The 72,089-nt window shown below is 34.4% G+C and overlaps 2 protein-coding genes across 4 annotated transcripts; one reads left to right on the top strand and one right to left on the bottom strand.

The window, feature by feature from the left end:
- The first annotated feature begins 18,113 nt into the window (after positions 1-18,113).
- On the top strand, positions 18,114-34,488 carry LOC129256880 (DNA-binding protein P3A2). 3 transcript variants are annotated; one of them, XM_054895083.2, is made up of 9 exons: positions 18,114-18,315; positions 24,100-24,237; positions 27,190-27,304; positions 27,640-27,766; positions 28,150-28,458; positions 28,940-29,194; positions 29,680-29,826; positions 31,141-31,246; positions 31,716-34,488. In XM_054895083.2, the coding sequence occupies exons 2-9, from the start codon at positions 24,123-24,125 to the stop codon at positions 31,931-31,933; spliced, it is 1,392 nt and encodes a 463-aa protein (XP_054751058.1). In that variant the 5' UTR covers positions 18,114-18,315; positions 24,100-24,122; the 3' UTR covers positions 31,934-34,488. The 3 variants fall into 3 exon arrangements, with proteins under 3 accessions (XP_054751058.1, XP_054751057.1, XP_054751059.1); XM_054895082.2 differs by having other exon boundaries at positions 18,203-18,315; positions 24,031-24,237; XM_054895084.2 differs by having other exon boundaries at positions 18,229-18,373; positions 24,031-24,237.
- A 5,316-nt stretch (positions 34,489-39,804) lies between these two features.
- On the bottom strand, positions 39,805-63,752 carry LOC129255449 (putative adenosylhomocysteinase 3). The gene is made up of 12 exons (XM_064097497.1): positions 63,592-63,752; positions 62,565-62,652; positions 61,774-61,874; positions 52,769-52,966; positions 52,064-52,240; positions 50,320-50,519; positions 49,834-49,904; positions 48,936-49,030; positions 47,841-47,939; positions 47,224-47,371; positions 45,246-45,366; positions 39,805-42,987 (listed from the first exon to the last, which is right to left on the bottom strand). The coding sequence occupies exons 3-12, from the start codon at positions 61,870-61,872 to the stop codon at positions 42,981-42,983; spliced, it is 1,215 nt and encodes a 404-aa protein (XP_063953567.1). The 5' UTR covers positions 61,873-61,874; positions 62,565-62,652; positions 63,592-63,752; the 3' UTR covers positions 39,805-42,980.
- Positions 63,753-72,089: the final 8,337 nt, after the last annotated feature.

The raw sequence follows: 72,089 nt of genomic DNA, 5'->3' as shown, positions 1-72,089 counted from the left end.
TGCAGACATCACACAGTCATGTTGGTCGAAATGCTAAAAATGGGAGGATGTTCACATCATTAATAATCTCACCATTCAAAGGCTCAAATTTTCTTTTTTTTCAATTCTTCTCAAACTTTCATTGATATGTTTGCTTTTTTTTCCTTTTTTTTCTTTCAATCTTTATTGATCAAAAAATAAATCACAGTACAAATCAAACAAATCAACAAGCTATTTACATGATATGGTTTGTAAACAATTTACTTGACTGTGCCATTTTGCAGATGACACTATACTGATTGCTAAAGTGATCGTGATTCTTGTCATTTACAAGATGATCTTCATGAAGTACAGTGTTGATAAATCATGCGCGTATTCTTTCGGGGCCCGGGCCCCCGGGTAGGCGAAAAGGGGGCACCAAAAAGAAGAAGAAAAGAGAGGAAAAGAAAAAAGGGAGAAAAGGGGAGGGAAAAAAGAAGACAAAGAGAAAAAGGGGGGAAAAGAGAGAAGAAAAAAAAGAGGGAAGGGGGCGCCGAACTAATGGTCGACATAGGGGCGCCGAATTGATCTTCAATCTAGGGAGGCGCCGCATTGATGTTCGACCTAGGGGACGCCGAATTGATGTTCGACCTAGTTGCTGACAAGAGACAATCATGGCACCCATACTCGCGCTCGCATTGCCTGATCGATGATACATAAAAAATTATCTTGCTCAATAGGCTAATATAGAGCTTAAAATATCAAGTTTGAAGTCAATGTACAAAACATATTTCAACTCGGACATCGAGCTTTCATTATTTTGTTTGATTTACAAATTGATTCGAAAAAATGTGTTTTATAAAATGTCAATTTTATGGTCTAAATATAAACATTTTCAACTCGTGCTGATCTGTCAAGTACCTATCATCTTCGTATATTCCATAGATTTCTAAAAAATATCCCATTTCAGGTCTGATTGTCGATACGTACCAGCTAGCGCTGCGCGCTCGCATTTTGATTAAGTTATGTATACCTCAATAATAATTATACAACAAACTTTTTAAAATCCCCTTTTCATGACAGTTTTTCAATGAAAAAATTCGGCTCGTGATTTGCGCTCGTATCAATTGTTAAAAATCTATTCACCCATGCATCCTAAAGTGCTAAAAAAAAAAATCAGTTTTCAGGCCTTCATAGCAACAAATTTCTCGCTGTAGATAATAATTTTTTTAAATATAAATTCCTAAATAATTAAAGTGCTCCTTTTTCATCTCGCATTTTCACATGATCAGCTCGCGCTTCGCGCTCGCATTATTTATTAAGTGCAATCCATATCCATTTCACAATTTTCCTACACAGTGCTTGAAATGACAGTCACAACGTACGTAATTTCGATAAGAGGCTCGGTCCATGCTTTAACCCTGAAAGGACTGGGGGGCATGATGGCCCCCTCATCCCCTCGACGCTTCGCGCAATATTTCCGAAACGCAAAAAGGCCTTTAGCGCTGCAAAATTCAATGATTTTTTTTTTTTAGTCTCGCGCAACTTTTGAGACCAAATTCGCGACCTACGAGTATAGCATCGCGACGCTACGTGACTTTTTTACAAGACAATGTCATGCCGAAAAAGGCTCATTTTTATACTTTGTGTACAAAGTCTATGGGAGATGAAATTCATAAAAGGGTGATTATTTTTCGTTCTAATTGGTCTGCTTAATTAATTTAGAGTTTAATTTAGTTATTAAATGGTCTGTAATCATTTTTATTGAAAGAAAACGAAAAAAAAGATTAAAAAACAGAGGAATACATATAAAATTCTAAACAAAGAAATACTTAGGGAAAAAATTGACTTTCGCATTTTTTTTGGAAACCTTCAAATTAGTTTACAAAGATGACATCTGGAAAAAAGAGAAAATTTGAAGTGAAATTGGGTGTTAAATATGCAAATAATGGTTTTCACGAATAAATTTGCATATTTTATTTATAATAAATAAAAAATAATAATTTTCAGAATTTTTTAAAAAACTGGTTTGTAGTTTATGCGTTAAAGAATGTGCGTGCCAAATTTCGGCACGATCGCGCAAATGGCGGCCGACATCAGAAGGGGGCATGATGCCCCCCCCCCCCCTCCAGTCCTCAATACGTCAATAGCCCAGTCCTTTTAGGGTTAAGCGAATTAGGAATCGTAGGCTGCACATTCAGACCCTATAACTCTAGTGAAGGATTTGTATCATCAGATTGCATGCAACCACCCCTTGAAGTGAATATATAGTGAGGAGACCAATCCAGTCTCTTTTTTACAAATTAAAATACAATGAGACCTTTTTTTGTTTTGCGGGGTTTTTCTATCATTTTTTTTTAAGGGGGGCGAGGGGGACATGCATGGGGAGGGATCCTTTCCGGGGATCCTTTGATGATGTCTGCTCAACAAATTCAGCTTTCTGTGCTTTCGTCGCCATCATGAAAGCCGGTCGCCCTGCATTCCTTCATCAAGGCAAGGGAAGACAAGTATTAGTAATAGTACAGTGCCTCCATCCATACCATAGTCATAACTCATGCCGGAATTCATGACGAGACTATTCTTATTACGTTTCTAAAGTCTTCAAGGAGACTAGACAAACTTTACTTTGGTTGCTGGGGTGACGGAGTGGGGTTAGCATTGTTATGACCGGTTCGGTCTATCTAAACAATGCTACCTGATTCGGGCTGTGCAATAAAATATTGATTTGTTCTATCTCAGCTCTATCCGAGTGAATACAGTCATGCTGTAGTATCACAAATTCAACTGTTTCTGTGTTTCTTTCGTTTGAGACTCTACCGTTTTGTGGGAACAAAATTACTAGTAGGCCTATATTTATTCATTTTTCTCGTGAAAGGTAAGTTATTTTGATCTTTAATACGTTTTAACTAACCATGAGGCATGAGAAGTGAAGTTATACCTTGTCCTAGTCAAAAATCACTAGTCATTAATGCATTCTGCGATTCTGTTGTTCCAAGTTGCTTAATAGACAGCAATATGTTGTTTCTGAGGATTTATTTAACAATTTCTGACATTTGTAGGTGATATCTAGCCAAAGTAGATCAACAGAACAAGATGGTATGTAAACTAAGTCAGATTGAAGCTTTTGGTCAAAACCAAATTAAGTTAATTCCATGATTATTTAATGACTTTTTGATTTTTTTACTTTAACAAGTTCTTGATTTATTTACAATGGTCAACCTTCAAGTGCTTATCATTAATTTACAATATTTAACAATTGGTTATAGAATTTGCATTTTATTTAAAACTAAAGTCTTAACATACCTTTCAATTTCACTCATTCATTTACCAATCATACTGAAAAAAGGGCCATCACAATACTTGTTTCTGGTCGGTCTGAAATAAATACTTCATGAGTCAATCCATGGTAGGCCTACTTGATTTATGGGACCTATCCAGTGAGGCTTTCTTGCTTTAATTGTGATATACTGTTTACAACATAACAATTTAATACTTCTCTGTGTCTAATCACTTATAAATCAGACTTGCATTATCTTGTTTTTAAGCAATGTGGAATTTAATACCATGTAGGTATATTATGACCTTCTCAGGTTTATGACAAATAAACTTAATATAATGCAGTGTGTTCCACACACTACATCAGTTAAGGAGGGGTATTCCATGCAGGCTGAAAATCATGTGATTTGAACATATAGAGTAACAAACAAAACACTGATAATATCAAATTTGGATGAGGTATAAACAAGTTTTATGATGATCAAAATATTTACATTATTGCAGTGAAACAGTTCTATTCATGCCCTGGTGAATATATGCAATGAATGAGTCAATAATGTCACTTATTCTTTTACATTTTGTTATATGAAATTATGTTTATTCAAAGTTTGTCCCCCAAAAGATCCTGATTTAGTGTGTAAGGTATTATTGCTGGGACTATACTTTGTTACTCAAGAGACATGTTCATACACTAATGTAAATATTTAAATATTATAATGTACAAAATACATTGTGATATAATGTAAATATTAAACCATTTTTATTTCATGTAATAAAATATGAATAGAGAAAATTGGGACATGGCATCTTCAGCATAGGCTTAATACATATTTATTAGGGCATACATAACTGTCTTTATCAAGTTCACCATAATAGTGCAGAATTGTCAAATTCAGTAACTATTTTTATCATACTTTAATGAAATTTTCAGTGTTTTGAGTTAATTTCCTCTCTCTCTTTAATCTCCTGAATTTGTTTTATTTCCTTTTTTCATAGAAACCAGAATATAAATTGTTCATTGTTATCTGAAGCAAGATGTCTTTTATTTCTATTTTAGATGCAGGAGCGGATATGAGGCTAGTAAAGGAGTTCTTCCCCTTACCAATCAAGAGTTTGTTTTAGCCAAGAAGAATCAACAGGAGAAAATATGGTAAATGTATAGATTCAACATACATTATACTTGCAGAAATGTACTTATAGACATCTGTCCATATAATATATACAGCACACTATAGTCTTTCCAAAAAGTTGTTCTATACAAAGGAAGAAGAAGAAGGAAATGGAGTAATAAGACGGAGAAGAAGAACAAGAGGAAGAAGAAGGGGTAAAGAAGATTGAGGACAAGAAGATTGTTTTTCAAATTGAAAATACCAATGAATTTCCAACAATTAATAAATAACATTAAAATTAAGAGATTGGCTGCTTCTGAATACTAATTTTTCATATAGTTAGGCCTATTTATGCAAGCCTGGTTCATGTATGAATTTACTAATCCTCATTCAGGTTTCACAAAAATCATAACCGGAAAGATTTATAAATTGTTAAGCAACTTTCCGACTAACTTTTCTTAAGTTTATATAAACTTGCAACATCGGAATACAACTTAAGCTCTTATCTGAAAATAGACAAATGTTTCTTGTATAGATTCAAGATAATTTGCAACATAAAATATTGGTTATCAACCAAAATTTATTGTGATATTGTCTTTAGGGTGGCAAGAAAGGATTCAGTCGCAGTGCCAAAGCTCTACCAAGAGGCAGGAGTCGAAGCAAGAGCCCCGGTAAGAAAGGGGGTAAAAAGAAGTCTCGCTCTGCTTCCCCCACCCCTAAAAAACCTGTAGACCTCATGAGTCCAGCTGCAATGACCAATGCATATTACATCGCCCATGGTCCTGTAGACTTTCTAGATATGAGGGGATTTGGCTGGCCAAATGCCCCTAAAGGGAAGAAAAAGAAGGGGAAGGGTAAGAAGAAAAAGAAGTGATTGTGTGTTTGAAATGAGACCATCAGCATAAAGTTTATAATGAATATAGTATTACAGTTAAAGAGTCAATGGTTCGTATTCTGAAGTCAAGTTTAACTTACATGAAGGATATGGTCTAACTCTGTGTTAAAATCATGGGACGCCAAAAATGTCAAATTTTGTTTACGTGGTGCATTTCTTTTTATTATTGTGCTCTTTCCCTATATGCTTCACTCATAAAGAAAACTATTATTGACAGTTACTTATAAATTGAGCACCAATGGGTCTGACAAATTGAGCCCCTATTCTAGTGATTTGCGTCACAATTGGCTTTCCATATTTAAACCACAAATTTAAACCAGAGTTTAAATCAAACCTGAGTTCAGAATACAAGCCAGTGTGATTGCGAGAATGTGCTTTTCGTAATTAAGATGAATGTGTTGTTAGAATAAGAAGACTATACCTTCACTCAGGATATTCAGTGACTGAGTTTGCATAGTACTATATCATTGTATATGTGTGAAATTTGCAATTAATACTAAGGAGAGTATGAAGGATGTCAAACTGCCTGATTTTAGCAGTAGTGAATGATTTCCATTTAGGTGCTGATCTTGTGTCACAGTTTTCTATTGAAGAATAATTTTGGTTATTTTGCAAAACTTAAGCAATGAAGAACAATTTTTTTACTTTTTTACACTGTTAAGAGCATTTTGTACAAGTTTAAACAATATATTGTCCATCCTTTTCAACAATCAATCTGCAGTCTATGTTGAGTCAAATAGTTTTTGTCTTAATGTTGGTAAGGTCCAATTTTACCCAACATTTGCCAAAGATTGCCCATTCAGTTAATATACATGTTGATTTGCTTTATCTTTACTGCATAAATTGACGAACAGCATTATATCAGTTTACAACAGACTCTCTTTGCTGTCCAGGCTACAAAGGCCAAAGAAGTGTTGTTTATTTTATGTTACTTAATGACAAATAATAGGTAGATATCTGAAATGTATTCATATTGAATATTGTTTATTTTTACCTATTTAATATTGTTTAAAGCGGGCTAAACCAATTTGCAATGGGTAAATTAAACATCTTGCCTGACATGGATGTGTGCATTATGTCAGTTGATCAATCAGTCAATGTTCAAAGCTTTGATAATTATATTAGATTGAAGATAGAATGATATGAATTCCTGATGTTTTCACCATTGTTTTTAGTTTATTGTGAATGGAAATAAAAGGTACTTGTGTTTTACTAAATTATGTATTTCTAATACCGACACCTCTAAATTGTAATGGTTTGTTTTCATATTTGGTTGCATATATATATTTCAGGCCTAGGCCTTATTTGCATGCATTATTGTGATTATGATGCATTTGACAGAATTATCCATGCATATCATAATTATCTATGAGGAAATCTTGAACAGTTGTTTACTCCTCGTCCTCAATGAAATTTAAAAAAATACTAATTATTTCACCAAATCTTTAATTTTTGTGTTTAAAATATATATGTAATAGAATGTACAAATTATTAAGTTATGTTCATATTTTGCATGACTAAAATATTGCTTTTGGCTCTTTGATTTTTTTCACTCCCTTTTTGTATGTATAAACTTATTTTATATTAAATCAGTGAATGGTAATGCCCTGGAATTCTTCAAAAAATGTTTAAAGTCAAGTTATATGCCTCTTCCTTTAGTTTCATAATTGATGTTAGACCTTACACCAGTCTTGAAACCGATTTGCTATTTTGAATGCATGTATAGGCCTATGCATTAACTTCCATGATAGTTGCATGATATACCATTTTTATTTTTCCACATGCTTATCAATCATGTGAATTGTGAGCAAAATGTAGGCCTATATGTTAATGTGAAATTTGAGTTTTTTTTTTAAAATAACGCTGTTATACACTAGTCTGAGCATAGGCCTGTTCCCACCAATTAGTTCGTGCACGATATTTGGAATCAATTGTAAAATCAAAATACGCTGCAAAGCCAACACAAGACTCATGGATAAATATGCCAAATATATATGTGGTCTTTATGTATTATACCAAGATATATTGTCATTACTATATAATGTGTGTGCTTTTATATAATGAAATAAATGAAAGTAATATGAAGATCTGGTTGGTCTCATTATTTCTTATATAATGTAGCTTGCTTGCTTTGCTCACTTGCACTTTTTAATAAAAAAATCCCCTTTATGCCATGTTGTGCACCCCCAATATTTTTCTATCACCGCACATCCATAAAAGTGTAAAAAGCATATTTTATTTTACTTTTTCCACAAAATAACATCTCACCCTTTTACTTTCATTTTCTATCTTTTCTCCTTTCTTCACCGTGAAACTCTTCTGCGGGTCTATGGCCCCCTAGTCCCACATCTGTGTGTGTGTCTTCGTGGGGGGGGGGGTAGTCATTAAGATTGATTTTTTGTGTGTGTATGTCAGCTTTATTTCTACAAGACTAGATAGTTCGGAAGACTAGATAAACAATGTGAGCGCAAAGCGCGAGTTGAAATTTTGACAAATGACCTGAAGTGAGCCATTTGATGACTCTTGTCGGTGCACTTATTTTATACACTCTAGGCGGATCCAGGGGGCGAGCCCCCCCCCCCCCCCTTCCCCATTGGTGGAGGAAAAAAAGACAAAGGGGAAAGAAAGGAGGAAAAATAAGAGGAGGAAGACGAGTGAATAAAATAAGGTGAGAGAAGACTTGGAAAATAGAGAAAATCTTTCATGTCACTATATCAAATTTTCGCTCGCGCTTGCATTGCCTATTCGATGAGATGCATATCTTGCTCAATAGGCTGTTGTGGAGCTTACAATATCAGTTTTTTAAGTCAATATACAAATCATATTGCAGCTCGGACGTCGAGCTTTCATTATTTTATTTGATTTAAAAAAAGGTTATCTAAATGTCTGTGTTTTGGTCTGAATATCAACATTTTTAGCTCGCGCTGTGCGCTCGCATTATTTAATTTGCCAAGTATTCTCTGTTTTGCTCTTATTCAGAGTTTATTTAACTATGCTAACCCTGTTTGGTTTAGTGGCATAAGCGAACTCGATAAAAAGAAGTTGAAAATTATACAGAATAAAATGGTTAGATTCATTAACTGTTCTGGTCCCAGAACCCATGTTGGATACACCGAAATCTAGTTACCGAATTACTTAACTATAATACAAGAAACAGCTATTTCAACTTTTGCTTACCAGAAAGGGTAGGTAGTATTGGTAACTCCTTTTATTACAATGCTATAAAACATTCGAATTCCCTTCCCAATGATATAAAGGAAATAGGAAACTTTTTGCATTTTAAGAGGAAATTGAAAGAATATCTTTCACTTGAGAGTAAAAGAAAAGATGCAAATTATATGTTATACAGTTGATTTAGCCTGAATACTGACCACGTTCTGTTCTCTTCTCTACCAGGTATTATTATTTATTTTACATAGTTTGATTGTAGCTTCGATATGTCCTTTATTCTATTCTTTCTATTTCTTTTATCTCTTCCTTCTATTCTCCTCTTCGTGTTGTTATTGTTGTCGCCGTTTTTGCTGTTGTTCTTCTCCTTATTATTTTTCTTCCTCATCCTTTTCTTCCGTCTCCTCTTCCTCCCCTTTCTTCTTCTTTATTCCTCCTCCTTCTTCTCCTTTTCTTCTTCTTCTTCTTTATATTCTTGTATATATTATCTATATATCTTATTTATTGGTAATAGTAAATTCTGATTTTTTTTTCTTCATTTTTTAAATATGTAAATAGTATAATTTTACCATTTTATTATCTTAATTCTGTATGTCGAGGATCCCACTGGAAATAAGCTTTCGAGCTTTCGTGGGTCACCCTGTGCAAGTCTGTTGTTTTCATGCTACTGTATATAATTTATGTTATGGTGACTTGCCAAATAAAATCAATCAATCAAGTACCTTATTGTCTTCATGTATTCCATAACGTTTTAAAATATTCCTTTTCAATTATTCTGAGTGTCATACGTATATGATAACACAATATCCTTATAGAATATCCCAGTCCTGGGTCAAAATGATAATAAAAAAATATGCAGCTCGCACTTCGCGCACGCATCATTCATTAAATACAATCCACATCCACTTGACAATAATGTTCATATATACAGTGCTCGAAATATAGTGCTTTGACCCTTTTTCAGATCGGAATATCAAATATTTTCAACTCAAGCTTCGCGCTCGCATTATTAATTTTCATGATGAAAAATAATGTATTCAGAATATTTAAAAAAATTCTTCTCGCGCTTTGCACTGGCATTATTGATGTAGGAAGATACCCAATTACCCATCGTTTTCATAATACACTAAACATGAATAGAGTGTCACGTTTTTAAGTCTGAAATCTCTTTTTTTTCCACTCCCGCTTCGCGCTCGCATAAATTGTTTAGTTATATACATATCCCGTTGTTGATTGCAAAAAGTGCTTAGATGTCAATTTTTAGGTCGGAGTGTCAAAAAATTTCTGCTCGCGCTCGCATTATTATTTTGATTGTTGAAATCTATCGTCTGCATGGCTAACTGCAAACAGGTCCCTTTAAAGATCGGCCAGAACTTATATTAAAAATTTCTGCTCGCACTATTTTTATACGAGAATATTGCATAATTATATTTTATAAAAATAAATCTATAAGTGACTGCTAGGAATACTCCTTCAAAGAAACAAACAAAAATCAACTTTGAGCTGCCGATCGAGGAAAACATGGGTGAATGAAAAAATGTCGCCCCTCCCCCTATTGGCGAAAGCTGGATCCGCCCCTGCACTCTTTCATTTTCAATTCTCTTTTCCTTTGTAAGTCTCCGCTTTTTTACATCACAAAACTGAATAAAGATATAACTAAATAAAATGAAGTGATATTAAAAAAGATGGTAAAATAAAGCGACCACACCCAATGTTCTAGCTTGGTTGCGGGAGAGGAAAAGTTAAAAAAAGATAATGACATGTATAAAAAAATCATGAACATGTTCTTTTATTTCGTCCTGTGTTTTTTTCTCTCTTTCCATCTGTTTCTCACAAATTCTGAAAGGAATGGTTTCATTCAATAACAATTATCATAAATTTACGAGAAAATAATAATCGATGGTAATCTCATTCATCATGTCCATAGTGGATATCATGCGTGGCCTTGTACCCACTGAACTGGAAATACGTCAGTGCTTGTACCCGGCCTAAACTTATTTTTAACAATCTGAACACGCATCCCCAGTTGAGGCCTGCCCTTATAGGCTAATAACAAGGGTGTATGAAACGTAAGCCTTAAAAAATATTCCCATTATCACGGGCGTAAATCCCGGGGCATGGGGAGGGTACATCCGTCCTCTTTTCAAGACAGAAACGATATATTTTTTATCATCAAAATGATAAATGCTATACTGTTAATGCGTGGATTCATCTTCAAACGCAATCAAAGTGCTTAAATTTACCAAAATTTTGAATTCTAAAAATGTCAAATTTCTCGCGCGGTCGCTCCGCTTCCGCGCTCAAACTATACAGATTTTGGCCATGACAAAAACCCACGTTTAGCTAATTGCACTTTATATCCCCTGCATCGTGAGAGTGGTAAATTAAACAAACATAGTTTGAATACATTGGCGTGAATGTGGGGGAGTGGTCATTATCCTATAGCATCTTTCTGGAAGCGGGGGATAATTTGTATTAAAAAAAATATATATATATATATTATGCATACCCTTTTATACTTCAAGTCAAGTGTACGATGAGCCCGACGATGAGTTAGTGATGACATTGGCCAAATCATTGCCGTTAATGAAACACAGAGGCAAGTTATCACAGCAATATTTCCCACACACTTTACAGTTTTATCCGTTTATAGGGGACTTTAAATCACATTAATTCCGTAACAATCTGATAGATATTTCAAATATGAATTTTGTTGCATCACCTCCTAATATAATCTTCAAGATTAATAAAAATATTTCTTTTCTGCAATATTTTCCTTTTAATTTGCATTATGTGCTATTTCCACGTTTATTCAAGTTTATATTGTGGCCTGTGATGCCTTATAATCATAAAGCACCCTTATTCCATGTATAGCCATGATCCCATTTGCTTTAATTTTCATAAATTCTCATTCTTTAACCAGTGAGCAAATGAGTTTTCATTGAACAAAATGGACTGTTTAATACTTATTTGTTCTTTTTCTTTTTTCCCCTAAAGTTTGATTTATTGATAATTTAGCTTTAACGTCCTAAAACTTAAACATTCTGGGCAATGTTTTTAATCCTAAACAAGTTTTTTTATCCAACTAAATAATTATTGCGAGCGCGAAGCGCGAGCAGAAATTTTTAATGTATGTTTTGATCTGATCAAAAAAGGAACGGTTTTTGCAGTCAGCCATGAAGACGTTACATATTTCAACAATCAAATAATGCGAGAGCGAAGCGCGAGCTGAAAATTTTGACATTTCTACCTGAAGAATGGAGATTCTAAGTAATTTTTGTAATCGTGAAAAGGATAAGTATATAACTAAACAATTTATGTGAGCGCGAAGCGCGAGCGGAAAAATTCGAGATTTACATCCAAAAATGGGACACTCTATTCATGTTTTTTAAATCGCGAAAAGTATGAGTAATTGAAAATCTTTATACATTAATAATGCGAGCGCAAAGCGAGGGCAGAAAATTTTTGATATAGTGATCTGAAACTGGATAACGATTTAAATAGAGAACAAGCTGCGTATCTGAATAAACATGTGCGTACATGTTTCAGATTTCGACCTAGAATCTGGGCATTCTAAATATCTTTTTTAATAATAATAATACTAATCCGTTTTTTACATAGCGCCATGGGCGGAAATCTCAGGGGGACGTGTCCCCCCTACCAAAAATAGTAGGGGGGACACAATATCAAATGTCCCCCCTACTATTTTTGGTATTTTACTGGAAAAATGCATCATTCACATTCGAAATAATACATGTATTTTGGACTAAATGACATTACATTTTGGGTGAAAACCTTTTTCTTGCTTGTCGAATTTTCCAAAGTGAATAAAGAAAGATGAGGGGAAGACTTGGAAAATAAAAAAAATCTTTCATGTCACTATATAAAATTTTCGGTCGCGCTTCGCGCTCGCATTGCCTGTTAGGTGATTGTTCAATATGGAGCTTAAATATCAAGTTTGAAAGTCAATATACATGTACATTACACATTTCACCTCGGAAATCGAACTTTCATTATTTGTGTGATTTACAAATTTATTTTTAAAAAGTGCTCTGTAAAGATGTCAGTTTTATGGTCTGAATATTAACATTTCTGCTCGCACTGCGCGCTCGCAAATTTTGATTATCAGGTACCTATAATTTTCGTGTACTCCATAAAGTTTTCAAAATACCCTTTTCAGGTCTGATTGTCAAAACGTATCAGCTCGCGCTGCACCCTCGCATTTTGATTGGTGAGTTACCTATGTCTCAATATGGAGTATACAACAAACGACTTAAAGGGGAATCCAGCCTTGGCCATAAAATGTTGTGTTGGGAAGTAGAAAAATAAATTAAACAGAATGGTGAAAGTTTGAAAAAAATCGAACAAGCAATAAGAAAGTTATAGCTTCTTTATAATTGAGATCACTAATACTATGTAGATTTCAAATTGGCAACTGGGTAAGTAAATTATGACAAGGGGCGAGGACAACTAGGCCAGCATGTACTTTATTATCAGGGATTTGTGGGTTTTCTCCTAAGTACTCATTCCCCTGGGGCAGTAATCTAAATATAACCCAGGTAGTATATTGTTTTATGTCCTCATGAAAGAAAAATATAATTTGAAATAAAACTTTTGGGAAAAATGACATTTTAGCCATAATATGTATTGGAGTACATGGAAGAGTAGTCCTTGCCTTACATCATTATGACATCCCATATGCGGCCAATTTGAAGTCTCCATGGGTATAGTGATTACCAATATTTACAAATTTTAAAAATTCATAATTTTCTTGTTGTTTGTCCAATATTGTTCAAACTTTCACCTATCAACTTGTTTGATTTTTCCTTTCCTTACAAAAACAAGTTTCTATTTGGGTTGGATTTCCCTTTAAAATCCCCTTTTCATGACAGTTTATCAATTTTGGCTTGCGATTTGCACTCACATTAATGGTTAAAAATTAACTGATTTATCCTATTTATAATTATAAAAAGCGCTTGAAAAATTAAATGTTCAGTTTTCAGGCCATAATCATCAGATTTCGCGCCATCGTTATAGGCATTAATGAATAAGATATTAATTTAATAATTAAATTGTCCCTTTTGTTTCATCTCGCGCTCAGCAAGAGGAATAGAAAGATAGTCATCATTTTCATATACATGTCCTAAGGATGTCCCGGTCGGTCCTATGTTAAAACTCAACGTAATAATAATGAAAAATATCAGCTCTTTATTAAGTGCGATCCATATCCACCTCACAACTTTCCTACTTAAAATATAGAGCTGAAATTGACTCTTTTTTCAGAACGGAAAATCAAATAGCTCGCGTTTCGCGCTGGCTTTGATTTTGATGATAAAAGATGTATTTAGAATGCTTAGATTCTAGGTCTAAATATGAAACACGCGCGCGCATGTTTATTCAGATACTCAACTTGTTCTCTATTTAAATAATTATCCAGTTTCAGATCACAATATCAAAAATTTTCTGCTCGCGCTTTGTGCTCGCATTATTAATGTAGGAAGATCACCTATTACTCATTCTTTTCATGATTTACAAAACTTGAATAGAGTGTGTCGGTTTTAGGTCTAAATCTCGATTTTTTTTTTCCGCTGGCGCTTCGTGCTCGCATCAATGTTTAGTTATTATCTATCTGTTTAAATTACAAAAAGTGCTTAGAATTTTCATTCCTTAGGAAAAAATGTCAAAAAAATTCAGCTCGCGCTTCGCGCTCGCATTATTTGATTTCTAAAATATGTAACGTCTTCATGGCTAACTGCAAGCAGTCTTTAACAGGTACCTTTTCCATCAGTTCATTTCTGCTCGCGCTTCACGTTCGTAGTAATTATTCATTTACATACACATCTTTTTCAGGATAGCAAACATGGCCCAGAATGTTCAAAATTTTAGGAAAAAATACATATTTCTATAAAATTTAACTCGCGCTTCGCGCTCGCATTATATAAATAAGGATTATGATATTATATATTTAAATTTATTCATAAGAATAAAGCTAAGAAGTGACTATTAGGACTACCCCTTCAAAGAAACAAACAAAAATCATCTTCGAGCGGCCGATCGGGGATTAACAAATGGCTGGAAAAAAAATCGCCCCCCTCCCTATTGGCGAAGGCTGGATCCGCCCCTGTGGTCCCCCCTACCTTTCGGGACAGATTTCCGCCCATGTATAGCGCTTAATACATCGGAACGACGTGTATAAGCGCTTTACAGATATATTATTACCCCGGTCATCGGATTCAATCAGTCATTCCCGCACACAATGTTTGCACATCCTCCACTCCCTTGGGAGTATTCCAGTCAGTCGCCGATGAGGCGCACACAGTACTGGACAAGCTACACTGACTTTGACATCCTACCGGGTACCCATTTAGCACCTGGGTCGAGAGTGGCAAAGTGTGGATTAACGCCTTGCCAAAGGACGCCAGACCGCGGTGGGATTCGAACACACGACCCTCTGTTTACAAGGCGAGAGTAAGAACCACTACACCACGGCTCCTCCACGTGAAAATCATGAAAATGAATAAAGCGAGCGCGAAGCACGAGCTTAAAATATTTGATATTCCGATCTGAAAGAGGGTCTTTCAAGCACTTTCTAGGAAAATTGTGAGGTGGAAATGGATCACAGGTAAAAAAAGAGCTGATATGTCTCATTATTATTACTTTGAGTTTTGTATTGGTGTATACTCTATTTATTGTTATGTTATGTTCGGGGACTAGCCTTGATAGGCCTTCGGCCTTTGCTGGTCCCCTGCATCCGATACTTGTATGTTGTGCTTTCATTTGTTGTAATTGTTATCTCTAAAAATTGTATTTTGCTTTTTTATCCCTCTGCCTCTTTATAATATTTGTAAATATTGTTTTATCATGTTAAATGTATGATTTTATCTTGGATGCAAATAAAAGGCCATATCGGCCAATCAATCAATCAATCAATCAAAACATTATGTCATCTGAAAATGACGACTATCTTCCTAATTCTATTGTCGAAACTTGTCTATATTTTATTCTGAAAAAAGAGACAATTTGATAATTAAATTAATATCTTATTTATTAATCTGAGATCGAGCGCGAAATCTGTTAATATTATATGTACTGAAAACTTTATTATGAATAAGATGCATGAGTTAATATATTTTCAACAATCTTTGCGAGCGCAAATCGCGAGCCGAAATGTTTGATAAATTGTCGTGAAATGGGGATCTTAAAGATCAAGTCCACCCCCGGAGTCCACCCTATAAAAATGTTGATTTGAATTGATAGAGAAAAATCAAACAAACATAACGCTGAAAATTTCATCAAAATCGTATGTAAAATGTTATGACATATTATAGTTTCGCTTATTTTTCACAAAACAGTTATGCACAACTCAATAACATGCAAATGAGAGAGTCGATGATGTCCCTCACTCATTATTTCCTTTGTTTTGTTATTGTTTGAAATATAGAATATTTCAATTTTAAGAGATTTGACAATAAGGACCAATTTTACTGAACCATAAAATGTTAAGGCGATGGTAATTCCACGTGTTCAGGGAGGAATGAAACTTTGTTTCAAGGGCAATGAGGAGAAAACGGGAATAAATCATATTTCATATAATTAAATGCAAAAGAAATAGTGACTGATGTCATCAGTCCCCTAATTTGCATACCGAACAGGATGTGCATATAACTGTTTTGCGAAATTAAGTGAAACTTAAAAATGTCATAACTTTTTTTATTTTACAACCGATATTGATGAAATTATCAGTGTTATACTTAATGGATTTTTCTGATTTTATTCAAATCAACTTTTTGTTGGGGTGGACTTGTCCTTTAAGTAGTGTGTTATAGAATTAATATGGAGATATACATAACTCACCAATCAAAATGCGAGCGTGCAGCGCTAGCTGATACGTTTTGATAATCTCACCTGAATATGGATATTTTAAGAACTTTATGGTACATACGAAAATAATAGGTACCTGACAATCAAATTTTGCGAGGGCGCAGCGCGAGCAGAAAATGTGAACATTCAGACCATAAAACAGAAATGTTTACAGAGCCCTTTTTAAAAATCATTTTGTAAATCAAACAAAATAATGAAATTTCGATTTCCGAGCTGAAATATGTTTTGTATAATGACTTCAAAATTTGATATTTGAAGCTCCATATTGAGCAAGATATGCAAATCACCTAAAAGGCAATGCGAGTACGAAGCGCGAGCGAAAATTTTATATAGTACACGAGAGATTTTTAAAATTATTTCCAAGTCTTCCCCTCATCTTATTTTATACACTCGTCTTCCTCCTCTCATGTTTCCCCTTCTTTTTTCTCCTCTCTTTTCCCTTCTTTTTCTTTTTTTTTCTTTCCCTCTTTTTTTGCTCCGCCAATAGGGGGGGGGGGGGGTCTCGCCCCCCCCCCCCCTAGAACCGCCTGCCTATGCACTCGATCATGACTATGTGTCATAGGTCTAGCGCGGCACTTCGATTGCGGAACGCAACTAACTACTCACTTAAAAGGACCAGATCGAGTGTCAAAATCGCAAAGAAAAATGAGAACCCGCCCCCTAGCTAAATCCGAATCCACTGTTTAGGATGTGCAAATTAATGGGTCCCATGGGTGCAAATAAATCCGTGTGTATAGGCCGGTGTAGCGGCCCCGGGTAGCGGCCTGCCCTTTCAGAATCCTTACTTAGGATGCCTTTTTGTAGGACGATTCTCGAGGAAGTTCAGTGCAATTGACCCTCCCCCCGCCCCCCCCCCTGGATTTCTACATTATTTTTGTTTGTTTTGTTTTAAAGTATTCTTTGACCGACATTTACAACATGACAATGAAATACTCAATACAAACAGAAACTGACAAAGTTGTTAATATGGCCTATTCATCGAAGGTTTAACAGTAAAATAGGTACATACCTCAAGTAAATTCAACTGCTCCATTCATGCTTCTATTTCACTGAAAGAAAGATTATAAGAAATATAATACAGAAAGTTAAAACAAAAAAAGACAGGCTTTGTTAGTTTAGTTTAGGCCTACTCCAATGATGTTGTAGGACTAAGCCTGTTCGTCGATTAAAGGAGAATGTCCAATACTGCTCTACTTAAAGGGGGGGGGGTGGTCCAGGCTGGAGATATTTATATCTCAATAAATAGAGTAAAATTCACAAAACAAAATGCTGAAAATTTGATCAAAATCGGATAACAAACAACGAAGAACATTGAAGATTTGCATTATTCCGATAAAACAGTAACTGTTATAAGCCCACCTAATGAATATTCATGACGATGTGCATATCGTCACAAAATATTGATAAACTTTAAAATTCAATAACTTCGTTATTTGTTATCCGATTTTGATGAAATTTTCAATATTTTGCTCTGTGAATTTTACTCGATTTATTTAGATATAAATATTTTCAGCGCGGACCATCCCTTTAAGACAAAATTAGATGCACTACTTGTGTTGCGGCAGGGGTATCGTGGACAAAAATATCCATGAAAAACACTAAAAAATCAGGAAGGAAGGAAAGGAAAATACAAAAAAGAAAAGAAGAGAAGAAAAGAAAAAAGACGAGAAAAGAAAAGGAAAGAAAAGGAGAAAAGAGAAGAAAAAGAAAGGGAAGAGAAGCTAGGAAAGGATCGAAAGGAAAGGAAAGAAAGCAGAGATCACTCCTTCCTGAACGCCCCCCCCCCCCCCCCCCCCCCCCATCGCGACTTCTTAATACCAGCGCAGGAAAGCTATAATGCACTGCACGTCACGCATGCTTGCACCGTGGCCGTACGTTCATTGTGTATACCGTGTGTACACTTCAAATCCCATCCAGATCGATCCGAAATATTGTATGCTCAGTAGTTGTTGTTTTTCGAATGGTGTGCGCATACGAAAATCACCAAGGAAGACAATTACAGGGACCAGAAATCTCGCTATTTTTGTGGTATGTCATTGCTTTTAATGTAATGTCTATGATCATCAATAATTGTGCTATATTTTATGTGAGTGTACTTCTTTGAAGAAATTTAATTATTGCATTGTTTGTGAAGAATTTGCTTCGAAATGATCTCTTCTTCTTCAGAATTGGTCTGCGCAGTCGCAATTCATTTCGCCATTTTGCCAGCACTTTTGCGTCTAGTATAGTAGAGACGGTCGTACGGTATGTGCTTGTCCGACCTTGTCAAGCGAAGCTAAAAATTGAATACTGTTGTAGTATAAAAGTATGACCCAAAATGAATTGCAGAGTTCCTTTCCCGTCTGTTGATTCCCTTTTCGTAGAGAAATATGTTTTGAACTCCCTCTTAGTCCAATCTGGAATCCATTAGTCGTGATGAAAATACCATATTTTAATGTTAACTGCGGTACTACGGTACGGCCGAGGTTATGTACCGCTGGAAAATAAATCATTACCAGCGATTTTTCGGGATTTTTTCGGTATTATCATTAAATTACGTAGTTAAAGTAACAGATATCCTGAAATACAATTGCCGTTCCAAAATTTGAATAAGCTCACAGATCCAACTAAGGACAGATTTTGATGATTTTGGTCGATTCGCAGCCCTCTCCTAATATCGTCTCTGATATTACCTGTACGTTCGAGTCTGCGCGATAGTGTACGGATGCTCCATCAATTTCTGCGCCGGTGTTTCCCCGATCGGTGTGCTCTACTACGCAGCCGCGAAAGACTTAACAAACTTTCGTGCTCAGAAAACTTCTGAGCAATATTGCCAAAACTTTAGTAAAAGAATGACGAGAGCGTCGAACATTTGATATAGCTCTCACCCGATCCCATACTTTACTCGATGCCTTGTTCTGACAGCAGCCAGAATTCGCTCACTGAGACTCCAGACCAGTCAGTGCAGAGTGAGACTGGAGTCAGAGATGTCTTTTCACAAACTTAAACAAATGTGAGAATTATAAAAGAACAAATTCAGAAAACTTAGTTGAGACCAAGCCATGGTTACCTGCCTAACATTAACAATACATGTTTCTAGGCCCCTATTTATTATTATTATTGTTTTTGTTGTTATCATTCATTAACTATTATTTTATTATTTTACTATTATCACAATTATTATAATCTAGTAATAAATTATGTTGTGACAATTTTTATGATTAGTATTAGACTTGATAATGTGGAAAAAACACAGGCTTGCAGCAATCGAGTATCGATCGGTAAAAGCAAGCTTCTTTTCTTCGATAAAAATAGATCTGGGCAATCCCATTAGAATTGGTCTTTCCTTGATCTCCCTTGGCCTACATACATGTACTTTAGCCTAGGTTATACAAATCTACATGTATATTTAATGGATCTAACCTAAATAAATCTAGGTCCTATACTATAGCATCAGCCAGGCATTACATGTAGTTCCCATACCACACCTACTCATGCACATGCACTTTATCAGTTGGGTATTAGTACATGTACATGTAGACTGTAAGATCCTCTTTATAGAATATGTGTAAACATTTAGGCATGCATATGGCCTACTGTTCTTTGAGATTCTGTACATGTAGCTCACAAATTTTTCAAGAAGAAAATCCAACATTATCTTTGAAACCTGTTCTACATGTAAATTTATCAGCACTGACACTGTAGAATTGATTTCATTTTGAAACTGCAAAAGGAAGTGACCAGAAATTACTGTCACAACAAAGTACCTGCTAACATTAGTTTTCAAATCCTCTTGAATAGCATAAATGAAGCAGGAGTTTTTCAGGACCTAAAAAATTGAGGGAGTTGTTTTCCTTAATTTTTGTGATCAACATTGCTCTGTTCGGTATTGTGACCCTGAGCAACTAATTACTCAGTACCGTAACTGTAAGCAAGACCAGAGCATCCATTTGATATGAAAATTGGATTAGAAATTGTCACAATTAATTGAATTTTCTGTTTTGTTTTCATTATTCTTGTATACTTCTGTGGACTAAAGTGTCGTAAAGGTTGTTACTTTTTTTAATGTCTTTGATGAAGTCAGAGAGGACGTGTTAATATGGAACATTTTTCTCTCCTACAGAGAATGCACAGAATTTGTTCCATGAATGTACAAATTCAAATTTAAACATGGAAATAAGAGTTTCTTTTCATAATTTTCTTCTATTGAATTTGAAACAGTGGTTGTGAAAAAGTTCTAAATGAGCCATTTCAATTATTTGCACTTAATGTTTATCATAGTCTTATGAATTTATTATATAGATATATCGTTTTTGCCTCACCTGCGAAGCAGAGTGAGACTATAGGCGCTGCTTTTCCGACGGCGGCAGGGTCAATATCAAATCTTAACCGAAGGTTAAGTTTTTGAAATGACAGCATAACTTAGAAAGTATATGGCCATGCGTTTTATGTTGGGCCCGCAAATAGGTGGTATCATTACATTTGCGCGACAAGCACAGAAATGAATAATGGTATAAAACTTGAAATACATGTGCTACATGGGATTTGGTATCACATCAAAGGGAATCTTTATACCAATTACTTGAAAGAAAAAGAAATACCTGAGATTACTTCATTTACCAGTAATTAGCAATTATGTAACATCAGTTGGCCATTTTTGCATGGTGGTAGACGAGGGGAGCATAAATTTTTATTTCATTAAGAAACTAAATATGTAACATCACAGTACCTAAATACATGTATGTAATAGTTTTGGGGCCCACTGGCTTATTCTTTAATCATAAGTGGGTCAAATTTGAACTTTTAAGTTTAAAGGATACCTAATTATTGGACTATATTAGTATTATTAATTGATGTAAATCATGAAATTAACATGATTGAAATTGTGGCTGTCTGATGTATAGAAAATGAGGAGAGATAAAATATAGTTGTAGGTTATACCTTCAATAAAATTTAGAAGCTGCAAAAATTTCAAAAGGAAAAGCACAAACTAATTAAAGACTTCAGAGATACATGTAAATCAATCTATTGTTAATTATGACCTCATGGTTTCAATTTTGACAGTGTAGATTGACAGTGATGACTTTGATGTGTCCAAATCTTCAGATTATTCTGGTAACGTAACAGATAGCCAGTACACCTTTCATGCAATTTTGATTGCTGAAAACTTGTTTGCAGCAATAAAGCCCTCATCTGATGCTATTTACTCTTTTTTCTTAATGTTACATCACACTGCATCTATGAATCAGTAGATGACACATATTTGGCTGGCACAAAAGCGTTCAGAGAATATTTTTCCAAATTATCAAAAAACTACTTGAGAATGATACTGACAAAGATTACACTAAACAGAGGAAAATGTACCCATAGAATGTGTTTTGTATTGGCATTGGCATTGACATTCAACCCAGTACCAAGAGACCATGTCCTGCAGAATGTCGAGCAAGAGGATATACATGTACAGTGTATTTAAAATATAACACTATAAAATAACATAAAGTATTTTTGTCAGGTATATGGATTTATTTATAACATGTTAGTTGTTTTTGTTCACACTAAGTTTAAATAAGCTAAAGCAGTTATGAGAAGTTTTCATTGTGCATTCATAGTTTTCCAATATTTATGTTAAACCTAACTCTCAGTTGTCAACCTTTGGTCCACCAGTCTTTGAGCCAAGAGATGACAAATCCCACAATTTGTGTCAAATGAAATAATTTTTTATTCATAATAACCACAGTAAATATATTATAATATACTGGTTAGTGTTTGCAAGTGTATTTATGCAACTAAAGGCAAGAATACATAATATTTTGGGGGTAAATCAAGCATTGTTACATATTTACCCGAAAAATTGTGATGTGAAATTTTGTCTTAAAAGATGATCACGCAAAATTATTTTGGTAAGAGTTATCCCTAACAAGTTACATATGTATATGTCACTGGAAAGGTCTCACTCTAAAGAGTTGAAATATGCATGCTATTTTCCTATAGGTTGTAAAGTTTTTATGATTCTAAGATTTATTGGGAAGTATATTTTTTTCACAGTTTTCCACATATTTTGGACTTTAACTTTTTATGACATTACCCTATGCCTTTTCTGATTGCATTTTTGAATTCCTCAGACAATTTCCTTTCAGAATATATATACTTTTATGGGTATAAAGTATAGGTTGTCAAACAAGAAAAAAAATGCAATTGTATGAAACGGTGCGATCTTGGAGGAAAATTTGAGTTGTAACAGAAATGGGCCCAACTCAAAACGCATGGCCATATGGACCTAGTTCATGAAACTTGGACATAAGGTTAATCAAGTATTACTAAACATCCTGCCTGAGTTTCAGGTCACATGACCAAGGTCAAAGGTCATTTAGGCCATTTTAGGGTCTATGAACTTAGACCATGTTGGGGGAATCAACATCAACCTAAGGTTAAGTTTTTGAAATTTCATCATAACTTCAAAAGTGTATGGATCTGATTCATATAACTTGAACACAAGAGTAATCAAGTATAACTTAACATCCTGTGCGAGTTTCAGGTCACATTACAAAGGTCATTTAAGGTCAATGAACTTTGGCCAAGTTGGGGGTATTTGTTGAATTATCATAACTTCGAAAGTTTATGATCTGATTCATAACACTACATAAGAGTAATCAAGTATCACTGAACATCCTGTGCGAGTTTTAGCCTAAAACTCGCACAGGATGTTCAGTGATACTTGATTACTCTTTATGTATAAGTGTTATGAATCAGATCCACAAACTTTCGATTTTTTGGTCACATGACGAAGGTCAAAGGTCATTTAAGGTCAATGAACTTTGACCTTGTTGGGGGTATTTGTTGAATTACCATAACTCTAAAAGTGTATTGTTATAGTTAATAAAACTTGGACATAAGAGTAATCAAGTATCACTAAACATCCTGTGCTAGTTTCAGGTCACATGACCAAGGTCAAAGGTCATTTAAGGTCAATGAACTTTGGCCATGTGAGGGTATTTGTAGAATAACCATCATAACTCTGAAAGTGTATGGATCTAGTTCATAAAACTTGGACATAAGAGTAAGTAATCAAGTATCACTGAAAATCTCGTACGAGTTTCAGGTCACGTGACCAAAGTCAAAGGTCATTTAAGGTCAATGAACTTTGGCCATGTTGGAGGTAATGATTAAATTGCTGTTATATAACTTCCAACTTTTATGGATATAGTTTATGAAATGTGGACATAGGGGTAATCAAGTATCACAAGTCTTCGGTCACATGATCAAGGTTAAATATAATTTTGGGTCAATGAAGGTAGTATTGTATCATATGAATGTTTTTTTTTGTGTGTGTGAATAATTATTTTATAGTACATGTAGTTTTCAAAGTCAGCACTGCTGCTTTATTGAATCGTGTAATGCAGGTGAGACTGCCAGAGGCGCTTCACTTTTTCAAATTGTCCCATGCGTAACACCCATTTTCCTATTTCCTATACAAAGTAGATGCCCTTACTAAATTTACATATCATTAAATTAAGATAAAATTAACTTTGTAATTGAACATTTTGGCTTTCTTATATCCCACCACAGATTACTTCTTAAAATGTACATGTAAATGAAAAATCTTCAGCAGTTTCGTCCTTGCCTCTGGACAAATAACATATTTGCAATTTTTTGTCAGCTCCAAAACTTAGCACGAAACTGCTGTTCCAGCTCACCAATTTTCATTAAAGCACTCTCAGCTGTTCTTTGTCATTTTATGTGCATTAAATTAATTTACTGTTGTAGAATCCTCTGACTGTCTTGGTGCGAAAACTCCCTAAACACAACTGGACTGATATTTTTTACTTTAAAAAGGAGGATAACAGATCAAGTTCAAAATGATGATCAGTGAAGATATCAGTGAACCGTCCTCCCCGGACACACCATTTGATGATTCAGATTTGCTCAATTCAAGTATGACAGATGATGTCTCTGCACAGCTCGCAGCTTCTGGTGAGTTTTTACTTCTCATCTTTAAAAACCATCTCTTTTTGACTTATTTGAAATATGAAAGCACACTGTATTTTGTTGTCAAACTATCTCTTCAAGAATTCAAATCTTAGCTCAAAATCGATAATTCTGATGATCACTAACACAGAAAAGCATATATGTGGGACAGTGTATTAATATTGCTTCGAAAAATACCCGACATTTGATGGAATTCCGTGCTTATTTTGCTAATTTCTGCGCAATTACGCATATTCTTGTAGCTATTTGGCAAATGTTTTTAATTTATATACATACAAACACTTTGGTGGTAATTTCATTGGATTCTGCTCTAACTCATTTTGAGATCATTACCACAACTGGTATTTATCTTTAAACGGGTACTTTGGGCTGAAAATTATATGATTTGAATAAATTAAGAAAAATCAGACACAAAAAAAAATTAAAATTTCATCAATATTGCACTGGGACTAATATGACATTTGCATTATTTTGGTGAAACATTTCTATGCATGTTTTCATAAACATGAATATCACCACTTGTTCTTTTGTATTATATTACATGAAATTATACTCATTGAAATTTTGTCCTCCCAAGAACTAAAAAATTTGATTGACAACGGATTTAATGCATGAGACATTCATTGCTGCAACTTATTTTAATAGAATGGAGACATATCATACATCCACAAATATATGAAAATACAGTTGAGGCCAGAAGTTTACATACACCCAGGAAATTCAAAGAAAATCTGACACTTGCCAGACATAGAATTAACTGTTTCTTATAAAATATAATTTGTGCTATCATGATGAATTTGATATCAAACAAATGAGTATGTTATACCCCTCCATCACATTGCTTTGTCACCAGGAGCTGAAAAATATTTAGGTGTTGTTTTTCCCCCAAAAATCATCATATTTTAGACAAATTGAAAATAAAAACTTGACAAAAACATTTCATATTTGTGCTATTTACTTCTCAACACGAACATTTCAGACTACCCTCTTTTGTTCAGTGGTAACATATCATGATAGAAAATGTAATACAAATCATAGATTTGACATTTATATAGTTCTATGATATGATGTTTGAAAATATAATAAACAATAGAATACATTTGGCTCGAATATTACTTTTTTACTTCAAAGAAAGTTCCACCTTAAATATACTTTGATCCCAACAGCATCCCTATTATGTGAACGAGCTTAATACGCTCTTTCATTTGATACCAAATTCATCATGGTAGTATTTATATTTCCGAGGATGTAGTAAATTTTACGATGTTTGGCAAGTGATCAAATTTCACTGAATTCCATGGGTGTGTAAACTTTTGGCCTAAACTGTATATTAATTATGAAATAATTATGATGTCATGTAATAACATAAGAAAAAAAAAAGGGATGTGACATCATCAGCCTAACTCATGAATATTCATGGCAATAACTGTTATAAAAAAGTAATGCTAAACTTTGAAAATTGAATAACTTTGTTATTTATAGATATATTATTATGAATTTTCAGCTCATTTTTGCTCAGTGAATTTTACTCTGTTTACGCTATGTATTTCAGTATGACTATTTTCAGCCCAGGGTACTCCCCTTAAGTGAGTATGGTACGGTATTCTAAGTACATGTATATCTAGTACTTGGCAAACATCATCAGACCTTAGTGCTATAATATGTTCTGATTACATGCCATTGCATAAACAAATAGTTTGAATCTAATTCATTTTGTTAAAATTGCTTAATAGGAAAATTAATGCACTTCTGCAAAAGCAGGATTATTAGTCATGGACAGAAACTACATGTAAAAAAAGTAACTTAAAACCTGTTCATTAAACATTGCAAAGGATACATGTGTGTGTGTGTCAGGGGCAGATCCAGGATTTTCCAGGGGAGGGGGCGGCATTTTTTTACAGAAAAAACTCCAAGAAGGTCTTCCATTCCAATTAATTGTGATTTTTGTGAGGAATGTTTTGACAATGAAAAAAAAAAGAAAGATTAAAAATTACATCCTCACTCCCAATGAATGGTGATTTATGTCAGGAAAAATTTGACAAGCAAAGGGAATAAAAGGGCCTCACTCCCAATTAAGGGTGATTAATGACAGGAAGAATATATTTTTTATTCTTGCGAAACTTGTAATCTGAAATGTCTGCACTACTTAGTTCCACTTTCAACCAAGTTTTTGCAAAGAGACTTGACATGAACTTTGGAAAGTAATTAAAAAAATAGATATAAGTATCTTATTATGATATAAATTACAAAATGCTATCTCACAGCATTCTTTTATCTTTCTGCCTGTCATCTCACTATTTTCAAGCCAGCTTTTCCTGTTACGTCCCCTTCCTGTTCTGCCTTCAATTTTTCCCTCCATGATTTTCTTTGGCAAAGATTTGTGTCTTCTGGTATGGCCATAGTATGAGAGTTTGCGTTCCTTTATTGTTATTTTTTTTTCTCTTTGTGAGTTCCTTTAGCTTCAGGATACATTGTTTAATTTCCTTATTTTCCATGATATCTGGCATATTCTGTGATACAACCACAGGATACATATTATAACAAGTTAATTTGAAATTCTCACATTCAGTGTATTCAGACTGACTCGGACTCAATCACCAGAATACCCATTAAAATACGAGAACTTGTTTAGGCATTAAAATACCTGATAATTATTTTCTGCATTCAAATCTACCCTTTCGTCAGCAAATTTGGCCAAACTCAGAAATTCACCTTTCTGACATGAGTTTGTTGGACCAATGCCAGTGTTGACTGTTGACTCCTGCATAATTGTACAGAGATCTGAAGTATCAGTGTGCCATTGTCCTCATCATTTTGATCATCAAGTTTACATGTAATTGTTTAATTTGTCTGTTTGAACTTGTTTAGGGTTTTATTTATCAGTGGTAATTTGTCATACATGTAATGCTATTTCTTGATTTTTTTTATTTGATATAGGTCCAATAGGTGTAGCTGCTGCAGCAGCCATAGCAACAGGGAAAAAACGCAAAAGACCACATTCTTTTGAGACAAATCCTTCCATACGCCGTCGACAGCAAACAAGACTGATTAGGTATGATTGAAATAATAATGATATTTGTATGAGTATTAGACAAACAGCTTACTTCGATCTCATTCATGTGTCAAAATGAATGGTTTTGTGCCTGTATTAGCTTATTTGATTATAACATAAATGTAAATAAACTATGATTGATTTTGTAGAAGTGGATGGTTGCTGGTCTCAGTCTGTGGCTGAGATGTTGGAGTGGGGAGGACCTAACAACCTCCTCAAAACCCAGCATGGTCTTGCCAACATGGATCACACACACAAAAAAAAACATTCATATGATACAATACTACCTTCATTGACCCAACAAGACTGTCTTTCATTTATTATCATCCTTGTAGAAAGCTGAAAGCAACTATTGATGAGTATGCAACAAGAGTAGGGCAGCAGGCTGTTGTTCTAACCTGTACTCCTGGAAAACATGATGGCAATTTCAAGGTCTTTGGAGCTGCTCCACTTGAAAATATTGTAAGTATGATCATGATCATTATTGTCCTTTTGAGCTTGGTTCAGCAGCTCATAGTTCATGCTCTCAACAGTCAGCACAATCATCATACTTAAAATCACCAAGTGAGCACTAGTGTTCTGTATAAGTTTAATTGAAAACATTAAGATAAACAGAAAGAATAAGAAAAGATTAGAAAACAACAGCAAAGATATGAATGAAATCATGTTGTTAATGTGAACTTGTTATTAAACAACATAATATAAGAAAATCTTATGTTAAGGATATCTTTATGATTGCTTCATGAGGAAAACATGCTTTCTGCTACATTATTAGTCATAAGTAATTCTCTATTAGGACATTTTTATGTTTTCTGTATTTTTTTTGTCATTTTCGTTATGTTCAGATGAGAAATTTAAGGGGAATAGTCTTACAGGACCTTGACAATGCCTTGGCACAGAGAGCTCCCCAGCAAGCTGATGCAAATTCAGATCTCTATGAACTACCACCTCTGGTCATTGATGGTATTCCAACTCCAGTAAATAAGATGACCCAAGCCCAGTTGAGGGCATTTATACCTCTCATGCTCAAGTACTCAACAGGAAGAGGAAAGCCAGGTTGGGGAAAAGAAAGCTGCAGGCCAGTGTGGTGGCCATCTGACCTACCATGGGCTAATGTCAGAAGTGATGTTAGATCAGAAGATGAAAAGAGAAAGGTGCAGTGAACTAAGATTATGTTTTTTCCCCCATTAGTGCCTGCTCTCTCAGTTAATGAAAAGCAAGTATTAAAACAATGCTTTTATTGATTGCAACTGTATCTGCATCTGATATTTAGGCTTGCAATTAATTGTCTAGCTGTATGTGACTATAGGGAATATATCCTAAAAGTTTGCATTATGAGCTCATCAGGGATTTGTCTCTCGTGCTACCGATTAGAAATTGTCACATTTTATATTTGTTTTCTCTCCAAAAATTGTATGTCTTCCCTTTTTCTCATGTCTGAGGTACAAGTCTACTTTAAACTAACCCCATGTCTCATTTTGAGTTTTAGAAATTTGCCTCTTTTTTTCTTGGAATCAGAGCCAATATTGTAATAAAACAAAACTGGTGTATCAATATAAAGATTAGGAGGTACATGACTGGCGTAATTTTAAGGAATTATATACATTTATCTTATTTATTTTCATGTATTCACAGGTGTCATGGACCCATGCTTTACGTACAATAGTCATCAACTGCTACAAGCATCATGGTAGAGATGACCTCTTGCCAGAATTTGTTGAAGATAAGTGCAAGGAAATAGAGGCATCTCAAAACCAGGCTGCTTCACTACCGACGGCAACCTTATTACCATCCCATGCTGTGGTACACACAATCAATAACCCTGATGGGACTGTTTCTCTCATCCAGGTTGATACTGGAGCCACCGTAGCAACATTGGCAGATGTTACGGTGAATGATCTCTCTATTTATCATGTTGACCGTGAAAAATATATGTGTTCTTGAAAATCAGGTGTCTCTGTTATTGTCTGTCAATTTTTTTTAATGAACCCTTGAAATAATTATATTCATCAAATCATTGCAGGATACCCCTCAAACATGATCTACAAAATCATTTCAATATTTTCAGGATGAAACGGTTATTCAAGTCAATGTAGGATGTTTTAGCATTCCAGTTATTTGAGATATATGTGACCTAAACTGTACAAAGTAGTGATCCTTTCTTACACATTAATTATGAATCACTAGAGAATATTCTTGAAACGTTTTAAAGATTCATAGTGTTGTGAATTACTGTGGCAACACTCTTTTTGCCTGAAAATGTTCTTATTTGAGATCTTAAGAGAAAAGCTCTGGACAAAGTGAAGTGCTGTTGGTTTTGATGGGCTTTGTGATTTTGTAATTTTTCAATATTAGTTGTATTTTCCTTCTTTCAGCAAGTTCAACAGTTGACTAACCTTCAGACTCTCCAGCAAGTGAGACTTCAACCTTTGCAAATCCAGCATGCATTGGGAAATCAACAAGCAGAGGCTACTCAAGCTGTACAGACCCTGGCTGAGGTAGCTGCTGCACAAGGAACAGATGTAAGAAAATTGTTCTCAAGCGTGTATGTGTGAGTGAGAGAAAAGCACATGCAAAGGATTCAGATTTATCAAAGAATTGACCAGAAATGTATCAACATACTGGCCATCATCAAAGAGACTCAAGAGTTGCAGTAAAATTGATTGAAAGAATACCTTTTAAAAATTAACATAAATACTTTGTAGTTTTAATTCTCATGTTTCTCATTTAATTGGAGATAAACATGTATTTTTCAATTCATGGAAGAGTATGATTTTGTGGACATCAGGGCCTCATGCTACTTGTAGCTGTGGCAGAGCCACTAAAACCATAAACGAATACGAGGCACAGGTCTCAACTGAAGTTGTCTTTAATGGGTTTGCTTTCATGTCGTTCAACTCTGTGAAAACTGCATGACAAAGATAGAAATTGCAAGAATAATAAGCACATATACAAATGAATCTAGTCTCAAACTATGCAATCATGCTTCAGTTACCCAAATAAGCAATATCTATGATGAATCGATCACAATCCCATAATCTTGGCTAATTAGACCCAACATACTGCATGTTCGGTAATAATTATATACTCATTTGTCATGCAAGTCATAAACCTTATACGTTAAAGAAGAATCATATTAGAACGATATCTTAAGGGTGATACTTTGAGAAAATAATAACACGTTGTCCCACCTATGCCCTTTTATGTAAGTCGTGAGTACAAATCACTGTGAGGGAATCTTCGTATTTGTCTAAATTATCTTGAATCTACTCATTCTTCAAAACCCCTTCATTATATATCTGTGGTCAGTAATAAACCTTTCTTACATAATTGTACGTCTCTCACCGTATCTTAGATTACTAGTGCATTTCATCTTGTACATTTCATAACACAACTATGCATGGCATTCCTACTCGTACATTGCATGTATTTGCGTACGTACGTGTCTACAATCATTTGGTTTATATATCCTTCTTAATCTTTATAATCCTTTACACAACACTTATTGATTGAAAGCAATCATTAAATCATATATTATACTGACCTCTGTGCCCTTTCGTTACAACAAATCCCTTTACATCAGCGATTTCATCGAATTAAAAGCAATCAACAATTCAATCTTGCCGGTTGATTTCAACATATCATCGATCATCTGCCGCATGAGGGCGACAAATCATTAAACAAGTCGAGGTCATCAACAATGTTTGCAATAAATTCAAATCAAATTAAAATCATGATTGATCTAGAATTCCTATTTCTTAAGTTCACAAATTCAGAACAATTCCATTAAATTTGTGTTTTTTGGTACCCTAACTTTAAATTTGTATTTATTTCAGGGTGAGATGACCGAAGGACAAACAGTCACTGCATTGGCTGAGGGTACTCAACTTGTACTATCAAGTGATGGATCACTCCAAGCAGTTAATGATGGTTCAGCACAGGGTAAGCTTTGCCATTTGTTTTAACCAACTTGCTCTTTATTGATCATTTAACAGCAGAAAAGATTGATTCCACTGCCAACTCATAATTAACAATCAAGAGTTTGTGCAAGGGGAAATGTCATGACTCATGGTCGCACAGTGTGTCCTTATTTTAGGTGATCAAATTTCAGTTCCATGATTATCAAGTGCTATGTTGCAGTGGATTAGTCTCCAGACTTTGAAACAGAGGGTTATGGGTTCAAATCCCAGCCATAACGTAATTTCCTACAGCAAGAAATTGATCCACACTGTGCTGCACTCACCCCGATGAGGTAAATGGGCACCTGGCAGGATTAATTCCTTGAATGCACCAAGCCTTCAATAGCTGGAGCTAAAGCCAGGGTAGTATACAGTATAATGCATTATTGAATGGGCAACTAGATATTCAGTGTCTCATAAATGCTATGTATATTTATTTTGTTTGTATTCAGGTATTGTTATTCCGGCTTCAGTGTACCAGACAGTGGTAGCAGGTGATGGACAGCCCATACAGATTGCTAATGTGAACATTGCTCCACAGAATGCAGGAGCAACCAATATGCCAACTATTAAGAATGTTACTTCTGTCATGCAAAGCCAACCTATCACTTCTCAATCTCATGTTGCTACTCTTGTAGTAAATTCAGCACCAACTGATCAAAATACATAATGCTTCACCGTCCTGCTCAAGAATGATTGATTTGAAGTTTCATTCCGGGACAGTAAAGATATCAGGAAAAGTATGTTTTGGCATTGATCATTTTATAGCTTATATCTGCTCAGTTATATTAAAGGGTTTTGGTAGCTTTGTGGAAATCTGACTAACTACCTTGTTGACTATTGATGTCTGTGGATTATTTTTAGATGAATAATTTAATGAACATGAGCAAGGTTTTGAAATGAATTTGTTATCAAAGCATCTATGTTTGACGAAATACTGTCAAATAGGAAAGTATACTAACTTACTAAGGCATTATTTTATAACACTGTATTCTTGGAGTGGAAGATATCTTGATGCTTATGAGGTTGGTATTTCATGGCTATATTTATCTGCACAAGACTGCATGCACATGTATGGTCATGCAACATACATGTATATTTGACAAGGTTCCCAATCCCTTTTTACAAAAAAAAATGTTCACTCTTGGTTTTAATCACAGCTCCTCACTGTTGAGAAAAGAGTTTGTAAGTTTATGATTGGATCATTTTGATGAACATGATTTATTTCATTGAAGCTCAATCAGTTTATATTTTGTGAGACCATGCATATTATATAGTCAGCTTAAAACATAAAATCAACATAAATCCAGCTGGTCTGATTCTAATTTCATTTTCTCTTCAATCATTTTGTTGATCTGTTTTTTAATTGTTCTGTTTTTCTTCATATCTATTATGCTATTAATTTATTTGCAATATTGAGTTGTGAAATTGACAGTGCCATATCTTAATTTCAGTAGAATAAAAGGAAAGTTTCACCCATAATAAGTTGCTTGAATAACCGAAATTAGAAAGGTAAAGTACTGAAAATCGTAGGAAATTATGACTGTAGCTACAAAATAGTAATTGTTAACATAATATCTATTTAGTCTATCACTTCTTAGCAATTCACTCAAATTTCAATTGCATATTCCTACCATTCTTTCCCATGAATTTACTCTGACTGGTTTAAATATGAAGTAAATTTATTTGGTTTTCCCATCCTTGGTATCTGCCATTGGTTGTTATTGGAGGGACCCATGCAACAATTTACACTGGGTACAACTGTTCATTGCAGACAATAAGAAAATACCGGTATTACTGTAATTTGTAAATCACAATTATTCATCTACACGTATAGACCAATGTACTCAAAGCACAAACAGCGCATAAGAGGTCATTTTATTTCGATTTCCAGGATATGTACAAATGATATAAGCCTTTTTCAGGACCAGCTTTTATTTTTGTCCTAATTTGGGGCTGAGGTGGTTGTAGGAGAGTTAACCATATACTTCTGAACTGATGGTTTGCTTTTCTGCAATATGTCATCTAGGTCATGAAGGGAGAACATTTTTAAGTTATCTGAAATGTTACACATTGAGGTTTAAAGCCCCTAAAATTATTTGTGTTGAGAATGTGAGCTTAATTGGCATTCTCAATATTCTCATTTTAAATTGTATCAGAATGTGATTTTATTTCTAATTATTAAGTGTTGTGACAGAATATGTAGTTTTTCTTCCGGTTTGATCATATTTATCAAAATAGCATAGGAATTATTTCGTGAAGATCCACAAGCAAGCTCTACATGAATTTCCCCAAAGTTGATCATTTAAAAACATATTTGTGAAAATCAGAAAGATTGGCAAATTATTGAGGGTTGAATTTATCATACATTTTGTCAATCTTGCATTTTGCCACTTTGTGTCAAGTTCTACTACCTCTCTTGCCTATATGTAGAATGCTGTTTGAAAGTACTAGATCTGTTTAACTCCATGCAAAATGTTTTGCACTCTGCACTCTTGAAGCGCTATGAGCACCGAAAGGTGGACCTGTGCACTATATAAGTAGCCACCATTAATATTGTTATTATTGTAGCGTATAACAGTGTAGCAAAGTGAAGTGGAACAAGCAAATTCTTGATGGATTATCGGTGTGTGTAAAGATTGAAATGTCAACATTCAAAAAATATAAATATGTTTGATTTTTGTTTATCCTGGTTACTGTATTCATAAATCAAATTGATTGTTCAAGCATTTTTTTTTCAATAATTGATCTGAGGGTGATTTAGTTGTTTGTAGTTATCTGCCTCAAATATTGACATTCTAGAGCAGAGTATCACAAATAGATCAATCATGCCACCTTATTAAAATGTCATCATATTCGCGTATTGATTAAAATGTTTTGATTTTCAGTTTCATTTATATCTTATGAAATATATTTATTTTGGCCTTGGTAAGATGTTAAATTATTATAAGAGTTGTATGATATCAGATTTCTTTTCTATTCATAAACTTGGGTTCAATCGCATAAAACTCTGAATTATGTTAACTTTGCAATTTATTATAATTACCACACTAACTTCCGTCAACAGTCATTCACAATAAGGATGCTGTGGAAGTTATCATAATTTGCAAATTTAATATAAGTGTTACGCAAAATAACCCAGATCTCATTTTGTACAGGTATATGATTTTTTAAACATTGTACAGTGCTGTTGCTTTTATATGCACAGTAAATGTGGTAAAAGCACATTTATGTCTTATTGAGTCTTTTGTTATGTGTTTTGATCAGTCTTAAAATGTGTAAATGGGTGAATTTCAAAACCTGGCATCAATGTTGGTTTAAACGGCAGCGCAATACTAAAACTTCAAATGACAAAATATTTACTTAACTGGTTTAATCTTATAAGATAAACTAAAATTTATAGAAATGACAAATGCGTACCCATACAAATGAGCTAAACCTTTCCTTATGACTGGAGTGATCGATTTTCATGTGGAGCAAAAACTTTATAAAGTGTACATTTTTCTTTATTCCTCAAATAGAGCATAGTATTTTCTTCAAATTTAACCTCTAAATAAATCCGAAATACTTGAGGTGAGGAGAATGTGAACTTTAAAGTATGGTTTGGTTAAACTTTTCTCAAATATAAAGTCTTAGTAAAAAAGTAAATAAATAGTGTAATTTTCTTACCGAAGTGAGATACAAATCAGAACATTGAGTTTTTCACTGTGATACCATGTTAATTACAATAGGAACAAATTCTGGTAGAAGTTACTGTTTTTAACAAATTTTTGTGTGTGGAATTGTCTGGGTGCATGCCATCTTTGGCTCCAACTGTGTTTCACATCATTCTAAGCACAAATTCAGAAAGAAATGATGGCAAATGTTCATCTGATAGTAATATCACTCTATGTCTGGTAGTTCATATTCACTTGGTCTAATTAATGGATCATGTAACACCATCATGGCTAAACTCACTCGGTCTACCATCAATTTGGTCCTACCATTAAATCAACTAGCTGTCTAATGACTTGTATGTTTTATCCGACAAGTCATATTTTATCCGAGATTTACCATAGGAACAGTGCTTCTCAGCCAATCAAAATCAAGGGAAGTTATCTTCAGATCTGATAACTTGTCAGACAAATATGTTGATATTAAGCGCTTCCCTAATGGTCTGATTTCTATTTCAACTACAGGTTTACTGAACTTTTTGCACTTTGTCATATGAAAATCTGGATCACAAGCAGTTCATCTGATCATATAGACTGAATGGAATTAGACCAAGTGGGTATTATACCAAATGAGTAAAGCCTAACCAGTAATCATATAAAATTATACCAAATGGTCAGTAGACAATCTGGTTTAATATGAACTTGGATTAGTGGAATGATATCAATTGGAAAGTAGAAAAAATGGACGTAGACCAAGTGGCAATTACACCTGTCTGCTTTTAAGTGTAGGGATTAAGAAATTGCAACCTGTCCAACTAGGGTGGGGCATTGCTCAAATAATGGATCTATCACAACGCCAAGTTTCTTGAAAACTATAGAAGAAAAATGAGGAAGTGGTAAAACACATCTGCCAGTTGAGTGATCAAACACAAAGTGACTTGTATGCCTCAGTCACAAAATGGGTGGAGATAATATATATCCACATTAGGTGTGTGTGTTGAGGTTTGATGAAAGTGCTTGATGCCTAGGCAGAGCAATAATGCATACTTCACAGGTGGTATGTTCAACTTACACCACACCAAATTGATCAAACATTAAAAGAAAAAAAACGAGACACAATTCTCCAAGTGCATTTGGAAATTGAAGGACATACACATTAAATACACACTAAAATGGAACATTTAAAAAAAAAAGGTAAAATCTGAATCCAAGGAGAAATGGCCAATGCAACCTTAGCCTTGAGAAAAAGATCTCCATCATCATTAACAAGCACTCACGGTAACAAAAGATCAGAGCTCTTATCAAAGTGCAGGTACTTCCCAGTGTGACCATGCACAGGAAGAAAACTACCTGGGGTGGTATTCTGAAAATTGTCTTAACTTTTCTTGTAACTCAGCAAGATAACAGCTCGCTAAAATTGTCTTAAATCTGTATTCTGAAAATTGTCTTATCTCTGTAAGGATGTCCCGTATTTTATCTCTGACACGCCCAATATTCTGTCATCAACCAATCATTTAAGTTGTTATATGCTTAGGCCAACCAATAGCAGTGTCTCTTCTGAATATTATTATAAGCGCATTGTTGGCACGAGGCGTATTTCCCTTCCGCCCCGACGCTTATGCATGTGCGCCACTGTGCTAAAAATACATATCTCAGTCATATTTTCTTTGAAAAGATTCATCATCTCGATTACCAATTTTTAATTGCTGAGAAGTCTACCAATCCGTCTCTGTAATGTCTTCAGAATGTCTCCAGCATTAAAACAGGATGTTCTTGCGGGATGCAGCAAGAAATTACTATTTTTGATCGAGAAATATCGCATGCAACATGAAGTTACAATAGCCCCCTACCTCTTGTAAATCTTCTTGTATTTTTGCAAGGAAGTTAACAGAACGCAAAGATAAGAGAATTTTCAGAACACCTTTTATCTCGATATGTTATCTTGCGCACATAGACATTTAGGCGCCGTTTTTAACTTACGCATCATTATAGCTCTGACATCGTACGCGCTCAGTGAAAGTTACAAGAAAAGATACAAGAATTTCCAGAATACAGAATTTATTGTAACTCCAAAGATACAAGAATATTTCTCTTAAGACAATTTTCAGAATATGGCCCCTGGCCATTAGACAGAATCACACTTGATGCTCATCCAAGGAAAGGATGTGAAACTGACTTACAGCAACAACGCACCAGAAAGGGTGCGCATTACAAGCTAGTAAAATCAAAGCTCGTTTAGTTTGAACCTCTAAAAACTAATTCTTAAATAAGGACACATCAAACAAGTCTTTTTTTTTCATTCAGTTTATTTTCAGCATTGATAAGCTATTTCAAGCAATCATACAATCTCAAATCCATTAGCTGGCAATGCTACATGCATTCTCTCATTTAGGTATGTATGATATCAATAACTCTACACATTATCATTTATAACTTCATAAGCAGTCACAATCACAATATATTGTTATGAAGTAATCCAAATCTACTAATTATTGAGGAAATCCATTAGAATTCATGAACATCATTACTATGCATTTTCCTCATGTCGACGAGTTTAAAATGAATAAGATGAACAAAAAATGGCCACAAAAAATGTACTCCATTAGTCCAGGTGACTAGAATCAATATTTGTATAGAATTTGACTACCGGTACATGTATTTTCCCTTCAAAGGGAAAATGAATATTTAATTTCATAATCCATTTATAATCCATCATAATTTTAACAGTTTCTGCTCGACAACAGTATTTGAATCATATATGAGTTAGAACCAAACTGTCAAATTTGTGCTTTGAACAAAATACCTGGATGAAAAGCCAATAATATTTTGTGTTCTCTTGAACTTATACTCATAAAATGATGACATCTATTTAAGTAGTCACAGAAAATGTACTAAACGTGAACTCCTTGAAAAATCTGAGGTTCTTTTCAAATCTGTATATTTAATATCCAAAACTCAGAACGTAATGAAGAAAATTTGAATACAAGATGTAATCAATTTGTTTCATCTTAAAATATAGCAATCACTCGGGTTGTAAATCATCTTGGAGATTCAGTGTTTTCAGCTTTTTTAATTGTTTCACTGCATCCCAACCAAGTCCCCGCAAAGCAATGTCATATAAAAATAATCTTTGGAAGTAAATGTTCTTTGGAAATAATGGAAATCATTCACACTTGACTGTTGATGGCATGGATCATGCAAAAAAGAACTGTCAAGTCTAACTCTTCTAAATATATCAAGAAATGCATGACAAAAATTTGTCTATAGAAAATTGGAATGTGACCAACCCGATTCCCCAATTACTAATTTATAATTGTGGATCCATGGAAGAAACAAAAAATAATAATGTGAGTACCTGTAACCATGTGTTTCGGGCAAGAAATAAAAAGTATCAAATACCATGTCTTCAATTACAGTGCTTACACGTGAACGGGCATAATTCCAGCTTTGAGCTGACAGAAATAGAATCTTAATTATTATTATAAAGGCAAGAAAGATGAAAAAATGTAATGAAAGATGCCCACTCTATAGAGTTTTGAAAAAAGAAATCATAAATATGGCCACTATCCCATGAAAGTTTCCTAAGAGTATCACTATGGCTAGGGACCATTGCATAAAAATGTTTGCCAGTAATGTTCACTTCCATGTTGATTTACATAATATATGCTGATCATTGTAGCCATGGTAGTAAACAATTGGATGGTGAATTTAGTTACCATAATAGTAACTTTTATGTGACAATGCTCATAAAATCAAGGAGGTAGAACAAGATCAAATGTAATCAGGGTAATAAACATAGTATTTAGCAGAGCTGGAAATGAAATTAATCCACTAAGTATCAAGTCATTTCACCATCTGATCTAAATTCGTACATCTGCATAATTTGTCAATACTTGGAAATGCATCTCTTTATTATAACTTTTTTATCACTTTAGGAAAAACTTTTTTATCAATTAATTTCCATTTAAAATCTCTTTAAGTACAATATTTGACCCCTCAATCATTCCTGGTGGGTGTTTCATAAAGCTCTTCACAAGTCAAGAGTAAACTTAATAATAACTGATCCTTTTTTGTGGTAAATGGTATACACCAAAATGTTCATTGGCCATGGTTTAGCACGTAAGAAAGGTTCACCAGTCGAGACCCCCATTTTTAGCCTAAATTTCCATTCCAGAACATCACCAAATTAGAAAGCCATAGAATTTCCTATTTTGCCGCATTCCAGAGACCCTCAAATCGGCACAGAGTCATACGATTTCGATGTGTCAGTTCCAGAGCATTGCATTTTTAGCAATCGTTGACTCGAACTGTTCCAGAGACCCCCATTTTAAGACCAAGATTCAGTTCCAGAGCCCCCTATTTTTTTACTTTGATGTGGCACATAGGTATCATGTTATAATTTGAGTAGCCCCCCCCCCCCCCCCCCGGGGCATCAAGAGTTATTTTTACTAAAAACTTGATTGATTTCACATAAAACACAAAGCTAATATACACTGTATATACTGGTAGCTATCAATATGACATGTGCAATATTAAAGGTGATATTGTGTGCTGTAAATAAGACCTGGGCTCTGTAATATGAAGATACAATCAACTGTACAAAAGCTTTAATCAAGGTAATAATGTGCAGAAGAAAATAATTCCAATATCTCATAATCATCTTTAAAGTTGAATTAAGAAGGGGGTGAGTTTCCATAAATATAGGTTCTACACACAATATATAGTATATATAAGTTGTTCAAACAGATAGCATGTCACAAAAATCCTCTGCCTTCTCGATATTTTGCTTTGAAAGTCTATGAAATTAGCCACCTGTCAGAGCCCGAGAGACGAGTGTACAGAAAAGTCACTCGGAGTGTGACGTCACCGGGGGGAATTTAGTATAAGAGGTGCCTGAATGTCATACAGAAATGCTATGCAGAGAGAGAAAGATATTTTACAATTTTTTTTCAAAGCAACTCGAATCAAACAAATAGGACTGATATGTACAAATCTTTACTTTCCCTGTATAAAAACAGTATGAATAACCATCATGAACTCTTCAATCATGATGTAAGATAGCAAACAGTGAGTTATTGAATGATATTTTCACTATTTCTCATTTATTTTATCACGATGTTCAATCAAGTGAGTAGCTGGAAAGTAATTCCGGCGGATAGCTCAGCTCTCGCTCAGCGCGCGCTGAACGCATAATACTAGTACACACAATACAACACCCAGGCATTGAATGTACTGTTATGGTCTGGTGGCCGTGCAGCGATCCCCTGGCGTTTTTTCTTCTTTTCTTTTGTCTTTGACTCCACTTTTATATCCTCTGGATCATTTCCACTCATAGCTCATTCCACAGAACAATCTTGAACCAAACGTATTATTCTTTCTCGGCCTTCTGAGTTGTTTTCTATATTTAATTACGCTAGGGGTCACCGTCACACATACAAACGCAATTCGCAAGTGAGTTGAAGACAGAGAGATATATAGTAATTAGTATACATCTATATGGTTGAAGACAACAAGGAAGGTATGCGGTACGGTAGCTCGACAGCTAGCTGCGCCGGAGCGGGCGGCCGGTCGGCACAAAGCAATTCCGCAACCAACTGTGTTTTTTTGCAAGAGCCGCGTCACACGCGGATAAATATGTCATAATAACACGTCTGCTACGTTATCGACTGGTGAGAAGATCTCGATCAAATTTCATATTATTCACCTTGAAATTATTCCTTTAGGGTCTATGGTATCATTCTGAGGGAATTTACATATTTGGAATAATAGTACGGCCACAAATATTTTAATCATTTCCTCTTTGCAAGTTCTATGGCTCGCAGATACAACTTCAACTGCAGTTATTCCATATGAAGGCGTATTGCATAGTACACAAAGCGGCACTGCCTATGTTTACTACACCGGGACCGAATACCCCCCGGTGACGTCACACTCAAAGAACACCCGTCTCGGTAGGCATTGCAGGAGCGAACTCGGGGAAAATGGGTAGGGATAAATCGTTCAAATTCACTATTTTGAAAAAAGAAAATGGGGGTTCGAATCACCTCTTAGTGTTTGGGGGGTTGTAAGGTTGCTATTAATGTAAATATCTCAATATTTGGAATCGTCTTCTTAATTCAACTTTAAACATTCAGAAAAAAAAGACTAACCGCATTATCATGATGAGACGCCAAGCGTCATTCACATGTAGTAAACATTGGTAAAAGAGTACCCAGAAAAATTCAAAATGAACTGCGAAAATGAAAAATTTATATCAGAAATGTGTGGATTTGATTCAAAGAGCATGATATCATTTACATCGCTTATGACAAGAGCAATTAACCAGATTCACCTGTATGTCTCAAACCATGTGATAATCACTTGCCAAACATTTTACTTTTACATCGTGTATTTTACACACATTTGTTTACGTAGCACTGTCTGAGGAGAATACTGTAAACATACTAATCAAATTTCTATTGAAAGAATTCACTTCATTTTTATTGTAAGCATTCATTTCATTGTTATTGTAAGCATTCATTTCATTTAAACTTCTAGTTCTCTCTATTGCTGTTGGGTAACAATATTATTTGTATACCCTATGATTGTTTCACAATTATAATTCATTAATTGATTTTTATTTCATTAAAGTAATGATTGTGATAAGGTGATATCTTATATCAGCATTGTAAAACCTTCACTACCATGGTTTTTTTTTTTTAAGTTTAAAAAAAAACAATGCCTCTGATACCCTTAGAGGCAGAGGCATGAAAATCGCCATGTTATATTTGTAAAGAGGAAAGGTGGACTACAGCATTAACTGAATTAAAGTAAAATAATGACAATACATACATATATTTCTTTTAAGAAAAAAGGGAAAAGATCATCGAATGAACTAAACAATTTACACTTTTCTTCATTATTTAAATAAAGAGAAGAAAAACAATTCAGCCATTAGCTGAGTTCAATGTAAGCATACAGGTGACATTTAATTTAATACGCCAAATATATCAACCCTGTATAATATTACAATGAGAAGTGAACACACCCTGCACAGAACTAATCAACATGCTAAACCAATATTTCTCCTAATTGAAATGCAATGTCTGACTTTACAGGACACTACTATGGTACTATTCTTTTCATGTTTAGAGAACAGCTATGTACATGCTTCAATCAATACATGATTTTATTAATAAATTCTCTGAATTTATCAAACAATAAATCTACATCTCTAGTTGATTCTTCCTTGTCATACAAATCATTTAATGACAGAAATGCAAATTCATATAACTTTTCTTCTACAATGTATTGCTTCAGAGTTCATAATCAATAATACATATTTGTATAATGCCACCTACACTTCACACACATATCTGGACATAAACTGGGACTGGGTGGTAGATATATGGCATAACTCTTTAATTCCCTGCAATTCTAAAGGCTTGTTCACAAAATACACCATGAAATAGCACTATTGTTTATGTTTCTTCTTCTTTTTAATGATATGAAGTATGATACACAAGATATCTTAAAATCTTGTGAAATCAAGGATCAATAAAGAAGATGAGCTGTCCATTACATACACTTGTCATTTATTTCCATTAAAAAAGTGTGACAACTGTTTTGCATGGTTTTTTATTGTGTGTTTTACCAAGCCCCATTTAGATTAACCTGTGCTTCTAGCATAGAAATGGGAATTGTTAATGAATACAGCATATACCATTCTATTGCCATATATATAGGTATGAGAAAGACCAAAAACCCTTGTAATCATTCAACTATTTCTTGATTCTCATTCTCACAAATATCAACAAATACCTTTTCATTATAACATGTTGGTATATTCTTCTTACCATAGCATATATTGGATACAATATCATATCATTTGCAAAATTCACAAAAGTCATATATATTTTCTATGGCTCTCTGAATTACACTTTCAGGGATAGGAAAATACCACTTTGTTCTATCAAACTATACTCCATTATGATGAATAATACTTGTCAGTTGTGGGTTACAGTGCTATAGAATGGAACAGTAAGAGAGCCTCTGGACTTCCAGTCACATCAATACACAAGCCAATTAATACCTGTAAACATGGAAATAAAGTGAAAACAAAGTCAGATTTCATTTTTTCTAGCAGAATCGGTAACAAATTATACGATTAAATATTTTAATTACTTGTGCATCAAAAATCTTACTCAAAGGATAAAACAGGGAATCCTTGACATGAATAGATACAAGACGATCTACTTGATATTGTGCAATTATGTCGGATTATAATCAAACCCATTCAAAGTGGAATTGATATGGTATTCCTCATCATTCATCAATTTCTATTAATTCATATTATGTTTCTTTTAATCTTTAAAATGGTTGAAATGCAATTGGCTTTGAGCATCAGAAAGATATCACCAAAAGATACTCATAATGAATATTGAAATTAAAACTTGGTTTTGAATAGCTGCGCAGTTCAGATCTAGGAATCAGAATATAGGCCTTATAAAGTCAACCTCCTACATCCAAGTTGAATAGCATCAGCTCAAGAAATAAATCACTAACATTGTTCCCAGAATGCAACATTTCAATCATGTAATCTTTACATGCATGCTTACTGAAATGATAGCTAGTAATAATTACTATCTTCTGTAAAATCAATACCAAAATATTTTGCCATTAAACAAGCAGAATCTAGTACCCTTCTAAAAATTCCTATTTTTTCAATTATAAGATGGAATGACCATGTAATTTATCACTAAAGCTCATAGCAATATTTTTGTTTTTTTGTGTGTGAAAAGTCATACATATTAAGACTATCAAGCACATGGGCTTATGGCAGGACACAACATTGCGAATTACCTCAATGAAGGGAGTTCCCTTTTTATACAAAGGCCCAAAAATGAATGATTCTATATGACCTTATTCCCTTAACCCTCACCAGACCAGGCTCTTTGGGGGTGTTATATGACTGGGGGGGGGGGGAGATCTCTGCTGCCAATCGCACGAACACCAAAATTGGCATGATAATAGTGTGGGATGTGATCTACAAGGCTGTAAGGTTAATTTTCCGCAATAATACAAATTCTTTAATATGAATTAATTCTGCTAATTTATGCGTAAATCATACTTGTGTTCAAATCAATTAATTTCATTTGATGAAAATAAAAAAAAAATCTTAATGAATAAGATGAGAAACCTCAATTTACTTTGACTTTGTACACAAAATCACATTTTGTAGCAATTTTGGTTTGAGTCTGACATGTTGCGTAAATTTTCAACCGCATACCCGGGCATCATAAATTTGGTCTCAAAAGATGAGCAAGACTTCAAAGTAAAAAGTCAGTGAATGGCACGGTTGAAAAATTGCGCGCAGCAGAATGGTCGCGAAAAATGTTGGTTTTAGGGTTAAAGATCCAGACCGGACCCGAAAATGAAATTGATAAATTATATACCAATCAAAAGCTTTTAAGCTACTAAATACACCAAGGTATGCTTTATGCATTTTCACCGCTTCCCAGCTGAGTATTTTGCTTAAGAATATTCCAATTATCGGGTTTCGAACCCCGCTTAGAAAATAGGCTTTATTGTGCTTTTCACCTGCCTCGAGACCGTGACGTCACGTTGTGTAAGAAGCGTCGTGATTCCATAGGTTTGTACACAGAAAAACTGGGTGATTTTTTTGCTTTCCACATAACGCATTTCATTCTCTTCACTTCTATCACAGAGGGATATCACATATATTTTTACCCACAAGCTTGAATTTATGAAATCTGCAGTTTTGAACTAGTTTTTGCCATATTTTATTTCCTGCTTATTTGGCGCAGATTTCAATTCTATCTGCATTTAGATTATGTATAACAACTTTTCCTGACATAGCAATTTAGGCCCAATAAGAGCCAAACAAAGAAATCACAAAAAAGGTAGTGAATAGTTGTAGGTTTACAACAATTTGAACAGTGAATAATTTTGAGTGCCATTTTCATCCGAAAACGAAAAAAAAAAATGGATTCATAACATGGAAATGGAAGAAAATACCCAATGCTTTTGTACACAAACCTATGGAATCACAACCCTCCTGACACAACGTGACGTCATCATTTCCAGGCGACGTGGGGGTGCTCAATCGAAGTGTACTTTGGAGGAGCAGTTTCTTTGATTTTTATTTAATATTTTTAACTATTGGAAGGAGATATATGTAATATTTTTGGTATATTCATATTGTATGAATCATTACCTTTATTTTGATGTATGATTTTTTTTACACCGGTCAGGGTCTTTAAATATTGTCTACTTGGAGCCAGAGATAAGGACAGAGGACATACTGAATTGCCACACAGCATTACATACCTATAGTAATTAGGTTTGAATGGACCAGTCTTGTTTAATCCCAAGTAGGCAGCTTGTTCATCACTTAACTCAGTTAGATGAGCATCAAACGATGGCAGATGAAGGGTTGCTACATATTCATCTGAATATTGAATCATACAATTATTGCACACATTATTGTTCTGTCAATTTTTTCCCTTTCAGTTTACAATTACTTTTTATTCTTTGTACTGTTGTATTTCAATTTTCAATACAGAATACATGCTATTACCTCATATTTATTTTTATTCATGTATATTTACCATAGCCATATCAAACATGATTATAACTCTATTGATTTTTTTTCAATAATAAGAGGATGAAACCTCCAATATTCACTTGATCAAGCAACATCTGATACCATTTTTTATCAAGTTTTTATTATTCACTAAGTCATCCATTTTAAACATTTATGACACGCAAATAATAGACAGTGGTTAGAGATATATGTCATAGAGAACATTAAAAAAATATATGTTGAGAAACTTAGAAAACAAAATGTGATCTGATAAGCATCTTATTAGAAGTCTGTGCCATATCTTTTAATCCTGCTATAAGAATGCTATGTGTATTTTCATTGCAGCTTTCCTGCAGTCCCTATTGATTTGTCTATTGTGACTCTGATGCAGGGTTGAAAATACACGGGAGCGATGAGCGATTCCGCCCTCGTATGCTTTGGAATCGCTCTCGCAACTGCCTAAAACTGCCAAATACCGAGCGACTCCCAACATTAAAATCACTCCCGTCCGCGCCCATTTACGACTGCATATAAGCAGTGAGACAGCCAGCGCAGCCGCCGTTTTTACTTTCATGCATCGTCGCATTCTGATGTGTAACTGAGTAGATTTTTTTAGAATCGCGGGCGCGGCGCTTCAGAAAAATGCGTATCGAGTTTCAAACTCACAATATCCGTTGTACTATTTTTCAAAACGCTGCGCGGCACCAGGTCTCGCCGTAACTTTGATAGCAAAAAATTCCCTTTTCTATTGGATTAATTTTATAAGATACCATCCTAAATTCGCAAGAAAATAAGATCGTGAGCTCTGAAGAAAATCAGTTTTTTTTATTTTAGAGTAATTTTCGGAGACTCCACTTCTCAAATCTGAACTAAGCCACTTGGTGCTCTGGGAATTTGGCGCAGATCCAGCAATTTTCAGACCGAAATTATGATTTTCTGTGGGGATTTTTGGTGAGTAACGGTCAGTGCCCGAGTGTATACATGTATTGGCGCTAATGCAGTTTCATACCCGCCTGTGTTGCGGTGTGATTGACTGTGAGCTGTGTGTTGCGGTGATGATTGACTGACAGCTGTGCTATGTTCAGTGGCTGAGCTGCGCTAGCGTAGGCATAGCATAGCCTAGCTTGAGAAATAGTTGACATGGCGACGTTAGCTGTCAGGCTGTCATGCATTCAATATTTCGTTAAATAATTTTCAAGTGAGTTTTAGTCAAAAAGTATTTATGAAAAGGAATTCCTCTGAATACAAATTCTGTTCAAATTTTGATAAACTTCATCCTTTTCAATTTGACAAAATTGTATATTATAAAAAGAAGTTAGAACGTCCATTTAATTTAATATACAAGAAGTAATGAGATACAAACAATAAACATTAGATCTACATGTAAATGGACAACAATAAAGAAAATAGTAATTTAACAATTAATAACAATGAAGAAAAAGTAAATAGCAATTAAATAAACAATGTTTAACACAAAATAAATTTGTAAACAAGCAGGAAAAACTGCAAGCGAAACCATGCGCTGAATAATTTTTTTTTTTAATGGCTCTCGTAAAATGAAAAATGGCTCTTCTTTATTTTTCAAAATGGCTCCCTAAAAATAAAAAGTAATTTCAACACTGATGCTCTGATGATTTGTAATGAAAAGCTACTTGTAGTATTCCTGCAGGGAAAAACATGGCTCTTGACTTCTTGACTCAAGGTGCCTATTAGTGGACTTACCCAGTTTCTTAGGGAGTAGATATACATCCTGTTTGTACCTGCCCTGTGGAGCATTGAATAGTTCAATAAGAGCGAGAGCTTGTGTACAGGCAGTGATTGATACCACAAATGATGGTACAGTAGAGCAGCTCAGGTTCACAAGACGACCCTTTGATAAAGAAACACAGGATTTCATCAAATGATTAACATTTCAAATCAAAATGGATTGACAGAGGGGGATATAATCTCATTTGAAAGAAAATTTAGTAAAAAATATGTTTGAGTATTGACCTTTCAGTAAATGTATAATACAAAGGTTTATGCAACACAAACAAACTATAAAAATATGATATGATAGAAAAATTCAAACTTAACTAGAATTCCATGAGAGTATATTTTGTATCCTTCTACCCCTCCCCTTGCTTATCTTTCACCAATAAATGCTTTAAAACATTGTTTTAATAATGTCAAATATAATGTTTATAAGGATGGCTACACTACACATACATTGGTTTTTTTTTTTAAATTGAATGTGTAAAAACAAAGACGTGTAAAGTTACAATAATCCTTTCCATCTGTCCAAGCAAAATATATCCTCATCTTCCTTAATTTAAAATATTTTTCTTCGAAACACTTACCTCAGCAAGAAGGAGGATTCTTTTACCATCGGGCCAGATAATATGATCTACCTGCTGACGAACTCTCTCCCAAACTAGATCAGGTGTACGTAGACTCTCCTGATATTTAAAAAAAATATTATGAAATATAAAAAAGACCCCATATGTACCATGGAGCACAACCATAGAATATGCAGATTTTGTATACATAATTACACTGATTTCACTGAGAAAGGTCCAAAGTATACACTTTTAGCATAGGGTGCTAAATTCATGCTTGAATAAATCACGATAATACAAGAAATCTGTATCACAGTACAATTGAAAATATCTCTGTGAATTCGGGCTAATAGGTTTTATGTAAAAACATACAAACTTGTAAGGAAACAACAAAAATAAAGATTAACAGCTGTAAGCTGATCTCTCACCATGGTTAACTGTCTAAAAAGACCATTTAAAAAAGGTTTGGCATAATTTTTCATGAGGAATTTAATATCTATAGTTTGTTTATCCATTAACAGATGTTGTCGATCACATAGAGCACGATCAAATTTTATGACCAATAGGTGGATTTGATGGTATAACTAAATGATGGTACAAACTAATTAGATGAATCTTAAATATGTGACAGGACTTTCCATTGCTTTTCATAGTCTGGTGTCATAAAATTGTGATTAATATCCTATGAAAGGTCAAAACAGCCCAGCTCTAAAACCAAACCTGTTGTCTGTAATGCTGTATGAATAGGTTTCTTCTGGTGAACACTCATATCATAAATCCTTCCTTATTCAAGGGAGCAAGAAATATGGCCTTTATAGACACTGATCACAGCATTAATAGGCTTCATTGTCATACAATGCTTGTACAACACTTCATTGTTAACAATTTTAATGACAAGTTTGATACTGTTGAAAAAAAAATAGAGAACTAGGTAACTAATATGTTTTGTTTATTCTTCTTTCATTTACTGGATCTCTCATTTAAGATTCTGAACCTCAAGACAATAATGATGTTATTGGTGATCGACCACAAGAATAAAATAGTCTTTATTATATTACAAGCTCAAGTCCTCAAACAAGTCTAAATCAATCAATATACTTTTAAAATTTTACATACCACATCAATCTCTGTATTAGAGTGTCCCATGTTGCAAACAATACAACCAGTCTTTAGTCTGTCAAGGTGATGTCTCTGAATAACATTCTTGTTACCTAAAAGATGAAAATTTTCTACTCAAACAAATTTCTTCTGAGTCCACTCCCAAGTCCCAACAAAATGGCACTTCAAGCATAGTAACTTAATATACAGGCAATTATGTATGTCTGATCAGTTCAAATCTATCCTATTATAATATTTTAGCTATCAAGGATTGCTCTAGCATAATAATTCATCCAAACAGCAGAGCTTAATGAAACAGAAATCTTGAATCTATCGGGAGCATTTAGCTGAATTTCATTCTAAATTCATTTGATTATTATATAAAAACCAATTCATGGATTGCTGTAAAATTTGGTAGATGTCTGTTTTGCACTATTTTCATCAAGATCTGAAAAAATCAGAGTTTCATGAAGTGGTTGATGAGTAGGTCTCTCTACTAGTAATACCCCTCCTAATGGCCAAGGAAACTTTTCGTTAACCTTTTTATTTTTTTCAAAATTTGCGCAGTAATAAAGAAATATGTCCTATTGAAAACTCAAAACCTCAACCTTCTGTTAAGAATTTGGTTAAGATATCATCATCACTAATGTGGGAAAAGTGACACCTATATTTTGCTTCAGCTATGAAGTTGAAGCAAGACAGAGATAACTTTTCAAAAATGTCACTTTAAATTGTTAAATACCTCCAAGTATTTGAGTTACTAAAAAAATTAGAAAAACATAATAGAAAAACTTTGAACTCCAAGACACCAACCAAAGGCATATTTGACTTAATCAAGTTCTAAATGAAATCACTCAGGCAGAACTGATTTCAGGTGTTTGGTAAATGGTCAATTAAATTTACTTCTGATGCTTACCTGTGCATGAAATAAGAATATCAACATTTTTTAGGACTTCCTCTAATCTCACAACTCTGAAGCCATCCATACTGAAAGATATTTTAAAAAAAGATAAACAAAATCAAAATATGTGACGCTTAAGTTTACCTCTCACTTTCAACATTAACACATTCCTCAACAACAGAATTTAAAAAATGTCACAGATAGATGAGAATAAAGTAGAATAATAAAAATATCAGTATTATCATTTTGTCAAAATCTTACATTTGATGCTAATGTATTAACATAAACCCAAACAAACAATCACAGAGTACTCGTAGAAAAGATTAAATTCATATTTATGCACAGCCGAAACTATATATTTCTCAGAATACTCTTCAAAGTTTTCACGGATTCATGATTGGCATTATCATTTGGTTCTTCTTTGGTGTATTACACACACTGCTTTAAAATGGTGGATATGAGATGAAAAATAGTAGATTTGATTGGGCGGAGTGAACTTACGCAGCCTGCAACGCACAGATGGGGTCAACCTCAGTCACACTGACAATAGATCCTAGACCCTTTAGAGCAGCACAACATCCTTTGCCAACCTCTCCATAACCACAAACCACTACCTGTTTACCACCAAACATGGTGTCAGTAGTCCTCTTCAATGCATCCAAGATGGATTCACGACAGCAGTAAAGATTGTCAAATTTAACCTGCAAATATAGAAAAACATTGAACACTATTCATTAAACTATAGGACTATTCCTAAAATAGCTATGAATGAATCAATCTATATGGCAGTCCATCTCATGAAGGGACAGACATCAAATAAGATTCTATTAAAATTTTGACAAAATTTCTCCCCAAAATCCTTCATAACAATTGCAATAAAATGCTTGCAAAAAAATATCATACAGATTTTAAAAACTGTGTCATCAGTAAAAAATAAATTGTGTGTCATAGAATTTAAATCTGACACAATTTAATCAAAAGTCTTAATGACATGAATTAGAAATGGGTCAATTTCTAAACTAAAGATGTGTCTGATTGTATCACATCATTTTAAAACATTTTTATTTCATAACATGAATATAGAAGTTTATAATTTGCTCAACTCTTTTGAATTAGAAGCATTACCAGGGAGAAAGTATTTAACAAAGTTTAAAAATCTTGCTGAAAGACATCTTCAACCTTGCTCTATTTTCTTCACTTTAAAAACAGAAATGGAAATGTGAAGTGAAAAGTTGATGGTTACTCAATACCCATGGGATGTAAGTGGCTTGCAAAAGGGAAGTGATTCATCACAATATTACGAGTGCCCTTTCCACCTCAGAGATTTCTTTTCATCACAACCTCAAACACCCCCTCATATATGATTGATTCCCTCCCATATTGACATCTTCCTTTCATTCAAGTACCTCCCATAAGACCTGTTTCCTTCCCAAACCCTTCCTTATTCCAAACCTCTACCCCTATTACTCTTCATATAAAAATATATTAATGCCATCTATGCTACCTCTTTATCAATTTCTACCTCCCTTTCCTTCCTCTCCAAATGAATAAACATACTTTTTCTTCCAAGTTACATATTAGAATACTGATTATGCATCCTGCTTAGAGCAGATAAATTGATATATATTTCTCAGGATTTGCAAAAAAGCAGAGTAATTTGTGAATAGTTATAGATTTTTTATATAGATTTGTTACTTTATCAGCAAACATAAATAAAAGGGAAATATTTCATTTACATGTAAGTCAACACAACTTTGGCATGACAAACTCTTAAAAAAAACTTGCAGCAAAATAGTGCACTACTGATAACAATAATTTGAGTCATGAATAAGCCACCCCTGGAGATTCTACTTCTCCATCTTCAATAAATGTCATATCATTAAAATTGTCAAGTTAAAGAGGAAAATGAGTCTGGGCCTCAATCCATCAAAGCACTTTTTATTTATCAAAATGTTCCATATAGTCAGAAAGCATAGTTATTACAGACCTCTTGAAAGAGACACTATGCGCAGTTTTCATGTGAAAATAGTCATAAAAACAATGTAAAATGGTTGTCTATCCAGAGTACTTGTGGAAGAACCTATTTGTGGGAATATTTAAATCATCAAAATGAGCATGCACTATACAAATATGATGTATGACTTAAACAAAAGCACCACATATCATTTCATCAACCAAGCTTCAAATAGACGCCTGGGAACTGAATGGAAAGACCTGATTGAGTATTAAAATGAATTCTTCATACCTTCGTGACAGAGTCATTGACATTCATAGCTGGAATGCTAAGCTTTCCTGATTTGGAGAGTTGGTAGAGACGGTGAACTCCAGTTACAGATTCCTCCACAATTCCTTTGACAAATGTAAACGTCTCTGGACACTTCTTTATCATACGGTGAGTGGCATCCCCTCCATCATCAAGGATCTAGACAAAGTATGAACAAACCAGACTGTTATTGCACATAGATAAATGCAGACATGCTGACCATAATCCATTCAATGAATTTAAAGATATGCCTATTTGAAATTCATCAATTCTTTCTTAAAAAGTCATGAAATATTTACTAAATATTAATATAGAAACACTCTTAAAAAAAAACTTTGTTAAATACCCCTAAGAGTTTGTCACTATGGCAGTTTATTACAACATGGATGTGTACATAAACCAATGTGGTAAGAATGAGAAAGATCTTTATTTCAGCCAAGTCAGTTGGGCGGATAAGACACGACCCCTACATGAATTAAATGCAATCCACGTTTAATAGTTTTATCACAAACTCAATACAAGTAAGAGAATGCAAACCTATCACATGGGTCATTATTTTACTACAATATTAATTTTGAGACCTTCCATCAAAACGATACCCACAGAGCAATTGTATTTGACTATGATGAAGGATGGATGTAGTGCCTATCTGACCTAATATTTATCACATTCAACCCACACACCCACCATGTTTGGTTGCCATGCATCAGCAAGAATGCATTTCTCAATACACCACCAGAAGTCTTCCTCTGTCTCTCCACGCCAGGCAAAGACAGGAAAACCAGCTTCAGCAAGAGCAGCAGCAACTTCATTCTGGGTGGAATAGATGTTACAAGCAGACCAACGGATACTTGCTCCAAGGGCTGATAGGGTCTCAATCAAAACCTACATGCAAAGAATGATGAAAGAATAATGGGACAAAATAAACACCAACAGTGAAATATTATAGTCATTGATCATATGGTCTGAAATAAAATTTAAAAAGTAAAAAAACAAGACTTTGTAGTGTTTTATTTTGGCAAATGCATGACAAATACCGCGAACACATTTTTTTCACATTTACCGGTATATGAAAAGGTTTTTAAAATGGGATTTTCACTATTCGTAATTGCTCCCATGTTTGCTACTACACCCCTCAATACACTATTTCAAAAGCCTCTTCTAAATCTGGAAATGTGCATACAACTACATGTATGTTTTTTCTATGTATATACATGTATGTTTGAAACTTTATAATAAAAACAGAAATAAAAAAATTAAAAAATTTTACAAGCACATCCAGTCTACAGTCACAAATCATGTTTACTGTCTCATTAAACAGATTATGATTATAATTGTAAGGATTATTACATTTAGAGCTTGATATAATAACTCAACAGTATGGTTGTTAGATTAGGTTTTAATGCATGATAAAAATAGCATTAAAATTATCTGGTATCAGGAGCGCGTGAAAATATATGTGTAGGCATGCCTATATGAATAAATGTAGGCCTTTTTATATCTATTTAGCACCTATCAAACTCCTCATGTCTGTTCATTTAATTCGTATAACAAGATGCACATACCAATAGTAACAAAACTACTGGGTAATAGTATAGGCCTAGTAAATTTAAAAAAATCAATCTACTGCTTCACAATCTTAATCCTAGAAGTTCAAAAATATGTTCATTTGTATACTTTACTATTAATAATATCAATCAAATTAATATCTTTTCATGCTTAGTATTTTTCATGTACATGTACTTGTTTGATTCAATGTAAATTCTGTTGTAAGTCTAATTCTTAAAGGATACATTATTTATCTTGCAACAAATATCTTCACTACAGGTATGAATGTACAAATACAAACTAAATTTCTGATGGGCAACTGGCAAAAATCACCATGAAACTTAAAATTAGAGCAGAAGACACAAAAATATTCTACCATCATAGATTTTTCAAAACTACAGATGTTATGACTTGAAAGCATAGAGCTCTGGTAATATGTACTTCACAAAATTTATGAATGTAATACTGACTGGCAAGATTCTCCTTATATTCAGTGATCATGGAAGACATGTAAATCATTCTCAATAAATCAACCTCTTTCTTGAGAAGTAAAAACATAATCACATTAAACGAGATTGCAAAAATATCTTTTAAATTTTAATGTCCTAAAGTATTTAAACAGATATAAAATACTTCTATAGAAGTATAGATACACATATTGCAAAAAGAGTAATTTAAATCGCTTATCAGTTCTTTGAAAAAAGATAAGCTTTGCAACACACACTATATCCAGACTATTTTAATGTCAAATTACATCAGGGTGCGACATAAGCGCTTGCCCGATTGCCCGGGGCAAGTAAAAGTTAGAGTCGGGCAAGTGTTTTGAAGCAAAGACAAAAACTGCTTGCCCGAATCGGGCAAGCAAAATTCTCCTATGGAAATTATATTTTAGAAAGATTCCCCATATTTCACCATCAAAATATAGAAAAGAAAAAGAGACAAAAAAAGCAATATCATTAATGTCTTTTTTCGAATTGCAAAATTTGCGCCATTTTCTGCAATAAACACACAGCTCAGAGACGTACATACACACACAGAATCAATGGCAGTCTAGCATACCAAGCTAGCTAGCACATAGTCCACGCAGCCGATGCATGTAGATAAGTTTCTACGGAGTACGGTGCTGCACGAACGAAGTTTGCTCTGGAAGAAATCTCCCACAGAACTGTCAAAATTCACATTTCTTACCAATAAAAATTCTTGTAGTGTCCATATTTCCTAAATATTGGGGGTAGCTCTGTCATTTGTAAGCAGTAAAAGGAGAAATTTTCACTTCTGTTATGCTTAAAAAAGATCGGGTTTCGAATGATCGTCTGTATCGCACACACTGAAATACATTGTTTGACAGTCCCACATATGCATTTGTGTGTATGTTGATAAACGTGGTTTCTTTCGTAACTATTTTTTTTTGTCAAGGAAATTGATAAATTTTCTTCTTTATTTATGACTGGATAGTTTGAGCTTTCTTCCTCTCTGTTTTCTTTCTTTCTGCCTATCTTTCCTTCTTTTGAATCTCTCTTTCTTTAAATTTCCCTCCTTCTTTTGTTCATTTTTTCTGTTACTATAGCTGTCTTTCTTTTTGTCATTCTTTTCTTCCTATCTTTTTTACTTTCTTCCTTCCATCCAACCTTTGTCTACCTATTTCTTTAATCCTTCCTTTATTTTCCCCTTCCTTTCATTCTTTCTTACTGTCTTCCTTTCCTTCCATCCGTTCTTTACCTTTTCTTCCTGTCTTTTTTTCTTCCTTACTTTCTTCATCCCTTTCATTCTTTCTTTCCTTCATTCCTTCCTTTCTTTTTGTCTTTCATTCTTTCTTTCTCCTTTCTTTCCTTTCTTTCTGTTTTTCTTTATTTCTGTCTTTCGTTTTTTTGTTCTTTCTTTTTTTCCATCCATCCTTTCTTTTCTTCCTTATTTTTTTCTTTCTGCCTTCCTTCATCTCTTTCCTTCATTCCTTCCTTCATTTCTGTCTGTCTTTCATTCTATCTTTTTTTTCCTTCCTTCCATCTATCCTTATACCTTTTCTTTCTTTCTATCTTCCTTCTTTCCTTTCTCTCGTTTTCTTTCTTTCTCTTTTCCCTCCTTCCATCAATCCTTTACCTTTTCTTTTTCTCTTTTCTTTCTTTCTTTGTACCTTTTTTCATTCTTTTTCTTTTTTTATTCGTTCCTTTCTTTCCTTCCTTTCTCTTCCCCTTAATTTTTTTTTTCTTTCCTTCCTTCTTTCTTTCTTTCTTCCTTTCTTTCTTTCTTTCTGATTTTCTTTTTTTTTTTTGTCTTTTGTTCTTTTGATCTTTCTTTTTTTTCCATCCATCCTTTCTTTTCCTCCTTATTTTTTCTTTCTGCCTTCCTTCATCTCTTTCCTTCATTCCTTCCTTCATTTCTTTCTGTCTTTCGTTGTATCTATCTTTTCTTTTTTTTTCTTTTTTTTCCTTCCTTCCATCTATCCTTATACCTTTTCTTTCTTCCTTTCTCTTGTTTTCTTTCTTTCCCTTTTCCTTCCTTTCTGTTTACCTTTTTTCTTTCTTTTTTTCCTTTTATTCATTCCTTTCTTTCCTTCCTTTCTCTTCCTCTCATTTTTTTCCTATTTTTTTTTCTTTTTTCTTTCCATTCTCCTTTCCCTTCTTTCTTCCTTTCTTGGTATTGGTGGTGATTTTTTTTTACCTGATTGCTTTCTTTCCATAGCCTTTCTCTTCCCCGCAGCCATTCTCTCTCTTTCTTTCTTTATTTCTTCATCCTTTCTGTCTTTCTTCTTACTTTTTTTCTTTCATTCTCCCCCCCCCCTTTATTTTTTTCTCTGGTTATTTCAGTGATTTCCCCTTTTTTATTGTGTGTCCTAGTCCCCTCCAAAATATATGGAAAATATATGAGATTAGGAAATTAATTAAAGAGCATATTTACCATATATTTTGTCATGATGTTCAAGATAAAAATCATTAAAAAAAAGAAATACAACTACAAGGTACATCAGTAGTCATGTTGAAAAATGTATTTTTAAAGCCGTCAATGGTATGGTATGTAAAACTATAAGGCTATAACTTGTTTTGAAGCAATAAAACTTTGTTTTTAAGGATTTTTTCGGGCAAGTGAAATCTATATTCGGGCAAGTATTTTCCAACTATTTGAAAATTTACTTGCCCGACTGGGCAAGTGCTTCAAAAAAGTTATGTAGCACCCTGTACATGTTCAGGTACAATTGAAAACTAGAATGAGACCAATGCAAACCTTACCAAAAAGAAATCACCTGTCTGGAAGGAAATGGTGGTTACTTCCATGCCTTCCTTACAAACAAGAATACATGTACATACAGCTCAGTAAATATTAGTCATTGATTGAGAGTCACACTAAATCATTTAATTGAAGCCTGAAACCTACATGAAGTTCACATGATTAAAACATTAATTTCAGTTGTGGTAAAGATTATAAAAAGAATTCAAACAGAGACCAACAACAAAGTGTTTGTATTATTAGTAATTTTAAATACACCAACATGTGCCAAATGAATCTGGTAGAAATGAGTAACGGCAGAGTATTAAAAGCATGTTTCGAGATCAATATTCTAATTCATTACAATGCACACCTAAAACAGTTGTGAAATGAATATGAAATAAAAGTTTGTTTTACATGATAAATTGTTAGATTTTAATAGAAATAAAATTGTATTTGATCAGGTGCCTGATCAAATAAAATATATGCTTATTTTGTAGCGTGTATAAAAAAAATTCACTCTGAAAAATAAATACTCCTTTAATATATTTCCTAAAGCTTTCTCCATACATATTTATATATGGTATTGGTACAGGTCTCTTCAAGAAAATGACAATTATGACTGTCAACAAATCTTTCAACTTGAGTGAGCACAGGTCTCTCACTTAAAAAGGTTCATGACAATTGGAAAGAGATATGGGTGTAAGCAGGTGATAATCATGAAGAGTGCATGAAGTTTAGCTATTACAGATTGATTTAAAGCTATTTTTTCCTTTCTAGCTTTTCTCCTTGTAGCCATGACATGATGAGGCCACGATTCACATGACACAGGCTTACATTTTTTTCTTCTTAAAAAAAAAAGGCCTTGGGAAAGTGTTAAGAAACAAGTATTCCCTTTTAAAGGACAAAATGTAAAAAAAAATTCCAGCATTGGAGAAGTCTGAAATGAACTTTTCTTTTAAAATTGATTGTTCCACTTTTAGCTCTTAGATCCAGCTGGTACAAACAACTTAAAGTTAGGGTTGAAATATTCATTGGTGATGTGGTTTACGGTACACCATGTGAAGTGTTATAGAAACAGTGGATAGAAGAAGAGAAGAAATGGATAGGCGAGAAAGTGGAGATTTGAGAGTAGAGTATTCTTTCTTGAAAGTAGTCCTGAAAAGGACTGTAAACCAGGAAAGATTGATGAGTTGAGAACAGCTTGAGTAGTAGAGCTAATGAGGAGATGCTGGCTTGAGTCGGCGAGTAGAGATGATGAGTAGTAGAGAGACTCGACGTTTCGGGCAGGTTGACTGTCCGTCTTCAGGAGACTCCTGAAGACGGACAGTCAACCTGCCCGAAACGTCGAGTCTCTCTACTACTCATCATCTCTACTCGCCGACTCAAGCCAGCATCTCCTCATTAGCTCTTTTTGTATGAATGGAATATTAGATGACAATCAAGAATATTGTCCCTGGGCCTGCAAAGCTTTAGCCAGGCTTTAAATGCACAGTCAAATAATACACATCTTATTTTACAAAATACTGAATTTCGATCCACGTTGCATTGAAAATTGTCCATATGGATGAAAAGACACCCAGGATGATTTAAAAAAAGATCATGCAGACATTGTCGAGATATCTGTGGCTGAAAAAACATCATTTACTAAATCTCCTGAGAAGATTGTATGTGGTCACTTCATATTTCACTTTTTTGAAGCACAAAATTATGATTTTCAGGTGCAATTTTTTTTCTGGGCTTAATTTTCATAACATATAAACAGATAAAGGTGACAACGGGACCTTACAGCTCCGAGTTTTTTAAGTCAAATCAATGCTAGCCTATACCTTTAAGCAAAGTAAGCATGGCATTCTGCCTTGTAGACAGGTCTGGGCCCCATCTTACAAAGGGTTGCGATTGATCTGATCAACCACAACTATGGAAAGCCAGCAATGTCAGCATGTTTGTTCAAAATATTTATACTTATAGATAAGTTGTTCATTCATACATTCATTGCTTTCTTAAAAAGTGAGGGGACTTTTTTTTTGGGGGGGGGTTACAAAGGACATTGTGCAAATTTCTTGTAGAAACAAATATGACACTGATGGATTTCCATACATTTGAGGTTGATCAGATCAATTGTAACTCTTTGTAAGACGAAGCCCTGTTCTCCAAATAATAAGTCACATGTATAATTACATATTAAATGGAGTATTCTCAAACTTACGAGTGGGAATGCAATACTGTGCATCCGTTGCTCCCCGCCTGGATCCACTTTGCAATTATGTGTAAGAAAATTATGTGTTCCGAAAATATATTCTTTTCCATCTAAAGGAAATACTGAATATTCCTCTCTTTCTTTTTGATGTACATCTACAATAAATTCACACTTTTTGTTAGAATTAACTTCTTTTAAAAAAACCCAGCAAAGCCATGTTATACTTCATACATGTAGAATGATTCAATTCAAATCAGAAGTTCTAGAACCCATGAATAAATAATATGTCAAACCTAACAGCAAATTGAAAAGAAATCTGACTCTGCTCATGGATGAGTATTAATCCAAACAAAGCTCACATTTCAAGTGTGGTAATTTAATTATACATGTAGCTCATGAATGGATTATCAAAGAAGACATTGGGATGAAACAGATTCATTAGCAAAATGTTCAAGGGGGACTAAAAATAGTCCCCCCCCCTTCCCCCAGGCTAGATAGGGTTAATCCAGATTTCTATTTTGATATCCCAACATGGTCAAAGTTCATTGACCCAAAATGACCATTGACCTTGATCATGTGACCTGAAATTAATGCAAGATGATCAGTGAAACCTACATGTACTTAACCTATGTCCAAGTTTCATGAACTTGGTCCATATACTTTTTAATAAGATATTTCAAATCTTAATCGTGATTAAGATTGCAATGTTGATGATGCCAATGCCACTGCCGCCACCGTTGGAAAAGCAGGGCCTATAGTCTCAAGTGCTCTGTTTTGCTAGCAGACAAAAATATATTTCCATTTCACATATTACCTAAAAACAAAGAATACATTTATACTGTAGACAAATACTTCACTTCTTCACTGGAATTACAATTGGAATATATGCAAAGTATTAAAATGATTACTCACAATACACTTGATAATCTGCCAAAGGCTGGTTTTCACATAGAAACATGCCATTTTAAGTTCCCTGAGGGAAGCCTACTGCTATCACCATACGCGGTTATTTAGAGCATTATACTGAAATAGAACAACACCACATTGCGCCAGATCATGTACTTTTAATCCCCAACCACCCCGCTCCAAAAAACTGCATATGAAAAACAAGGGCCACTCATCTAAATTAACTGCGGTATCCCGCCCTAATATTAAGTTTACTTAAACCTGTCTTTAACATCAGTAAACGACCAGTAATGTGAACTATACTTGCACATAAATGAACATTACAATATTACAAATGCGTAGTACTCATTGAATGCATTTTTTACTCAAATAGAATTAAAATATGGCGTTTTTTCTGGCCATTAAATTTAAATCTAGCACTTTCTCTCAGTAAAGTTTTTATCTGTATTCAAAATAGCAGTTTGAGCCCTTACTTTTCATATAAACTGGATATTAGAAAGCTACTTAAAAAGATTATATCCTGAAATTTTCAGCCCGTTCCATGCTTGAGAAGGTGTTTTTAATAAACAAGACAAATATATGCAGATATTCTATTTTGATAGAGGACCTGATTAAATGACAATCTGATGTACAGTCAGTATTTTATCCAATGAAACATATCTTTTACTCATACCCTTCACACAAAAATTGTTTCAAGGCCTCCACATTACGAAATGGAATAGTAACATGCATATTTGGGGGGATTTACTACCAAACTATAGGCTTTTTAATAAATAGAATAAACAGGAATAATGAACATTTCATCAAAATTTGAATTTGAAAAATTGGATTAAAAGAAAAACAAAAACAGCTTTTACATTCTTAGTTAGAATGAGAAAAAATATTATTTTCATTTCATGCAATAAGACATAAAAGAGGTGGACTGGTTATGACATCATAACCATGTGGATACACCCATGTTCATTGTTTTGTAAAATAAAGCTTTCTTTACAATACTTACTAGATTTGATAACTATTTCTATTGTTCAATTTTCCTCATTGTATTAAAATCAATTTGCTCTCAGTGTGAAGTACCCTGTACCCTGTACCCTGTACCTCCTGAAACTAGTAGAGGAAATATTGACACAAACCCAAGCAAGGTCACTCTCTAAAAGTGTATCAGGGAATGGAGATGTCACAGACATGTACATGTATGTATATGTTGTGGAATACAAAAAACAAATTAAATACAGATACTTTCATTAAAACAAAACTGTGCATTAAAACGAAAAAAGGTGATTTTGTGAGAAAATAACTTCTTTCATACTAACAGCTGACAAATGATTCAAGTCGGGAAGTACCAGGTAAAGTCTTTGCATACATACATACTGCAAGAGAGCGGCTCTCCAAAGCTGCAGTATACTCAACATGTGTGTGTGTGTGTGTGTAGTCTGCTTTGCAAACCCTTCACTCGAGTAATGGGTCTGAATGTGCAGCCTACTCATGCCTTGTGAATTGAAACAGCAAGTTTTGTATGAGCTAGTCTTTGCATGGAGACACACTTTTTGATCAAAGTTTCAATCAGTGTCTGTGCCTGCAGACTAGTGTGTGTGTGTTCAAGTGCATATAGGCAAAAACATGGCACAAAATATTGGATGGATGGAAATTAACTAAAATAATTAAACAACTGAAAATAAACAGACCTGTGTAAAAAATGAAATATAGGCTACATGGATGTACCAATCCTGAGAACGACATCTAGTATTCCATTATAATGTGGACTTTGAGACTTGTTGGCAAAGAAATACATTAATTCTAAAAGCAGGGGGGGGGGTATATGAAGTGAGTGTATGCTTACCGCAGCTTGGGCTGTAATGTGGGTACATCCAATTATTTTTGCTCCTTTCAGAGGCTTATCACTAGCTACTCTATTCCTAAGCAGCATCAAACCAGGCATTTCTGAAAAACACAATACAGGACAAATCTTCTCAAGAGCAAATTCAAACTAAAAAAAATAAATGAAACTTCTTTATCTGAAATTGGCATCTTGGTATCAATGTATAAAAAGATATTCTATACATTACAAACACCTAAATCAAACAAGTAAAATAACACTCTTACTCTAGAATTGAAATCGATGTACTAAAATAGATACACATTTCAGAAGAACAAGAATGTTTCACACATTATACATGACTGTTATCCAATCGTATATTGTGGCAGTTCAACTTTTTTATAAAAGCAACTCCTGATAAGTTTTCATTATTAAACACAAATCTTACAAACAATAGCAATGACTCCTTTTTTCCATCTCGTAATTCTCGGATTAACAACTTGTAAATTATGAATTGAGAAAATTGGATAGAGTCAGGGGAAAAAATTATGCGCGGGCTTGGGGCGAATTTGCCCCCAAAATGCCCTACATAGCCCAGGAAAACTAAAAAAGAGCCCCTGAAATTCACATAGGGTCCAATGTAAACTTTAATACAATGTGGCAAATTTGGTCTGCTGAGCTCATAAGTAGTCCCAGGAAAAAAATAATTAATTTTGATTCTAAGTAAAGTCATTCTGTAAGCTTTAAGATGGCAAGAAATGATGCAAAGTTTTCATCATCCAGTCCAAGATGAGTCAATGTGTTATAATACTCACCTTGTTCTGCTATCTCTATCTCACGTCTACCAAATGCAGCCTTTTTAATGTTCCTAACACAAAAGTCACTTGATCCTTTTGAATTTTTCTGTACAGAGAAATAAAATTGTAAAATGAATTAAATATCTAACACCTAGGTATCTCTGTATATTTGGCAATCAATAGTGATGAATTTTAAATAACATTTGTTACACAATTCAAAAGTTAAATTCACAGAGAAATATTTACACAATATAAATTTGAGAAGGTAATCATGCCATTCCTGGCAACTCTTGTATATAAATGACTAGACATGAGTGCGATGGTAAAAATTTCACACAAGATGGAGCTCAGCTTTTCTCTTCACAAAATGCAAAATTTTTAACCAAAGCATAAATTAGTATGTTGTACAACACCTTGAATTTTGAAATTTACATAAGCCTGGAAAATCAAAGCCATGAAAGGGGGAGGGATTCCTGACTACATCATTAAATCATTGATAACAGATGAATGGATAACATTTCTCACTGTAACAAAAGAGACTCACATTCTATATTACTGTTTGTTTCATGTACGGTCATCAATTGTATTTCTGCTTTATACGGCTTTGTGTAATCATGGTAATATTTCAATGACACTTTAAAAAATGTCTTGATTAAAATGCTTAAAGATGAAAAATCAAGTTTTTAGTGAGAGAGGACATTTGCTTTTACAGTCTTCTAATCAGACAAAAATACATTTTACTTTGTTTATTTTAAAAAATAACAAAGATCAACAAAATGTACCCATAAAACTTATCCATAATTAATTCACATCATATATCATCAAGGCATTGGCAATTACTAATTTTCCGGGGCCATTGACACCTGAATGGTCACCCTTTCTTGTGCAAAATTTTCTGTTTTAATCAAAATGACTGCAGATCTGATTTAGCACTCACGAAAGGGCCACCAGTTCTGCGTAAAGTCGTACGTTCATTACAAACTGCTTTCATGGAACACTAACCAGGGCTTTGTTATCAAACTATTGAACAATCAAACTACTCTACCTGTTCTTTCTGTCTGGGTGAGATTTCATCTTCATCTTCTGAGTAACTGGAATAGGACCCTGATGTATTACTATCTGTTGAGGATTGGGAAAGAGATCTAGATCGCCTCTTGTATCGTCTTCCTGCTGGTCCACTTTGTGGTGGTCCAGTTTGAAAGGTTATTTTCTATAAAACAAACAACAAAACAAAACAAACACAAATTTTGACAAAAATCTTGAGAAAATATCATTAAGTGATGGCTATGTCATTACAATAAATACATAAATGTTCATTCTACCAGTGTTTGTACAGTTATGATACCTGTACAGTGCGTATCAATAAAAAGTTTACACTTTGAAAAAGTCCCGGGAATTTAAAAAATATCAACATGTGGATAATTTTTTCACATATATTCTTAGGTTTGTGTCTCATCTACCCAATGGAAGTAAAAGTTTTGACAGACTGTTACACTTGAGTGAGCACTGTCCATTTTTGTAAAAAAATCTGTTTGCGCAGAAATGCTTGTTTTCACGCTGTGTCAAGAGTAAAAGGCGAAATCAAAACCGACCCTTTGGAACATTTTTCATACATTTCCCTTGCACTTTCAGTCAATTGAAATAAAACGGATACATTTAAGTATTTTGTTACAATTTTGCCACCCAAATTAAGATTTTAACCCTTAGTTTGGACCTTTACCTTCTTGTGCCAGCTGGATCTGAGTACATAACTGAATCTAAACAAAAGTTTATATCAGACATCTCCAGTATTTTTTTACTAAGTTTTTATCATTTAAAGTGGGTTTACATTTCTATTTTCATTTAATACTTGTTTCTCCACACTTTTCCCAAGCTTGACTATGATTAACAAATCAAAATCAAGCCTAAGCCATTTCATGTAAATCACAGCTCAGGGTAAAGCAAATATCATCACAATGTCCTCGGTGTGTGGGGAGTGGGGTGGGGCACAATGGCATTCTATGAATTGTTTTGGGCAAGGAATCAAGTTAAAAAGGTAAAAGATATCTTAAAATCAATATTCATAGCTAAATTCCATGTGTTTTTCATGGTTAAAATCTACTTTTATTCACATAACTATTTCAAAGTTCTGCGCAAATAATTTTTCACGAACTTTTCAGAAGTACCGGTAAGTGGTGCTCACTCAAGCAGAAATATTTTTCGACAGTTATATCGTCATTTGCTTAGATGGATCTGTACCAATGTTTAAATGTGGATAAAGCGTCAGGATATTACAAATGTATAATTTTACAGGATTTTTTCTAAGTGTAAACTTTTTTTTTATACGCACTGTATAGCTAGCCTTTAAGCTCATCAGAATAGCAGGATTTTTCAAATCAATCCTACATTAACCAGGGTAGTGATAGAGAAGTAAAGAATACTTCTCTAATTTATGCATGATCTACCCAAACACATGTGAATTTAATAAGTGTAACGGTGTGCTAAATTCCACTTGACTTTGGATAGTCTCCATGCTCCAAACTGCTCCAAGCTACTCTTTCTTCATCACGAAAGATATTTGGGGGGGCAAAGTACGGTTTTACACTTCTTGAATTATTGTCAACCTACATGGCATACTTTTTTTAAATCTATGATTGGGGATTGTTTTGGAAATTGTGTTGGTAGGCCTATGTATTTCCTGTTATTAGCTCTGAATTTCACTTTTTAATTAAAGATTTTTTTTTCACATATGTGTCTCTGCATATTTTTAGTATTTACCCATTCAAAGGGGATAACATCACACAAGTTTGTGTTTGCTGTCAAGCACAGAACTTGTTCGACAATCGATGAGAAATCAACCAAAAGACAATGTAGAAATGCTGTGATACCATTTTCAGATTTACATCTAAACCTTGATAATTTATACCCTCTAAATAATTGCAGAGGCTGATGAGTTTCGGGCAGCTTGGGACATGGAGTCAAACGAAACCAGCGATATTCATATCACACTTCCTTACATAAACAACTCCTTAATTCTTTTCCAAACAAAAGGTCACCAATAAACCAAATCATTCAGAAGTACACTTTGAAATTGACTGATTGTTTTCCTGCCAATTGAATAGGACAAAAATTCACATTTAATGCAATACTCAAGTCCACATTCAGGGAAACTCATTTCTTATTCTAACAACAGCCAAGATCAATTTGCTAGAGCAATGTGCATACATGCTAAACTTCTATTAAGGGATTTGTCCAGGATTTGTTGATATATTCTCACATTACTCTTCAGTCATACTGCCCCTTTTAATAAACATTGTTTATTTCAACCACCTCCCCCCCCCCAAAAAAAAAAAAGGGTAAAGGTTTTCACTAGTTAATATATGCCCAGATGCTTGAAAATACATGTATACTGCCTTAACTTCTGTCTTCCAAGTGTCTGTGACAAACGGATAAAGGATAAATGTTTGATATTTGCATTTAATTCTCCTGAATCATATATTTTCTTTATTATAATTTACATGTATGATGTTTAATTTTTTTTTCAAATAGACATGGTAGTTGTAGCCATTTCCATCAAGGATTTTGCATGCCAAGGGACTCTTAGGGAGTTATAATTTGTCTCCATGCATATTGCAAATGTCTCAGGTAAGCTTGTAACCGATTTTGCAATCGGCAACCGATTCCATTCGATTTCACCACAATCGGCAATCACTTGCCGATCTTCGATCATGCCCCTTGAAGATAAAAATCGAAAATAAAAAATCGGCGTAGATCTGGTTACAGTGCGTGATCGCTCAGAACATATTTCAAGATTGTTTTTGAGGTGCTAGCTATTTAGAGGTCGCATTATTCAGGGAGAAAGTCGCGGTATTATCTATGGCAATGTTTAAGGGGATAGATATCTTCTCTTCCAACTCATGGTGAACTTTGAAAGGTCGTATTACCGACGGAGCTCACTGCGTTACTCTCTTACATCGTTCATGATTATATACATTTTATTTTCAACCTCGTGGTGATAGCGGATGCCGCCGTGAACTTTGAAAGGTCGTATTACCGACGGAGCTCACTGCGTTACTCTCTTACATCGTTTATGATTATATACATTTTATTTTCAACCTCGTGGTGATAGCGGATGCCGCCGTGAACTTTGAAAGGTCGTATTACCGACGGAGCTCACTGCGCTACTCTCTTACCCCCTTTATAATGATATAAATCTTCTCTTCAACCTCGTGGTGATAGCGGACCCCGCCATTAACTTTTAAAGACTGTACTATTGACGGAGCTTATTGCGTTGTTCTCTTACATCGTTTATGATGATATTCATTTTATTTTCAACCTCGTGGTGATAGCGGAAGCCGCCGTGAACTTTGAAAGGTCGTATTACCGACGGAGCTCACTGCGCTACTCTCTTACATCGTTTATAATGATATAAATCTTCTCTTCAACCTCGTGGTGATAGCGGACCCCGCCAGAAACTTTTAAAGACTGTACTATTGACGGAGCTTATTGCGTTACTCTCTTACATCATTTATGATGATATTCATTTTATTTTCAACCTCGTGGTGATAGCGGAAGCCGCCGTGAACTTTGAAAGGTCGTATTACCGACGGAGCTCACTGCGCTACTCTCTTACATCGTTTATAATGATATAAATCTTCTCTTCAACCTCGTGGTGATAGCGGACCCCGCCAGAAACTTTTAAAGACTGTACTATTGACGGAGCTTATTGCGTTGCTCTCTTACATCGTTTATGATGATATTCATTTTATTTTCAACCTCGTGGTGATAGCGGAAGCCGCCGTGAACTTTGAAAGGTCGTACTATTGACGGAGCTCATTGCGTTACTCTCTTACATTGTTTATGATGATTTACATTTTATTTTCAACCTCGTGGTGATAGCGGACCCCGCCGTGAACTTTTAAAGATCGTACTATTGACGGAGCTCATTGCGTTACTCTCTTACATTGTTTATGATGATTTACATTTTATTTTCAACCTCGTGGTGATAGCGGACCCCGCCGTGAACTTTTAAAGATCGTGCTACTGACGGAGCTTATTGCGTTACTCTCTTACATCGTTTATGATGATATACATTTTATTTTCAATCTCGTGCCGTGGTGATAGCGGATGCCGCCGTGAACTTTGAAAGGTCGTATTACCGACGGAGCTCACTGCGTTACTCTCTTACATCGTTTATGATGATATACATTTTATTTTCAATCTCGTGGTGATAGCGGATGCCGCCGTGAACTTTGAAAGGTCGTATTACCGACGGAGCTCACTGCGCTTCTCTCTTACCCCCTTTATGATGATAGACATCTTCTCTTCAACCTCGTGGTGATAGCGGACCCCGCCGTGAACTTCAAATTGATTTGAAAACGCTAGCTACCCAAAACATTTTAATAACATATTTCAAATCATCGTGCGTGCTTGCGTCGTCTACTTCATTTTAATTGCAATTGCGACTTTAAGATGATGCGTCGTAAGAGATCATTCCAATAATTCTAAATCGCTAGCACCTAAAAATACTTCTAAAAGATGTCCCGCCGATCGTTCATTAACCTGTGATCTATGAGAAATATTTTCATTTTATTTTCCTTTGCGCCTTTGCTCGGAAGATGCGTCTTTCGTTTATCTTTCTAATCAAAATCACTCGGTTTATTTTAAAGCAATAACACCTCAAAACCCCTGGCTTTAAAACATGTTCCAAACGATCGCGCATGTTGGCGACTTCCATTCCAATGCATTCGTCTTTGTGACTTTGTCAGGAAGATGCGCGCGACCGCGAACAACATTTTGATGTATTCCTTTGTTTTTAAACATCGCCGATTCGATTTTCGATTCGATTTCGATTTTAGAAGCTTAACTGCCGATCCGATTTTCGATCTGATTTTTGATCCGATTTACAACATTAGTCTCAGGGAAAGCAAACAAAATTGAAATGTGTTGTAGATTTATCTGGATAACTATTTGATACTGTACAGTAGATGTTAAATTTACACACCATGTATCCAAACAGATAGGATTTTTTTCTTATTGTACATAGCCACATAATGTACCAAGACCTATACATGGTTACTAATTTTTCTGCATTGGAAGATTCTTGAACTAATGCATGTTGTGTGAGCAACATGAAATATTGAAGGTTAATTGGCATCAGGCTCAGCTAAGCATGACTTGACAACAACCAAGTTCTTTGAAGATGTCATCAGGCCCTTTAATTCTTGAAAAAATTATCAGACATGTGAGGCCTACATAGGTAATCAAAAGATCCCATGACTCTGCATCTGGATCGTATTCAATAAAAAAATATTGATCAAGTATTTTACTATAAGAAAAATTACTTTTGATACTCATATTCAAATCACTTAAAATTTTTACTTTATCAAACCAAATTTAAGCAAAATACATGTACATACCATTTAATGTCATAAAGTCTAAGCAAATTAATGTGCAATGTGTTTTATATGTACCTGTGCCCAGTCTGTATGACTGCCTGTATTGTACATGTTTGTAATCTACATGCAAGCCAAACTTAGGCCAGGTAGGAGGCAGACTTAAAGGGATGGTCCGGGCTGAAAATATTTATATCTAAATAAATAGAGTAAAATTCACAGAGCAAAATGCATAAAATTTCGTCAAAATTGGATATCATAACATATAACAAAGTTATTGAATTTTAAAGTTTATCCGTATCTTGTGAAAACAGTTATATGCACATCGTCATGAATATTCATTAGGTGGGCTGATGATGTCACATTCTCACTTTCCTTTTTCTCATGTTATTACATGAAATCATAAATGTTAAATTTTTTCATACATGTGTAAATGATTTGTCTCCATTATGAAGAAATAAGTTGCAGCAATAAATAACTAATGCACTTAATCAGTTGTCAATCCAATTGTTTTAGTTCTTGGTAGAAAATTTTTGAATAAATCTAATTTTGTATAATAAAATACAAAAGAATAAGTGGGGATATGACATCAACCCACCTAATGAATATTCATGAAGACATGCCTAGAACTTTTTCACTGGAATAATGCAAATCTCTAAAATTCAATAACTTTGTCATTTGTTATCCGATTTTGATCAAATTTTCAGCAATTTGCTCTGTGAATTTTACTCTATTTATTGAGATATAAATATTTCCAGCCTGGACCATCCCTTTAAAAGCAAAATTCTTAGCCAAAAAAAGACAAATGAATACACGGATTGATTAACAAATTTATTGAGAAATTGAGTACCAAAGATGGTTGTTAGCAAAATGCCAAATAAAATACTTAAAATTCTGGCTAAAAGGGAAGTCTGCCCCATCAAAAAAGTTCCGACAGTTTAAAGATTTGCTGAATTTCACAAAAAAACAATTATACATGTATGCACATCCTAGTCTGCAGCAAATGAGCGGACTGATGACACCATCCACTCCCTTTTTTTTTGGTATTTTTTTATATTTTTTAATGAAAAATTTAATTTTCTCCCATGTGGAATTACATTTTGCGGTTCAGCTACAGTAGGGGGATCCTTATTGTCAAATCTACAAAAATCTAAATATTGTTTAGTAATTCAAAAAATAAAAAACAAAAGAAAAAGTGAATGAGTGTATATCACCATCTACCCTGTATAAAATGTTTTGGGGAAATAAAGCGAAACTTTAAATAATCAAAACATTCTTATTTTAATCTGATTTTGATGATATTTTTGGTATTGCGCTTGTTTGATTTTTCTCTTATAATGATTCAATTAAGCATTTTCCTGACCTTAAAGAGTTGAATTGAGTACTGGCTCACTGGGGCTTTACTTTTAATGAGATTTACGAGTATGTACAGATTAAGGCAGCATTTGTTTTATTTTTTACCAAACCCATCAGTTTCTATGTTGAAATAACAAGTGGAATGCCCATGGAAGTCTTGCCTGCATTACACGATTTGATATAGCAGCAGTGCTGACTTTGAAAACAGCTATTGAATAACTAGAGATGCTCGGCGGGTCGCGCGGCCGAGCACATGTATCCCCCGAACCCACCGCTTCATTTGTCATTGTGATATATAGAGCTCACACAGAAATTTTACAAATAAATACAATTGTCATGACGACAATGACCCTGCCCACATTTTGCCAGTGGGTACCAAATTTGATGACAATAATATGACGTAGCAGCGTGACTCTGCAGAACCTAAAGTATTGTCCAGTATCACCTGTTGGGAATACAATTATAGAGTAATCTGGATATATTTTGTAAACCTAACCCTAAGACCCCCACCAAAGATGATAGGCATCTTCGCTTCACCTTCTAATATTGCTTCTGTGTGCCAACTGTTATGACAAACTGGTAAACAAGTGGAATGCCTCTGGCCGTCTCACCTGCATCACGCGATTCAATATAGCAGCAGTGCTGATTTTGAAAACTACTATAACTCGCACAAGATGTTCAGTGATACTTGGTTACTCTTATTTCCACGTTTTATGAACTAGACCAATACACTTATAGAGATATGATGGCAATTCAACAAATACCCCCAACGTGGCCAAAGTTCTTTGACCTTACATGACCTTTGACCTTGATCATGTGACCTGAAACTCGCACAGGATGTTCAGTGATACTTGATTACTATTATGTCCAAGTTTTATGAACTAGACCAACACACTTTCAAATTTATGGCTGTAATTCAACAAATACCCCAATTTGGCCAAAGTTCATTGACCCTAAATGACCTTTGACCTTGATCATGTGACCTGAAACTTGCACAGGATGTTCAGTAATACTTGATTACTATTATGTCCAAGTTTCATGAATCAGATCCATAAACTTTCAAAGTTATGATGGTAATTCAACAGATACCCCCATTCGGCCAAAGTTCATTGACCCTAAATGACCTTTGACCTTGGTCATGTGACGTGAAACTCATGCAGGATGTTCAGTGATACTTGATTAACCTTATGTATAAGTTTCATGAACTAGGTCCATATATTTTCTAAGTTATGATGACATTTCAAAAACTTAACCTTAGGTTAAGATTTTGATGTTGATTCCCCCAACATGGTCTAAGTTCATTGACCCTAAATGACCTTTGACCTTGGTCATGTGACATGAAACTCAGGCAGGATGTTCAGTAATACTTGATTAACCTTATGGCCAAGTTTCATGAACTAGGTCCATATACTTTCTAAGTTATGCTGTCATTTCAAAAACTTAACCTCAGGTTAAGATTTGGTGTTGACGCCGCCGTCGCCGCCGTCGCCGTCGCCGTCGGAAAAGCGGCGCCTATAGTCTCACTCTGCTATGCAGGTGAGACAAAAAGCAGAAGTTACAGGTTTCACCAAATTTTTTTACAAAAATATGGTTACCATGGCAACCATGTCTCCACCCACTCCAAAATCATTAGGCGGCTTTGCTTTACCATAATGGACCTTCATGACAAATGTGAAGATAATTGGAGAAGAAATGCAGCCAGTAGAACGCTCACAAAGACATCTCTGCTATTTCCACAAAAGCTCGTTACCATGGCAACGATGTCTCCGCCCACACCAAAATCAATAGGCGGCTTTCTTTACCATAATGGACC

This window comes from Lytechinus pictus, chromosome 3 (assembly GCF_037042905.1).
Source record: "Lytechinus pictus isolate F3 Inbred chromosome 3, Lp3.0, whole genome shotgun sequence".
Taxonomy (NCBI): Eukaryota; Metazoa; Echinodermata; class Echinoidea; order Temnopleuroida; family Toxopneustidae; genus Lytechinus; species Lytechinus pictus.
Note: the sequence above shows the minus strand (reverse complement) of the source record. Positions and strands in the feature narration are given on the sequence as shown.

What these genes read in the sequence shown, in the direction of transcription:
- LOC129256880 (XM_054895083.2), top strand. Translation starts at nt 24,123, where the DNA reads ATGATGATCAGTGAAGATATCAGTGAACCGTCCTCCCCGGACACACCA. An exon ending in CAGAAGATGAAAAGAGAAAG is followed by an intron (nt 28,459 to 28,939) that starts GTGCAGTGAACT and finishes ATGTATTCACAG; the next exon opens with GTGTCATGGACCCATGCTTT. An exon ending in CAACATTGGCAGATGTTACG is followed by an intron (nt 29,195 to 29,679) that starts GTGAATGATCTC and finishes TCCTTCTTTCAG; the next exon opens with CAAGTTCAACAGTTGACTAA.
- LOC129255449 (XM_064097497.1), bottom strand. Translation starts at nt 61,872, where the DNA reads ATGCCTGGTTTGATGCTGCTTAGGAATAGAGTAGCTAGTGATAAGCCT. An exon ending in ACATTACAGCCCAAGCTGCG is followed by an intron (nt 52,967 to 61,773) that starts GTAAGCATACAC and finishes CTTTGCATGTAG; the next exon opens with GTTTTGATTGAGACCCTATC. An exon ending in CTAATACAGAGATTGATGTG is followed by an intron (nt 47,940 to 48,935) that starts GTATGTAAAATT and finishes TTTAAATATCAG; the next exon opens with GAGAGTCTACGTACACCTGA.